This window comes from Drosophila virilis, chromosome 3, assembly GCF_030788295.1.
Source record: "Drosophila virilis strain 15010-1051.87 chromosome 3, Dvir_AGI_RSII-ME, whole genome shotgun sequence".
NCBI classification, from domain to species: domain Eukaryota; kingdom Metazoa; phylum Arthropoda; class Insecta; order Diptera; family Drosophilidae; genus Drosophila; species Drosophila virilis.
In genome coordinates, this window is record NC_091545.1 from 21379533 (window position 1) to 21432990 (window position 53458).

Sequence of the window (53458 nt, forward strand, 5' to 3'; positions counted from 1 at the left end):
CAAATTAGAGCCGCGTACCAATAGTGCGGCGCTATCAACGCGGATGGATATCCGCCCATGACCAATCACACACACACGCACACACACAGAGGCACACACACACCCACACACGCACAGATCTACTCAAATTGAAGTGCGGGGCACAACCGCGGAGATACGCAAAACATACCCATGCCCGGACCACAAGCACGTCCACGTCCACGTCCCGTTCACCGTGTAACTTGCGCCGGGGGCAGCTTCTGCTGCTGCGGCTGCTGCAGTCGGGGGCATTGCGGGAACCGCTCGTCGAATGAGTTATAGCGCTTGTTGGCGATTTTATTGCCACAGCGCAGCCATAAAATATGGTAAATTATAGCGGTTTGTTGTTTTGGCCATTTTGTAGCCGAATAATGTACCACGTGTGCGTCCGGACCCTGTGGACCTGTTTCGGCTATCCGGATTGCCTATGCCAACGCCCGCTACCTGAGCTGGGGTTGTGTTATATTTCTATAAAAGCCACTATAACTGTTTGCAAACTATGCGAAGTAGTTTTTTAAAGTAGCTTTTTTTTAATTACTTTGGCAATCTAAAATTGCGAATGGTTATAAAACAGCAGAATACAATATATTTTTAACCTTAAGAATCTAAGTTCAGAAAAACAAAAATTCTCAGATCTAAAGCAAATGTCATTTATTTCTAAGCTTCAGACTCTTAATACTCTTAAAAAACTGGACAAGTTTCTAAGCGAACTAATCTCTTGATGAGATCTGTCCTTAATTTAGATTTGGAAAAATTGTCTTTAATTTGTAAAAGAAAATTTTCTAAATAAATATAAAATATATATGAAAAAAAATAATAGAGCTTTATAAATATTATTAAATAGAACACTTGAAGCTAATCAGAAATACAAATACGCAGAGGCGGAGCTCTGTATGCAACATATTTTTGGCAACATTGCGGCACGTATACATAGTACGCCAAAAGGGGCGTCAGGTGCTGCAACCATTCGCAGAGCCCATTATGCCACATGGTTACGCCAGCACCGATGAGGCAATTGTGCGGAAAACCCCTAAACATGTTTTGGGTTAATTTAAAATGTGGCCATGCCCGATTCGCACAAATAAAAGACAAAATTAATGTTGACATTTTCCACTCGTTGGATAAAATTGCAAAAGCCAACGCTCCGACAAACAGACAAAAGCCAATGCAAAAGCGTAGCTTTTGGTCCGCCGCGCTTATATAGTGGTATGTGGGGTTGATCCGGGGCATGGTCAGTGCATATAGTAATGCATATGCACATGCATACGCACATGCATGCATACATGCATGCATACATACATGCATACATATGTACATGCAGTTGCATACGCAGACTGCGTGCACTCGGCAAAAGTGTGCAATTGAATGCAGATGCTACCATAATTCAGACAGCTAATTTGAAAATTTCGAAATTTATCTAACGATTCTCGCACGCACCATGACACGGTTGAACTGCGAATGGCTTTGCTTTACAGCACATGAGTCACCAATAAATTTTATTAATTAAATATTATATTAATTTATTTTATTAACTATTATTAAGGTTGCAAACCGGTTGTGTACGGAGCTGCGTGCAGTCTGGCACTTCAATTTATTTTTGTACACTGATCCGATTGTTAAAGTAAGTCCGTCTATATATCTAAAAAACTTATGTAAGAGCTCTTGCAACAAAGCATACTTTGGCCCCAAAGATTGCATTTATCTCACCATATTCGATAGATGCCATTTTCGGGTAGAAAACAATTTTAACCCGCATTTTGTATATGAAAATATGTATGAATTGCCATATTTTCAATACAACGGACAAGTACAAACTACAAAATGAATTGTTTTACTAGGCTTCAACCAAATCCTGAGTTCAAAGATTTACCAAAAAAGGTTTACGCAATTTGCAATTTTGATTTTCTCCATAGACTATTTGTCCTAACTGACAGACTGACTGAGCTAGAATGCTGAAATTTGTACTGTACTTTCCCAATGTCTTAGAGGTACTTTGCAAACATTTTTGTTCAAATTCATTTAAGAGATGCTTTACACTTTTTGAAAATTGCATTCCTTATTGGTGGAAAAGGGCTCACAGATTGGATGGGTGACATTCATTCCCAGGAATCTTAATGAAAATAAATTTAAGATGTAATTTGCACTTTTCTGAGAATCGAAGACTATGACGATTTTAATTAAGGTACTTCATTTATCAATATCTTGACCTACCTGTGGCATACATAAATCTAAGCTGGTGCCTTTACAATCCCGAAGATCGCCGCGGCTGGCAACATAGTTGAAACATATTTCAAACATTTCAAACATTGCGACAGAAACCCCTTTCTTTTTATATATTTGTTTCTACTTTTCTGTGAGTGCTTCAAATGAATTAAATTTGTTTATGGTTCTTAAGATGGGATCACAATTTCTATCATTGTCGATTCTGGGTTATAGTGTTCAAATTGATTGCTGTACATTTGGGAGTGGCCACGTTAAACACATATCGCATTTCTATTCAGGTACAAAAATAAATAAAAAAGAAATAAAACAACACTCTGTCATGAGCACACTGTGATACATATGTGACGCGTGTCAAAAAAATTGAGAGAACCCATAAATCGTTGATGACAAAATGGAATTAGCGGCGTTCCACCAAAATTCGTAGTTACATACCAATCATAACAATACGTATATAATCCGCTTTGACAGTTTAGCCCCTCAAAAGTATTATAAACAGTTTCGAAAGAGTAGCCGAACTTTTCATTGCAGGTTCTGTCATTAAAAAATGTCGATTGTGATCTATAACAGGTATTGATAACTTTTAAATGCTCCAATTGCCCATTGATATTTCGTTCGAAATTGATATTCTATTCTTAATTATATAAAAGTATATATGAACTTACCTGAAAATTCTCTAAGCAAGCAGGATTATTTTCTTTACCTGCTTTTGCTTTAGCTAGTTCGACTTTCATATTCACACATCACTGAAATTGACAAAGAAACACATTTTGTTAATAAAATGCCTATAATCAAAGCGGGAAAGCAAGTAAAGGCTTATTTATAAAAATTTAGCATTAATTTTGCATACGACATATATTCATACATATAAAAATAGACATACACATTTACACACACATGTAAATGCATACATACATACACACACATACACACATACATACATGCGTACATTCACACATGCGTACATACAAATATACGTGCATGAAAACATACATGCGTGCATGCATACATATATGCAGGCACACATACCCTATACATTTGTGAGTATGTGTCTAAGGTATGTATGTTTGCATATATGTACTCATGTATGTATGTATGCATGCATATATGTTTGTATGTATATATGCAAGCAGGTCTATTTGTATATATGTATGTGTGTCTGTATGCATGCATGCTTTGACACACACTTTCATACAAAGACACATGTATACACGTTCTAGCTTACATTCCGATACACATACCTCATATACATACTTATTATCAAAATTAAAACTATAAACATTGCCAACACTACCTTTACGCATTACTTAGGACCCCTTAAATTCATCGGAACATACTTAGTAAGGCCTTTATAATTCTTTTCGTTTTAGCATGTGCGTTGATAAGCCAGTTTATTTGTCAGAACAAACAGTGAAATATTTAAATCAGACGACTTTTAATAATAAAATGTATTTTTAATATATATATCCTTACCAAATCAAAAATCCTAATAGTTATTTCTTCCATAACAAATTTAAAAAAAAAAACTTTTTTAAACACACAAATGACCAATAAAATTCTTATACCCCATTCTAAAGCATGTCTTACCAAATTTGAGCTCCGTCCGATAAAACCTAGAATTCAAGCACGAATTGTTAAAAAATGATGATCTTTTTATTATGTATCTTTATTTTACTTTATTTTTATTTAAATTTATTTTGTTTTATTTAATTTTATTTTAATTGTGTATAGTGCACGTTTACAAACTTATGTTTATTTTAAAAATTGTATTACATTTTCAGACCTACATAAATATCTATATATATACATACCTAAAATAAAGGTAAATTAAGTAAATTAGCTAGCGATCCGTTAAGAAGAGATATTACACAAATATGAATGTGGCTCTAGCAGTACATAATTATACATATGTACAATTATACGTGCTTACATCATCATGTACATATAGTATGGATGTACATTTTTACATATATTATTTTTAAAGTCTAAGTTTAACTGCAAAATACGAACAAGTTGTATCGATATATTATTATTATTATTCAATAGGTGCATCGAATTGTTCAAGTTGTATATGGATATATCACAGAAAACACTGGCTATCAAATTTTTTTGTTGTTGGTTTTTAATTTATAAAAATAACATTTTACAAATAATTCAACTCCATACAATTATACCAAGCACACTTTTATCCATATTACAACTTATTTCGATTTATAGTGTTTTCGATATACTCATTTCTATATTTAATAATTGGGAAACTACGCATTTTCAAATATGAATGCCAACAGTTAAGAACCTTAAAATACAAATGTCGTGTAATCGCATACAACATGCATGTATAAATGCATATATGTGTGCACACTTGTCGTAAGGTTCGTAATTAAATAACTTTGTACAGAGAGCGAGTGCGAGAGAGATAGAGATAGAGAGAGAGAGAGAGAGAGAGAGAGAGCAGCACTCAAAATTCATATGAATGAGCTGAGAAGTGTTGCAAGTTTTTGTTTAGCATTCTTGAAGCTGTATAGTGTCATGTTCGAGTCATTAAACCCAAATGGGGAATGACTCAAATCCCACCGCATGACAAACTGTTGTGTCGTGTAAGTCTGAGATGTCTGGGTCGCTGTTTAAATTGATGGGTGTGAATATGCTAATTAAAGTTATAAAGTGAAATAATTTACGATATGTTATGGGAAATAAAGTTTTATTGCCATGCTTAAGCTACATTTATTGCGAAATAATTAGTGTGGTATCGTTATCGTTATCGTAATCGCTATCGCTATCGTGGGCATCCCTTAACGATTGCCGGCGATATTTGCACTTGTCCACTTGGGCCTGGTTATTCAAATATTTGGTATCGGCATTTACACTCAACAAAATATGCTTGCCTGCGATTAAGAAAGTCGCCATTAAATGAAACATTTTCTTCATTACAGAAATTATATTCTGAAAATTCTAAAAATATTATCTAAAAAAATTTTAAGAAGATTTGTCTTTAAATAAATTTTTAGAATTTCTTTTCTTGAAAAAAAAAAGACTATATATAGAAAATATTTCCTTTAAACTTATAAGGTCATATTTTTCATTAAAAAACCTCTCGTAAATATAAGGAATTTTGTAATTTTTTTGACGATTTTACTAAATTTTGGATAAGGCAATTTTGTTGAGTGTACTATATAGACTAACCCCAAGGGCCTTACGAGTTGGAGCGACTGCTCGTTAGATAGCTACTGCTACTATTGCTACTGTGGTATATATTGTTGTTACTGTAAAGCATTGAACCCATGGATGTTACCGGCACTGTTCCGGGCCCGGAATGCAGCGTAGAGCTGCTGCTGCTGTTGCTGCTGTTGTTGTTGTTGTTGTTGTTGTTGGTGATGTTGCTGCTGTTGTGGCTGATCAGCTTCATATTTGGCGGTGTCTGTGGCGGTGTATCGGGCTGGATCTCGGTAAACCCCATCCTCTGCTGATGGGACTGGGGCAGGTAGGGTGCTTGGCTCGAACTGGAATGCACCTGGAGCTGGGATAGATCGCGATGCATATTGATAGGCGTCTTGGTATGCATGCCCATGGCCTCGGTGTACGCCGTAGGTATCCGCGAATATGGCGATGCGGCGGCGTAGCTGCTCATCATACTCAGCGGCGAACCGAGCTCGACTTGCGGCCCCATAGTCGGGTGAGTGCCGTGAACTGAGTGCTGCTCCGGATGCAGCAGCGTCGTGGTCGGTGTATCGAGCCCCGCTTGTGCCTGCTGCTGCTGCTGATGTGGATAGAAATTCTGGCCGAGATATGCCGTAGGCGGTGGTGTCTTGCAGGCGACTGTGTCGGCCACACTCCAGATTTTGGGCTTGCTCGCCGGCACCGGTATGCCACAGTCTCTGCTCAGCTGGTTTTTTTGAAGGGCGTATTCACTGCCACCAACATCTTGGCCATGGCCCTGCACGTAGCCGGGATTGTAATAAACGGCTGCCGTCTGCTGCTGCTGCTGTTGCTGCTGCTGTTGTTGTTGATCCTGCTGCTGCTGCTGATGCTGCTGTTGCTGCTGCTGCTGCTGGTGTGCATGGGCGTGGGCATGGGCGTGGGCATGTGCGTAGGGATTGTAGGAGTGCGCCGGATGCGGATTGAAATTTGGTGTACCATACGGTGGCAGGCCACGGATGGCCAGCAAATTCTGCGGCTCACGCTCCAACTTCTCGTCAATGTCCAGTTCCGTTTTGTCCGTCTTGGCCAGCTCGGACTTGATGCGTTGTTGGCCGGGATCTGATGATTAAAGTTTTTCGTTTGCCAGAACGGAGACAAAATTAAATTAAATAAAATTAATTTCAAGTCGAGTGCGGAAGTAGACAAGTTCTAAGAAGACTGCAAACTTGGCACTTGGCATTTGCCACTTGCCACTTGCCGCTAACAGCTGGCAGCTGGCAACTGGCAACTGGGCGTTTGCCAGGCGCAGGCAAAAACCCTTGAAATTGTTGGTGGGCGTTGATGCGTGCAACCCTCGCGCAGTGCCCTCGCAGAAAGCTTTCAGCAACAAAATGCTCCGGCTTCCGCTCCAACTCCCGTTGTCCATGCCAGAGCAAAATTCAGAGCAGGCCGGTCGCCAAGTCGAGCAAGGCCGCCGCTATGCATATGGAGAGCCAAGTGCGGGCGCAAGGCCACTTTGCCAACAATGTGCTGTCAACTTCCGGGGAGGATGTCGCCTAAGCAGTCAGACAAATAAACGGACGGCAGCGGCGGTGGCGGCGACGGCGACAAGGGCAGCCGGAGAAGACAAAGATTGCATAACATTCGTTTCGCCACATAAATTGTACTTAAAAGGCCGCTGCCACAAAATCTGCAGTAGTTGGGGTTTTGGGCGGGGCATGAAGGGTCAGCAAGCGACAGCCATAGAAATCGATGGAACGGGAAAAACAATACAAATACGACCTTAAAATGATATAAGCCCCCGCGCATACTATGGATAAAAACATTTCGATTTAGACACTTGCTCGGGTCAATGACATCGACGGGAGGGGGTGAAGGCGATTCGGTTTGGAGCACAGCAAATTAAGTGACAGCTTACCAAATGTGTCGCTGGCCTGCAGCTTGGAGCCCTCGTTGGCCTCCTTCTCCTTATCCTCATCCGACAGCAGTCCGTCGTCATCGTCTTCCGTCTTGTTTTTTGGTTCCCACGTCATTTTATTCTCCTTTTTCAGACGGCGTCGTGCATTCGCAAACCATGTAGAGACCTGGGTGAGCGTCATCTTTGTGATGATGGCCAGCATAATTTTCTCGCCCTTGGTCGGATATGGATTCTTCTTGTGCTCGCTCAGCCACGCCTTCAGCGTGGCCGTTGACTCGCGCGTGGCATTCTTGCGGCGGGAGGCGAGATCGTAGTTGGGCCCATAGCTGTAATACAGACAACATTGAGAAAGTTTTTCTCATTATAGATTATAGCCAAGCACAACTGCAAGCAGAAAACGCAGCTTAAGCGCGACAACGCCCTGTTATTGTATAAATATCAAGTGCTTGGGTCTTCCGGTCAATCAGACGGGTCCAGACCCTGCGCTTATCAGTGCCCCAGCAATTAACAGTGTTGGCTTGCCACACCTACCAGTCAAACAATTACACTTCAAGTTCCCCTCAAAACACACACTTAAAAACAAAAGCCAAAGGCCGCACAGCGTACAATGGGACAAAGTTCTTAAAAGTGTTTTAAAAATAAGAGAGGGGCGTGTCAGGCTTCAGTTATTGCAGGATTATTAAAAGAAAAACAATTATTACAACAACAAAAAACCAAGTACTAACAGTTTGAGCTGTGTGCGCAACCTTCTTGCTTGATTTTTGAGTCGATTGTTGAAGCTGCTTTGGAAGATAAATATAGATTTACGCCTGTTCTAAATAAGATTCATATATAATTTGTATATAAAGTCGTTCCGTGCGGCAAGACAGATATTGTAATAAGCTAATACACCCAATTTTACAATGTATACAGGGTATAAATAGCGCAGGCTGAGAAAAACCTTTGCATATGACATTCAAGCCAAAGTCTAGACGTGAACTTGACTCTTTATTGTTGAAATCCTAATATGACCACCGAGACAAATTAATATAATTATTTTTATTGCTATTCATTTATTATTTATATAGAATAACAGTTGTTATCATAGCTAACTAAGATGCTCCACTAAAATAATACTCCAGTCGATAAGCTCGTCTGGGACTTAAACCAAGATCCACACTTTTCACTTGTCCAAATTACTCACTTAGCAAACGCATCTACCGAGAACAGCTTTTCAATAGTTATAATTTGTTCGCTAATAAGATTAATATCTATATACACTAGATCATAAACTATTTTAGTAGTTACAACCCATATTTGCCTAGTTTAACTTTTTTCCCATTTACTCGCCCCTTTACTGTCTTAGTCGGTTGGCAGCCCCATAAGATTTTGTATGGCATCAAACTTAAACACAATATTAATTTGTTCGTTACAGTATTTACCCTTAATTTGCATAACTCTAAGAGTTATTTTAATGGCGGGTTAAACGCAACGATGTGGCTAGCAAAATGGTTTATGATTCTGTTTTTCTAGTCTTTGGTTGCTCAATTTTTTTTTTGGTTTTTTTCGGTTCTAGTACGTGTTGCACTTTCGACTCACAAAATTGCGCTTCATGACGCACAATAAAAACGACGACAGGAGAAACGCCCTGGGAATTTTAATCTGTGCATTTGTAACTTCCTTCCGCCCAGCTCACCATACAACCAACAGAGCGTCCCTTCCAGCCATAAACTTATTGAGTTTAGTATATTTTTTAAAAGCATCGCGGCGCGCCGCCGTCTTGCTTAGGGTTAGGGCAAGTTTGGGGGGCGTTAAGCAGTACAAGCACGATATCCCGGCCGATTGTCTACGCTCGCTGCGACAGTTTAAGCCCGGACCGTGGGCCCGAGCATGCTAACTTGCCTGCTTGGGCCACTTGCCACTTGCCACTTGGCAGTTGCCAGTTGCCAGTTGGCACTTGGGCCGCGCTAAACCTTTTGTGGTGATAAAAACTCAGCAGACGCTGCACGGAAACTTTTGGTCGACGGCCCATGAAAACATTTTAAACTCGCTTAACTTTCTTAGTGGCGCAATTGTTGTTGTTTGTTTTTATACCCTGAACCCATTGAAGACGGGTGCAAATGGTCTAATAGTTTTGTGCATATTTAAGTGATAGGCAGCAGGGCACAACTCCGACTCCCTATACAATAAGTTTTCGATAAGAATGAGCAGCTAGAGAGTCCGTCCGTAAGTTAGTCGATCTCGGAAAGTACAATAGGTTCAGCCTTGTACTTAAGTATGTGTATGCACACATATTTGTTTGAATTGAAAATTTCATAAATATTGACAAGAACTACCCAAGTTAAAGCAAGCTTTTTAAGGGTAGCTAGTCCCTGGGTTGAGGGTATCATCTAGTCGGACCCTTCCAACTAGGGTATTCTAGCTCGTTTTGACTTGTCATTGGCATTTGTAGACTCACCCATAAGCAGCCAGTGTGGGATCATATGAGTAATACCCACTAGTTGATTGCAGGCCCGCTGAGGTCCAAGCGTTCATATCCGAACTGGAGCTGGTATCCTTCATGCCATAGGGATTGCTCTGAAAGTGAAACCAATTACACATATTGAAATAGTTATGCATCTGTCGAGGCAGCGCCTCATTGAGTCGGCTAAGCCGATAACATGCTTGTAAGCTTTCAGCAATTGGCCTACTGGAGTAGCCAGGCCAACGACAGGTGGACACTTCGACAGTGCGACAGATCGACCGATCGTGATGGCCTCCAGCAGATCAACAGTTTGAAAACCGGATGGCCAGCCGCGCGTAACCTGTCGGCTTACATTCAGCGTGGACTTATGCCTGCTGCACTAATCCAATTAGCGACATAACATTATCATCAGCATCGGAGACAGCATCACTTACCAGCGGGGAATAGAAGGCCGAGTTGTCTACACCAATGCTGGGGTAGGGATTCTGCTCGTTCGAGGGATACGGGCCGCCGTAGACTCCTACGCCAGCTGTGGGTAACGCCATGCGTGAGTATCCGCCGAGCGTCAAACGCGCCGAATCATACTGGCACGAGCAGACTGTCTGCCCCGAGACGGGATCTGTGATGATGGGTCGTCCGTTTTCGCAGCAGGACATGCTATTCGCAACACGGACATGAGCCTCTAGAGCGCTGCCGACGCCGCTGCCAGCGGCATCTGTTTCTGTAGCGCCGGTCACTTCGCTGCCAACTGCATCTGCATCCGTCGGCGATGTGGCTGCCGCCGCTGTCGGGCCCGCATTGTTAGACGACTGAGAAATTGCACCTGGACTGACGGGGCCAGTGATGCCTGTCGTTGTCGAGCCGCCCGAGGGACTGAGGGAGGCCTCATTTGTGCCCGACAACGGCGAGGGCACCGAGCCCCCACCATGTCCGCTTTGGCTGCCGCCAGTAGTTGCCGCCGCACCACCAAGTAACTAAAATTTAAAATAAAAAAAAAAACAAACAGAGCCAGGCTAAAATTTATTTCACAAAAAAAAGTTATATATATATATGAATGTATATGTATCTAAAGGCGAAAAAAGGTTTTTGCAATGGTACGATTCTTCCTAAAACAGGTGATGCGATCAAGGACGAGAACGCAATGAGCCAGAGAGAGAGGAAGAGAGAGAGAGAGTGCCTAACCCGAACCCGGGCCCGGACCCGAACCTTCTTCTCAGGTCGAAAATCAAGAAAACAGATTAAGACGATAACTCCAAATGTCAAAATATTTTATTGGCTTGGCGCATTTTGCGATCCGTTCCATCTATTTTCACTTCATTAATTTTCAATTTATCACAGTCAGATTTCAGATACTGTTGGGGCTGTCTTTGCAACGGACTCGGGCTCGGGCCTGGGCTCGGACTCGGTTGCCTCCGTCTCCGTCTCGATCTCGGCACGGGCACGTCTTTGAAAAGGGTACAAACCGAAGTATCAGCGGACCGATCGACCGCTCCATTGAGTGTGGGCATTGCGCAGCAAAAAGGGCAAGAAATTGAATGAGGCACTCAGGTATGCGCTTGCACGATAACCGCAACGAATCGCCGATTCCGATTGAAAGACTGTAAGACCTTCCACTCAAAACAAACACCACCAACAACAACAACAACAACAACAGCAGCACCAGCAACAGCAGCAATAGTATTGGCCTCTAAGGCAAGTGCTAGACTGCTCTGTGCCCATATCCAGAGAGCCGGGGCTACCAACAAAACCCATCGAAACAGGCTTTAAAGATCAATGAGCGTAAAAATCACATTTCCAAAGGCGCTATCCATGTGAGATTATGCGATTCATGTGAATTCCCTCGTCACGATTGTCAATCTTCTAATTACCTCAGGCATATGTACAGCTATTTTTTCACAGTTCTTCAATTCTTCACAGTGGATTTATAAATCTGTATTAAAGTGATTTTCCCGATAATCATAATGTGTTTATGCTGTTGCATGCAACCTGTTACCAAAATATAAACATCGGCCAACAGTTATTACTCATTCCGCCTGCTGCGGCTACTGTTGGCCCATTCGCGGGCTTCTCAATCGGAGAGCGAGAGGGCTACTGTACAGTCAAATTTATGCTTTAAATAATAATGGTAATTCACGGTTTGAACAAGCTGATTTTCAACACCTCCTACAGGCTATCTAATCGCAAAGCAATTTCGTGCGGACAACCGGGCCGCAGTCCTGGCACCGGCCCGGGCACGGGATCTGCCGCACAACTCGAAATTATTGCATAATGAAGGCGTTTTCATGAATGAAATCTAATGAATTCTGAATGAATGACCACCACTGGCCCGATGGCCGTTGGCCAGCAGAGCCGCCTGAACCTGGCCTGACCAGACGACCAACTGTAACGACGACTGGCAGCGAATCCAAAAAACCCACAACAAGTGGCTGGCCCCCGCTCACTCTCTCTCGCCCCATCACCCTCTCTCTCCCTCTATCTGACTCTCTCGCTCACTCTCTTAGAGTGTGCAGCTAATGTACAAAACGCTGCGCGCGCTCATTTCTTATTATTCTTTATTTTTATATGCGATTCGAACATCAATTTCAGTTTTTGTGGTCGTCCATAAAAAACACATATCAGCGACGACAACGACACTGAGGACCCGGCCCGAATGGCCAGCAGGCCGGCCGGCCAACCGACCGTCCGTCCGTCCGTCCGTCTGTCTGTCTGTCCGGCTGACTGTGGTCCGGCAAAGCAGCCACCGACCAGCGCTTATTATCGGCACGCAAGTCAGTTTATTTTTAATGATTCTCACTCACCCACTCTGGGATGCATTGTGGACTGAATGGACTGGATGGACTGAAGAAGCGGAACGCAGCGAGCGGGCAGCGGGCAGCGGGCAGCGGGCAGCGGCAAGTTTATCGTGAGGTGGACACACAGACAGGATTGGATGGTCCCGAGAGGGGTTCTCCTTTGCTGGCTTAAAGACGGCTTTAGTTACCACAATGCGGAAATGTTGCAAATGTTGCCAAGTGTTGGCAACTAAGTACTATTAAATATTGCTTTATAGTGCGCTCTTTTATGACTCGAATATTACGATAAACGGTGTGAACTGCATGTCTGCTTTGCAATTTCGCGTCGCATGTCGATGTGAAAGGATATTCACACACCGAAGATATTCCTCTAAGACATAAAGCATTTCAAATAATTTACTAAATGGTGCTATTTAATATAAAAGCTACAAATATGTACTTTACATATTTAAATACATATTTTTTTTTTACTTTTTTATTGCAATCTTTTTGAATATGGTCATGGTCGAGCTAAGAAGCAAGAATTCGCCGGCTCATATCTGGCAGCAATGTCCAATTGTAAATTTAAAATCAAATTTCTTATAAATGATTGTTGTTGAATTTAAGTTTGATTTGTCTCCTTGAGATAAAAAGAGTATTACAAATATCTAAATTAGAAAGAAATAAAAATTAACATGCAATGGTAAATTTGGAAAAAGGAGCATTTTTGATTTATTAACAAAGCTTTTCAAGTAGCACTAGCTTCTTTGTTCAAATTACACACATAACATGCACAACATACATAACATACGCAACATATATGATATACATATCATACACAACATACATAACATGCATTACATATATATTACATATATAACAGATATGACAAATATAACATGTATAAAATTTATATTATTTACAACATAAATAACATTTTTTAATTAACAAATGTATTTTGTAGTTTTACCATTTGACGAAAATGAAACTTAAATGATATTCAGACTATCAAAGCTAGTTAAATGAATGATAAATGTGTATTGTGCTTAGTTAAAAACTTGTTGAAAGTAAATTCTTAATTACCCAATTGCAATTGAAATATAATTTCCTTCGTTTGAACTCAAGTATTTGCGAATGGCTAAATGTATTGCATGAATAATAGCTGAATGGTTGCATGAGCCAAGTTCAAAGAATCGATGAATGCCATGCTGGCAGCGAGGCTTGCAACATCCCATTTGTTCGACACGTTGCGAAGTAAATGCGAAAACTTTTTAAGTAGGCAAATCGACAACAAACGAAAAGTGAAAAGCAATACTCATTGACCGTAATTGCCACAAGTGAACGCATTCTACATATTTAGTGCCTTTGAAGTGTGTGCAGACACACAAACGCACAGACAATCGAATGTGCAACCCCTCCGCATCCCACCGCCTACTTTTCAGCCAGCATGTGGCATCCTCTTCTTGGCCACCCGCTCTGACCAAGATGCTGGCGAAAACAAAAAAAAAAAAACAAAAAAAAACTGGTGCCGTCACTTTATGGTTATTAATTTTATGATTTATGTTAAAGCTCACGAAACGCCTGGCCGTTCGGTACGCTTCAGTCCAGTTCCCAGTCCCCAGTCCCCAGTTCCGAGTTCCCAGTGCCGAGTGCCGACTGCCGAGTCCCACCTTGCCAATTTCAATTCCAATTGCCAATTGCTCAGTGCGTGCAACAAAAGGAGGTTGGGCTGTGAAGTTCTGCTTGTTATGCTCCGGCAACTGTGTGCGTGCGTGTGTGTGTTGGTTGTGTGTGTTGTTGTGGGTTGTTGTGGCTGCTGCCGTTTCGCTCTTGTTGCTGCTACTGCTGAAGATGCGTTTATGGATTTTTGTTTTTGCACTCCAAACAACTGCAACAACAGCAGCAGCAGCAGCAGCAGCAGCAGCAGCATCTAAACAAAGAGTCTGCTGCAAAAAGTGATAGCTGCTCCGCAATAGGTTGCTCCTGACGCCAGTCGACTTGGTATTGCAGCACCAACCGGCAACGGCGCCGACAGCACTAACGGGCAACACAGCAACAACAACAACAGCAACAACAGCAACAGCAATGACAAACAATAAGCGAAATTAAAAGGAGCAGGAGCTGAGCTTGGGACTGCCAACATTTGGTTTTGGTTTTGGCTCTGGGCGGCGGCAGACAGAGACTCGAGGCGGCGGCGGCGGCAGCAGTGCGTCGTGGCATTTGGCATATTCTCACATTCATCCGCAGCAGCAACATACAGCCAGGCGTAGCAATACCCATACCCATACCCATACCCATTCCCTGCCAATACCAATACCAATCCGAATACCCATAGCTCTGATGCGTGTTTTTGCTAATGCGAATAAGTTGCTGCTGCTGCTGCTGCTGCTGTTGCTGTTGCTGTTGCTGCTGTTGTTGTTGTTGTTGTGCGCTCCTTTTATTGAATTAACTTCAGTTTCAGTAGTTGCTGTTGTCGTTGTCGTCCCAGTTCCTGGGCCGCTGCTCCTGCCGTTGGAGGCAAACTCTTTGTTTTGTGGCTTTCAATGTTTGCATTAAAAATTCATAAATCAATTATGGAATGCACACTGCAAAATATTAGTTTTTTCTCGCACGGCTCGGGCCAGAGCCAGGGCCAGTGCCACTGCCAGGCAGGACACTGCCAGCCGCTCTGCAGCCTGGGAATTTCAGTTATTCTGGTATGAAATGCGTGAACTGCTGCTCCACGCATGGCAAGTTGACAATTCTGTTCATGATTAAATTCATACGCACATATAGTATGCCATACAGACGTACATACATATATGTATGTAAGTATTATATTGAATTCGTCAGCGATTTTGGTGTGTGTCATATTTGGGATGCCGAATTGGCGTTGAAATTAAAATTAAATTAAATTAATGAATACGACTTTTAAGCACATAAATACACATGCATGCTTGTGTGTATATATGCGTGTATATTATTATTTATGGCCCGAGTTTTCTTGGTGAACCCAAATTCCAGGCTAGATATGCATGCTGTAATGCCTGAGCCGAAGGTCAGATCAGCCTTATGAGGTGCTCTATGCACCCATTGAAAATTGACCAAAAAGGGTATATTGCTTGCGAGCAAATGTATGAAACAGGCAGGTGTGTCTATTCGTCTCTCTCAAAAACTAAATTTTGCCTATAACACATACGGAATTTATATTTACAGCCTTAACATTAAATAAAATAAATCTTTTTATAAAAGATTGTATGTTTAGAAAAACATTATAAGCCAAATAAATAAATATTGAAACAAGATATAAGCTTAACATCAAGCAGATCGTAAAATATTTTGATAGATACTTTTGACGATATCCCAAAAATAACAAAACAAAACCTGACATAATTAAATACAAATGCCTCAGACATTAAAGATTATCAAAAAGTGAACCAAAAACATAATGAAAACTCATTTATTTGGACTAGAATAAACGAAAACTAAATAAACTATAAATACTTGCATGTCTTGCAATCAAACCAATTTGTGTACTAAGCTTTTCGCTATTTATTTGAATGTAAGATCATAAAAAATAACTTAAACAAGTTCTCTAAGCAACTCAGCCACAACAAATGGCATAGCTTGAATAGAATCTGGAGATGCAGCTACAACAAAATAATGTTGGACAACATTTGTAGGCCGCACTTTGCACATCCGCAGACATAATTACAGACGATAATCTGATTCATTATTTTAATTATTGCCATTTACCGAGCTTTGCATATTATAATAAATGGCGCTCCATTCGATGCGTTTAAACAGGAATTTATATATATATATATATATATGGAGAGCAGACGCTGTCTAAATTATAAGAGGGTAACATATTTACGACAGTCAGTGTATGGGCGTTGGTGTCCTATGGTATTGGCTGCATTCGGTCCCGGCTCACACAGCAAAAACCTCAGCTAACTAATTTGAATTACTGAACTTCACATTACGCCGCCTGTCCAGCGCCAGCCCCTCGTTCCGCAGCTGTGCCCATTCCAGTTGGCCAAGTAATTATGGTCCGAAGTCGAACGATGCAACGCAGCGCCGCTGGCCAGGATGGCGGTCGGAGCAGGCAGGACGCTGGCAACGGCTGCACAATGTCCTAAATTGTGCAACATTTGCTTGGGGCGTCTATTACCTCAACACAGAGTCCAGAAGCTGGTCATATAGCTTGCATATTCATGCCACATTGCCTGTGCTTAGCATTTGCGGACGGCATAAAATTTAAATTTATGTTTATTTCAAATACATCTCCGTCGTCTTTAGCCATTTACATATATATTGGACTAAATATAACTAAACACTGCACGGCACACACGAACGCACACGCACTTATCCCACAGGCGAACTACATGAATTGCTTTGAGTAAGACTTTAAGAAACTCTTTAGCATGGATAATAAGACAGTCGGACTCAATGTTAATAAATATATTATTTACCTCTTTAATCCTCTTTAGTATGCTATTTTACAAATACTAAATAAATAGTTCCACAATTATATATATTTATATATACTCTAGCGAATATTAATCAGACTTTGCCCGGGCCAAGGCTTTAGCTTCAATTTCTAGACAACTCAATTGCGCCCTTGAGAAAATAGAAAATTATTTTATACTACCGTTTAACAGAAGATTTTCCACACATTTTTAACACACTTACTTAAAAACAAGTTTGAGCTGCAAATAATTTTATGTTCAATCGAAGGAGAAACAAAGAATATATGGAAGAATATATAAAATCAAGAACCAGTTCAATTCGAATAGGAATGTAATCAACGCAACCATTTAGCATAACGAAAAGATAATAAACAACTCTATATTGTTTCCGAAATCGATACTTCAAACAAACGTACGGAAGGGACAAGGATTATTTGAGAAAGCCAACGGCCGTTTATCAATTACAGATCGAAACATTTTTCACCAATTTTCCACAATTGCGGATGCAAATTTGCTAACAATTCCACTCAGTCTGTCAATCAGCCAAAATATCATTATATATAACATATATATTCATTAAAGTTATATGTATACAGATATGGGGCCTAGACAACTCGCAGCATTGGCATACTTTGAGATGTAGCTTCAACTACGTTAAACTACATAGAACAGCTAGCTGGACAGAATTCTGTGTTATCTAGTGTCAAATATATTGTTATTGATATGAATATAGATATAGATATATATTAAATAGACCCAAATCGGAAACACATTCCTATAGATATTCCATTTGGCGAGTGCTTTTGCTTACCTGATTTGCCGACGGGTAACCATATCCAAACTGCGCATATGCAGCCATTGTCGCGTTCGTCTTTGTCGCTGAACTGTTGACGGGAACTGGCGACGGCTACGGCAAAGGCAGGTCGCGAGTATGAGTGCTCACTGTGGGGCGCCCGCGCCCTGCAAGGATACTGTTGGGCGAGGGCGTCAGCGGGGTCGGAGGCGAAGGCCGATGCCAATGCTGGCGGGATGCTGTTGAGCACTTGACAAGGGGTTTTGGGTGCTGGGCGTTGGGTGGCTGCAGCTTGTTGGTCAGGAGTGGGTGGAGCTGAAGATGAATGCGGATGTGGATGTGGATATGGAGATGGTGTTGTTGTTGATGTTGTTGTTGTTGCTGTTGTTGTTGTTGTTGTTGGCGTGCGTGCTTGGCGCGAGCGCGGCTAAGCACTCTGGGCGCTTTTGTTGTTTGTTGGTTTGTTGGCTGCTCCGCTATTGTTGTTGTTGTTGTTGCTGTTGTTGGCCTTGTTGAAAATTGATAAAACAAATTGTCGATGTCGAGCAGTTCTGTTAATGTCGCCGGAGCCGGAAAATGTTTTGTTTGTTTTGCTGTGACTTTGCGTTTTATTCTTGTACTTTGTTTTTTTTTTCTCTGTTGTTTGTTTTTTATTGACTTTGGCTGTTTGCCGACAAATCGTCCTCTGATGCTGGACACTATTTATTTATTTTTATTTGTAGCGAGTCCGAGTTCCGGTTGCGGGTCACTGCGACACGTTTGTCGCTCAGCACCTGAGCTAAAAGGGTCGTGTTAGTTGCTCGCAAATACATATGTGTTTATGTTTTAATTTAGTTAACTATTTTGCTATTATATTTTATGGTATATTTAATATATTTAGTTAATACTTGTTTTATATGTTTTCAATAGGCATATTTATGGTAGATTTAACGTTTACGTCTATTGCACATACACACACACAAACACACACGCGCGCGCACTTTGGTTTCTTATTTGCACCGATCGACACGTTGAAACGAGTTCCACAACCTGTCAGTGGCCTCTCGCTGGGGCTTGAAATCGTCGACAGGCACAGCCAACAGCTGGGAGATGTGCGCCTATGCCTATTCGCGTTTAAACACAAACTGGTCTGCCGTTTGCCAGCGACTGACAACCTGGCCAGGGGCACAAGGCCGTCGTTGCGCCGTCGACAGTGCGAGCGCGAGCGCGAGAGCGAGAGCGCTAGTTGGCCCATAGCAGGGGGGAGCGAGCAAATGAGATGTTCTGGTTAGCTGCCAGCAGTTCCAACCAGAGAGAGCGCAACGCATTTGCCATCTCAAGCGACACGGGCCGACTGTGCGTGTGCGCAAGCGAGACAGAGCACGCATGTTGCTGTCGTCGTCGTCGTCGACAAGGCCCACCTCCGACTGGAACGCAAAGCAGCTGCTGCTGCTGCTGCTGCTGCCAGCGCAGCCCAACTTATTCCAGTTCCAGTATTCCCCTGCTTTGTAATGTTGGAAACATTTTTATGGCGGACTACGATCGAAAGGCTTTGCACACTTTTGAGTTTCTTCCGCAGCTCCTGGTTGTTGTGTTTGTTGTTGCTGTTGCTGCTCACACACACACACACACACACACACACGTGCATACTGTTTGCATGTATGTGTGTAGACACTTATGGCTCAGTCTATTGCATTTATTAATTAAGAATCAAAACATTGGGCATGTTGTGTGTTATATAAATACATACATATGTTATTATCTATGGGCTTGCAGTTGAGAAAATAATTGCATTTAATTTCAAAATAAAATAAATAAAATCACGCATATTGCTGCAAAGCAAACCAAATAATTTGATGATCTGTTACTTCTGATATTTGCCAAGTCAAGTTTTATAATATTAAGAACAAATAAAAACGAGAAAGGTTGGGTATCTTTGTTACGCCGAAGATGTAATACCCTTGCAGATAGATTTGTGAGAAAAGTGGAGTTCAATAATATTCCAAAATTGCAAAATTCGTATTCCTGCAATATAATAAATACCTTTATTTATTCCGCCGGTTTTGTTTCCGGTTCACATACGACGAACGTTGCGAAAAAATATACATTTAAGTACGTTTTCATTAAATAACCAGTTTGTATAAAATTTATAATAAGCTGCGGCTTAAGTTCTGCCTGAAAAAACTCTTCTTTTTTTTTCAATAATTATAAAACGGTCGCCAGATATTTATGATTAATATTTAACCAACTGTCATCAGATTCTGAATGTATTAAATATACAAATTGAGCTTGAATATCTTTTAATTTAACTAGTCTTAAATATCTTGAAATTTAACCGAATTAATTGATATATATTTTAAATTATTTTCATTTAAATGGAAATTAAAAATTCGGAATGCATCATATATAAAAATTAGGCCTGAATATCTTTTAATTTAACTGCATAAAATGTTATAAGTATATTTCGGACTATAACTCAGTCGAATTCAGCGAATTTGTTTTGCATATTTGCAATTGAGTTGCAAAGTTCCGGTCGATTTCAAAACTCGTTTGTTTTTGAATGGGCTTCGAGTTGAGATGTTTGCCACTGCAACATCTAAATAAAGTGCAGCTCCAAAAAAGGTTTGCTCTTTGGAAACGATCCTTGCCTCAAATTAGACAAGCCCTTCGTAGAACTGTGCCAGATCCAAGTTAATTGGCCTTTTTTCCGATCGTTATACGAAACCCGATGTGTGCTTGGAGTTTTACAAAACACAACAAACAATTCAATTTGAACTGAAATTGAATGCCAAGACACTTGAAATTCCACAAGCACTCGATCGCATTCTAATTTATGAAAAATCGGCGCTCGACAGCACCAAAAAAACAAAAAAAAAAAGAATTTGTGTTTTATTGGAATTCTTGTAAGACGACGCCTCACTGTTTTTTTTTTTTTTTTTGAGGGGGGTGTTAACGCGCTGTCATTTATAATGTATGTCCAGTAAGTGCATATGGGCACAGGCAAAGGCACATGTTTTGGCGAAGCATACTGCTTGGGACATACGAGTCAGAGCTCTTGAGTCTGAGTGTGCAGATCGCTGTTAATAATAGTTCTGAATGGACATTGGCTGCACTTGGTGGCGCCACACAATTGTGATGGATATTTAAGTCAGAGTTCGAATCTTGCACGAGTCAGCTGCGACTTTAACTTTGCCCAGAAGTTGCTAATGTTTTAGCTTCGGATTTGTTGATGGGAACTTTTGCAGATGTTGCATTTCATTTGAGAAACACACAGGAGCATGCCAGCATACACACACACACACACACACACGCACACACACACACACACACACACACACACACAAGATACATCAGCTTGGGAGTCCAAGTCTGTTTTCATTTTGTGTCAAGCAATAACTCGTCCATTTTTGTGCCACTGGACATAACATGCAGATTATATTGAAAACAATTTAAATGTAGATTGTAGCGTTACCAGATAATAGTGCTCAGGTAGGACCACACACACACGTCCGTATATATATATATGAGTGTGTATGTGGGTAGCTGAATTCGGTGGGTAGCGAACGCTTGACATTGGCACCAGCTGCACAAATGGGAGTTTGAAGCATGCTCATCCTCCCATTTTGCTGCTGCCGCCTCCCATTCCGCTGGCTGTGCCATGCTTCCTCTTACTTAAGTGTTGTTTCATGTCACCTGGAAAGCAATTGGACATGAAATTGTCGCTTTTCAGTGTGTGGCACACACACACACACACACACACACACACACACACAGACAGACAGACAGACATTGGCTTTGTGTGTGCGTAAATTTGATGTGCTTCACAAAATCTTCTTAAATTGAAGTCTCCGCATTTTGTGCATCAATGCATACATGAAAGTAATAAAATAAAATCCTATCCCAAACCAACAACGAACACCGGAACACGCACAAAAAGGACAACTCTATGCAAATTGCAAATTGCATACAATAAATTTGTTTACGCTTGAGCCATGGACTCCAGCCAAAGATTTTGTGTGGCAAATTGCAGCAGTCCTTTGGAACTTCGGGCAGCTCGTAGCACTTATGGCCATTTTAATTGTTTGGTGTGCGAGCCCCGACCAACACCTCCTCCGTATTGGCATGCAAGGCAGACACCTTGGAGTCGTCGCAGCTTGAGGCTAGCAGAGACCGCCGCCAATCAACGGTCTGCCTGGCCTGTTATCAGGCCGCGCTCTGATATCGTATCAGCAACAGCAACTGGCATCTTATCGGGCACTTGAAAATGGGATTGCTGCTCAAACAAAACGAAGCGCACACACAACATTTTCCAAACATTCATAAATGGAAACATATTTACTCACTTTTCAAAACAAATCAACAAATCGGTGCTCTTTGTGGTTCAAGTGCCGTTGACGCGCCGTCCGAAGCCCGAAGCCCAAACCCGGAGCTGACGCTGACGCTGACTCTGGCAACAGCACAGTCCCGTTTGGGTCTAGGAACCATCCATAGCCGGTGTCAAAGTCAGAATTGTGGCCCATACCCTTACCAATAGTTACTTATAGTTACTTATACCCCGCGCGTGCGTTTCACCTTTGTCGGCATTTCGACAACAACTGTCACGATTGATTGCCGCACCGATTGACGCTGATTTCTAATTTCCAATTGGTTTTTTTTTTTTTTTTTTGTATTTGAAACACACAAACATTCATATTATCGCGCAGCGCGTGATAAGTGGCCCACGTTTCGACCGGGAGTAAGGCAATTATATGACTAAGTAGCTGTAGATGCTTAATATGGACAGCTGCCCCTGGCATGCCCCACGACAAACGCAACTGCATGCATTCACATCAACGAAAATCAGTTCAATTTCGCACGAAAATCGACAAATTTTCGAACATTCCCTTCTATTTGCAGTTTGACCACGTATGCCCGACTATCCAGAAATTAGAGGAAAACAAAAAACGTGGCCGTTTACTTTCAAACATTTTAGCTACCCATCTTCATTTGTATGTTCTCTAATTGCATTCATTGAATTTATTATTACAAGCCATTATAATTTGATCACATAATGTGTAACAAATGGATAGTGGCATTTTTGAGCCATAAAGACAACATATTCCTGATCACAAGCAGAATGGACATGCCTTTATTTATGTTTCTACTCACTTGAAACTTTGCCTGGGTCAGATATTTTACTGCAGGCAGTATATATGTCGTCATCGATCGAATCGGAGCACTATATCATGTCGCATCGGTCGAACATTAAGATATTGTATGAACGACTTTATTGTTTTCCGCAATATCTAAGCACGTGCCTCTTACTATGCTCTTCATATATGACAAAAGTCTCATCAGCAACAGAATCCTGTATCGTATATCCAAACATCTTCTGATTCCCAGCTATCTTGACCAAACTCAGCATTTACAAGCTTGAGTGTTCCTCCTTACATAACAGCAAAAACGTTAGCCTTATAGAAATATGATATACACGGTATTTAATCATCGGCCCGCTGAAGACAGCTGCTAATTTTCGTCCTGTTCCTAGCTATCTACAAATCTATATACACTCAGATTTACCTATTTGCACACACATTCACAAATATAACATTTCCCAATTAAACAACATCAAAGTTAAGGCTCTCTAGAGAGTAGACGTTCTCCTTTATTGGGCTTAATTGGGAGTAACTACGCACGAGACACACATATTTTGTATGCCATTTGCCTTTCCAAGACCTTAACCTGACCATTCCGCTTGCTCTAAACAAACGCCAACAAAGTTTAAGGCATATTCCTTAGTGTACACATTTTACATTTAGCATAAATTGAGTTCTGCTTACTTTAACTGAAATTGCTTGAAAAATATGCATTTTACAAATCAAACTTTAATTAATATTTGGCAAATCAAGTACTCCGAATTGTTGAGGCCAGCAGCAGCTACTCTTCGAAATGAAACAAGTTTTTCATATTTAGAACAATGAAACCACATAAAAGGAACTTGACTCATGTCGATGGCAAGAAAAATAAAAGTTTTTATACAAAACTCAATCTTCAGCTTTATGACCTAATGCTCTAAGTCAGCGGATGCTCTCGTCATTTACGTTTCTAAGAACTTTCTAGAAATTTCAGCAAACTGCAAAAATTAATTAATTTTTGAATAAATAATCAATTAGCTATCGAATTGTTTAAACTGTGCTTCGAATTGTCCGTGGATGAATGATGGCTGCGGTTATCAGACGCGAGAACTTTCCTTTGACAGATTCTTAGTTATAAACTTTAATCCCGCATAAAACTTTTCTTAGAAATTTACCCATTATCAATCTGTGCAGGGTATATAAATAAGATCTCTAAATGGGAACTATGTTGAACTAATTACAAGTACAGCTTCTTTGGCCCTCAAGAAATTGAAATAAAATTGTAGACGTTGTCACATTGCGAGCTCGTACTACGTAGGGAAGGCGAGATTCATGTTTGCCACCCAGCTAGTTTAGCAATTGCGAATTTCAAAATTAAATTCCATGTCATTCCGTGTAAATCATTTGCAAAATTAAGCGAAACCCCAGCGCGGAGACCGTGGCAATTTATCAAAAATAAATCATTTCAAAAAGTACCCTCCGGCCGATCTGGCAGCCAAATGCAAGTGCAAGTGCGAATCCGTATCCGCAAGTCCGTAGCCCCCGCCATGTCGAGCAGCGTCATTCAAGTACATACCTGTCGCCAGGGCCGCGGCTGGCAGGCCCGTGATAAATGGCAGATTAGTTTGCAAATTTTAGAGCGCGAAGTGCGACACCAAAATGTCCATGTCAAGCACCCCAGAGCAGTGCGGAAAGTGGGCATATATTTATTTATGCGTAACACAGTAATTAGTGATTAAGTTGATGTAATGCGCGCGTGAGTTGTACAACTTAAAATGTACAAAAAAAAGAATAGATGTACACGCATACACAAATATAGAAATATGCCCCGCATTTCAATCTCTGTCTTTATTTAACTCTCGCTCCCCGAATGTCTTCCAGGTAATCAGTCTCCACTCTTCCACGAAGCTGTCTCAATATATTATACTCTAAGAATATATTACAATTTATTTATATCCCACCAACCGAATACTTATAACCTAACTGTTTGATGGTTTAAAAAACGCTGTAATCTTAACAATAATCCTTAATATCATTTATTCTCATATTTTGTTGACCCATAATCATATATACACTCGTACAATCATATCTTTGTACATAATATATTTTATTTTATGAGAATCGCATAGGAAGGCGATATACAACATAAATTCTTTTCGATTTGCAGCACAGCCGGAAGATACTACTTTAATTTACCTCTTGAAAATCGCATAGTAGGGCGATATACAACACAAGAAAGAGAATCATTCAAAAAAGAAAGCAAACTAGGTAAGTACTTACGAATCTTACGAAAGTTAAAATCTACCCTATAAAACCTTGGTCCCAACAGATTGCATAGCAGAACTCAAAAGTTCTTACAACACATTTTCCACAATTTATTGTCCACATTGTCGTAAAGCCCTGTGTATTGATCAACAATCAATCAGTCAGTCAGTCAATCAGACTGGACAAACATCGTTATATATAAAGATCTAATCCTATCGTTAAGCAAAGTAATTTCCATTTTAGCGCAAATAAGATATAAGCAAAAGATGTTAAAATTAATTCAAATCGATTAAAACAAATTGATGCCATTCAGAGAGGAGCTGACATCGTTAACTAATTACGAGCAAGTGCAAATGTTTATAAAGTAAAAAATCATTTTTCTCCGCTGACAACAGACGTCTGTTGCCTCAATTTAAAAGCAATCATTAATTATGTAGACCTGCATTTTAGGCAACCGACTCTGCGCAACGGTCTCGTCGTCAATGACGACATTGACACAAGGCACTCATGTCATTTGCTCAATACACACACGCACACACACACACACACACATTTAAAAATGTACACACATACTACAACTACGAACAAATGTTAAATTCACAGTATTTGTTTTCTTATGTCCTACGAGCTCATCATGCTTACAAATCTATGAAAACAACACTTACGAGGCTTCTATTTTTAAATAAACACCTGAATATGGGATTGCTAGCGAATATTACCCAGTATTGCCCGGTCCAAGTTTTTCTTTTGCTTATAATATAGCATATTTAATCTCGACTAGTTCTCCGTCTGTGCAAAATGTATTACAATTTGCAAATGACTTTTAAGTCGATTGTTTGGTAAACAAAAACATTTTATACCAATTTTTTCCACAAATTTTCCGCACTTCAACGTGGATTTCCCAAAAAAAATTAGATTCCATCCTAGCGTGCATTTTGATGCAGTCAGTCGGGTCAAAAAGTTTTAGAAAAAGAGAGATTTTGACCATATTTGAAATCCGTTCATAATTGGAATTAAGAGTTAAACATTAAACAATTGGTATTTATTTATGTAGATTCAACTTTAAGCAATACTTTGTTGCACGCCTATCTTTAGTATATATCAGATGTTTGTTCAGGCTCTCATTTGGCAAATTTCAAATGCCAGATAAACGGCAATTACAAGCAACATCATTTCAGCTCGGACCCATAATTCAACGCGCGGCTATCGCACGGCGAACACGGATCCATTACGGTATCTGGTGTTGGACAACGCTTAAGTCCGCGTTATAAAATGAAGCGAACGTTTCATAAATTCAATAAATAATTATTGCAACGCTTGGGCCTGGGCCTGGACCCGGGCCTGAACCAGGACTTGGCGCATGACAGTGCACGGCGATGGTATCTGTAAGTGGGTGCATGTACCGTTACCGCATCTGGGTCTGGCCAGCCGCAAAGTGCGGGTGTGTGTATGCGTGTGTGTAGGTGTGTGGGTGTGTCCGCACGTATACACCACGCATTCGCTGGCCTGCAGTTAATGTTCCTATTTATACCCTGAACCTACTGAAAACGAGTAAATTGGGTATAATGCATATGTATAACTGGCAGATGGAAACATTTCCGATACGATTAAGTATATATATTCGTTATAAGGATAACAAGCTGAGACTATCTAATAATGCCCATCTGTCCGTGGAAACTAGAGACTGGATAGTAGAAATATATTCATCTATGCAATACTTAGAACGAGTCTATAATACTTTTCGATATTCCCCAGAGTTTTAATAACTCGAAGATTATAGAAGCTAAATAGTCCAAAATGGGTATTTAGGTTCTCAAAATAAACACATGTTTAATTATTGAGTATCGGATAGTAAGGAAAGAGGAGACACAGTATAAAGAGCGTTATTTCCGACGTGCGACTGTGTATGTAAAGAATGAAGCCAGATGGCTTGTAATAGAACTAGGGTATCTTCTAGTCGGCCACACCTGACTAGAGCAGCCTTGTTTCAGTATTGCCGCATTGCATGCCAACAAAGTGAATGGCCCACCGGGCGTATGCGCATTTATTAAATGAAAATCGGTTGATGCCATTGCCTTTCTTGGCCTGGTCCGTCGGTTCGTCCGTCCGTCCGTCCGTCCGTCCGGCCGGTACAGTTCCAATTTGCAGCTGAATGCAAATTGTATTGTAGTCGAGTTATTGTATAATTGGTGCAATGTCGACTGGGCCGGGCACCGCAGCATCGCAGGCCGTGCAAGGGCGACTGTGTGTGTTTGTGTCAATAAATTAAAATGAGAATTGATTCGCTTACGCCCGATTTAAGCAACAACAGGCCATTTTATGGGCAGATATGCACTGGGGCCGCCATGTAAACAGTCGCAACCAGACACAGATAGGGGATACGGTCGATATTGCCCGGCAAAATAGTCCAGCATGTGCAGACGCGTGTCGAGCCTCGCTCGCATTTCGAAACTATTAACAAACAAATTATATGTTGAATCCGCACTTTAAAATCCAATTTCAGCACGCATTACAAGAAAATTCCATTAAACAATGGAGTCCACCGTTTCGTCTACCCATACACACCTATATTTGTATATATTATATATAAGTATACAATACAATTCCAGCGACCTGGTCAGCCGCAGACACAGTGTCTCCACAACAAACTATAGTATGCACAAGCAGGCGCATTAAGATAAGAGAAATCGTCTAACAAAACGCATAATCTACAGCTGAATTACGAAAAAAAAAATAAATAAATAAATAAATCGGTAACACAATTTAAATTTATATCAAAGACAGTGCCCACAAACATATGTGTACGAACACTAAAACAAACGATGGGATAGCCTAACGGACTCGGAACAAGATAAGCGACTTGCGATGCAGCAACTGCGGGTCCAAGCCGTCTGGTTATTGGCCCCGTCCTGTTCCAAGTGGAGAGACCTGTGGATGCTAAATGTCAGCGGAATAATAAAATTAGCTGTTTTAACGACAATGAAATTGTCCTAGCGCTGTCTCTTGGCATCTCATGGGTTGTTGCTGTTGCTGTTGCATCTTGTTGGACCGCCTGAAATATGTATCGATTGGAAGACCAATCAAACGGCATCGTAAATATTATCTTTGGCCATCTGCAACTTTGCAGCCTTGCACTAAGCCAAACCAAAGCCAACAAACCAAATGTGCCGTACCATAAATTCAACAAAGTGACATTTCTTTGTCATGTTAATTAGACCGCCAAGTGGATAACGAAATTTGATAGGGCATCTAAGATACCTGCTCTCAGAATCGAAGAAACACTCACTCACTCACGCTCATAAAATGCTGGCCACAAAGGGTCATTCCAATGAAAACTATCTTTCCACGCAGTTGCATAGTACGTACGGCTCAGTCAATACCATCATCTTCGTAGACTTTGTGGCGACGACAACATGAGCATGGATATTTCACTCATTAATATTTATTAGCCCTGCGTTTATTTACATAATACAAAAGACATAAAAAATCATGAACCAAAAAACATCAACACTGCTTAAAAATGTTTCTATCTAACGTTCTTTTAATTGAAAAACCCCAATAACAGTCAAGAAAATCTATACAGAATCCAAATCAGGCTTGCTCTATATCAACTCTGAAAAGTGATAATAATTTCTAAGCTTCCTTTATTAGCAAAAGCAAAATACTTGATTCTGATTAAACTTAGGGCATTTCCTCAGTCTGAGCAGGAGAAGGGGCTTGAGAAGGAACTACACTGAGAGAGAGAACTGAGAGAAACTGTATAATTAAATAAAGGCTAAAAGACTTAAGTTCGTGAGAATCGCATAGTAGGGCGATGTTTGCAGCACAAAGTTGGAAGTTTTCAAGGAAGAAGAGTAAGCTAGGTCCACATGGATAAAGGACTATTGAAACGTTAATCCGAGTATCCGAATAGTATATATTCTTACTGATATAATAATAATTTGTTTAGTTATTTTAAAGCTTTTCATTTAGAAGACTTTCTTCCTTAAATCTGACTGACTACACATACAAAACTTTTTATTCTACAAAATGTAGCAAAATTAAATTGCCTTAAGCTTAGTTATATGCAAATCTTAGCACTCCCATGAGTAAATAAAGCAAACCAATAATGTGGTATTTACTTATTAGTTGTCTACGGATAAACATATAAACTGGCTATTGTGAGGCTGGGGAAATCAATCGATGTTAATGACGCTTCACTGGAATAGCTGGCACAACGATCTTGGAGGGCAGACGTCAAGACAACCTCCATTGCCTGGTCGCCTAATGGCCATAATTATTTTTACTCATCTTATCGGCCCGAGTTGTCTGAATTGTGTGCATGTATCTGTGTGTGTTTGTGTGTGTGTCCGTGTCGATGTCAAAAAGCGCACCACCCGGTTCCGCAAAGGTGGCCATCGGTCCCACATTTTGTAGGCGTCTGACATCGTTGTAAATGAGTATTTTTAGTCGCTCGCTTGGCGTTTAATTCCGTATTTCTTCAATTTCTCTAAGGTAGACACCGCACAGTGCACGTGTGGTCATGATTTATGGCCAACAATGTACGTCCATTAGAGAAGGCTTTAAGCCGAGGCGTCCGCAAGCAAATACGGTCAAGAAGAAATATCCATGTTCAGTTTTAATTAATGAATCGCTTCAAACAACGAGCTACAACTCAGGCACATGACGCCAAGTACTGTTATATGATTATTTAATGTGACAGTAATTTCTATTATTATTATTGTTATATAAATAAATCAGTTTATGAACTCAAAAAAATGTTATTCACATAAATAAATTTAAAATAATATAAAAATGGCCTAGAATCTCTGTACAAAATATCATTGAATACGTGTGGAAATTCTTAAAATGATGTAACACATAATTTTTTAACATAGATATGCATTTGTGTATATAAGGAAACTAGGAAAGGAAATTACCCGAGGTCGTCCGGGTCAAATGAATGTTAAAAATGTAAATAGTATTTTCCACTTGGCATTAACATGAAAACATACGATATATAAAAAGAAGTACATAAGAATTGCTGAATCAATGCATTTGCTCAACATACATACAAACATACATACATACGCGTATATGTATGTAGAAATTTTCATATTCTTATTTATAAGTATGTACATATATACATGTAAGTGTGTACTTACCAAAAAAATTGACATACATACATACGCATGATTATTTGCCTTTCATCAATTCGAGTGAGAGAGATAGCACTTTACACATAACTAAAAAAAAGTAGAGAGCTCGTTTTAGTTGGATCAGAAGAAATACAGGACAAAATTAATATGTACATACAAACCCACATGAAACATACATAGATACAAATCTACTTACATGCACAAATGTATACATGCGTACATGTATACATGCACACATGTATACCTATGCATACATACAGACATACATACGCATGCAACTAAATTTGCTGACGCGTCTTTCTTCAAACTGTTCTCAGCTTCTTTCAATGCACAAAAACAACAATATGCATTTATACGCACGGACACGGGCAAAAGAGAATGACGAATTTGCAAGAGAGAATGACGAATTTGCATAAAAAGCAATGCAATATTTTTTTTATTGCGCGCCATTAGAAACAAACGAAAATGAGGACACGAAAATGAAATACACTCTAGAACTTTCTAAGCAACCAATGTATGCATGTATGTATACGTGTATCTTTATGCACGTAAATATATATCTGTATATAATTTAAATGTATTGTATAAATTCATATATTATTAGAGTAATAATAACTTACCTTATGCAACATAATGTAAATTTTATTACACACATATACATGTATGCATGTAACACATGTAACACAAATGGAGCACAAGACAACGCAGCCTTTTCAAGCTATAACATAAAAAACACAAAAAAATACACAAATACACCATATTAGGCACAACAAAAAAAAAAAAAAAACAAATATTAAAAAAAAATCACTTTTAGCACACTTAACAATTAATTTTTTCACTTTTTAGCATCGCGTGGTCAACGTCAAGACGCGTCACCTTCAACTAAAGAGAAAACAAACAACGAAAGTGAAGGACTAAAACGCGACACAAAGAGAGCTTGATCGCTTTGTAGTTGTTCGTATGACTTTTATACTCCTCCCCGCCACCAACAAGCGACTCCACTCTCTTCACTTTGGCGCAGGCAAAATTGAATTTTGATGTGCGCCGTGGACTCAATTCTCTCCAACTTTGATTTGTCATTGTCCCTTGACACACTTGAACGCACCGTGGATCGAAACATCTAATTTCAGCACCATATTAATAAAAGAGAAATGTAAATTTCACATTATTGCTAAACAACTCTGTTTAATACAGCTGCATTACAGCAGCTGAGATATTTGTTGAAACCGAATGTTGTTGCGTGCATATTTGTACCACTGTGCTAAACTAAGAAATTGGCGCACGCATAACTGTAATCTGCGAGTGTCCTTTTGCCATTCCTTCTATGTCGTCGTGAGCGCAGGCAAAAATGCCGCGATTTTCTCTATTTAGTTCTAATTGAGGCGTCTTGACGTAGCCCACGCGTTGGATACGTATAAATTAATAGTTTGTGAAACAAAAAGTGATTAATGTGTTCTGTTTTTTTTTTCTTTGGTTTATTGGCTTGCAAGGATATTGTTGGCTTAGTGTTTTTTGTTGTTTTTGTTCATAGTGCAGTGCAGTGCAGTGTTAAACAACTTAAGTGAAGTTTGTGAGAGGTAAGTTTTTTGAATATTCTAATAAATGTTATGTATGTATATGCAGATCAATACATGCACATGTACACATATATGTACATAAATACATATGTATGTGTGTATGTCGCTTATTACGACTGATGCTAAGCGGTGTCAGTTTTGAAACGGACAAGCAAGCACAAAGAAAGTTCTAGTGTGTTTTTCATTTTCGCTTATTCATTTTTTTTTTGGTTTGTTCCTAACGGCGCGCAGCCTAAAAACGTTCCTTTGCTCCTTATGCGTTCGTCATTCTCTTTTGCGTGCTTTCGTGCGTACATGTTGTTGTTCTTCTGCACAGAAAGACGCTGCAAAAATGAGAGCCAACATATACACACGTACTTGGCGGCGTTAAATTTAGTCTTATATGTATAAGTATACATACATATATATTAATGTGTGTATGTACGTTTGTACATATATCTCATTTAATTCCGCTTTCTTTTGTCTGATCTTACGCAGCTATTTTTTTTGTTCTTTCAGTGATTAAAGAGTTTTTTCCTCCCACTAAGTGAAGGATAATCCAATGATCGTGCGCTTGTATGTGTATTTTTCAGTGAGTGCGTACTTATTTTTATTATGATTATTATTATTATACATTTTATTCTTATTATTATTATCATATTTGTATTTTATTACTTTTTATTATAACCAGTTTTACCTTTTAGCTTAGGACCCAAAGGCCTTTTACATATGCATATACATATACATATTCATATAATATACAAGCGAATATTAATGTATGTACATATATGTCTACCGATTGGTAAATGTGCATATAAAGTAACATCCGATCGCAATGGGCATAAAATTATGATATAAATAAACCTCTATATTGTTTTTAATGAATTGCATGATTCTTAATCAGCTTAAGTTTTTATACCTTATTGTAAATATATTTAAAATGGTAACATTTTTAGTTTTTGCTAATTTCGAGCAGTTTATTTAATTAATTAGCGCTTAGTTCATTATATTTAGGAAGCAATGTGATATACGCGCATTGCTTGTAAGCATAGTTAGCTAATAACTCAAACACAGTCGTGTGTCTATTGCATTGTCGGGGGGGAATGGGGGAATGGGTGAATTAGCATACAGCATCACGCATACGCCCCGATGTGCGCAAACGCAGGCCAAAGACAACACGAGCTGCATGCCCATGCCTTGCGCCAGTTGCCAGTTGGCAGGATATTAATTGTTATAGTTGCGAGATGTGTGTCTGCTTGAATTGTTTCTGGGGCTTTGTGCGTTGCAACCAAATTCTAATCTTGTTGAAAACGTATCGCCGTGCCCGACTCTGTCAAAGCCAGAGCCCGGCATTTCGGCTACACTGACACAAGGATTTCCGTACATGACAAGCAGCAGCAATAATTTATAGAGGCTGCTGCGTAAGCAAGCTGCGTGGCTAAGGATGCTGTTGCTGCTGCTGCTGCAGCTAAAGACATGAGCACACCACACACACACGCACACTCGAACACACTTGAATACTTGCTCTTCGGTTAGGGTTGGGATAGGCCTGACGGCCGGCCTTCTTTGGAACCCAACCCGAGCATCGGGCTGTCTCCAAGTCTGCCCGTGCCTGCCTCGACGGCTGTATATTTGTTCTCGTCTTGTTTCACTTAAATGACACTTTGCATTCTTGTAGCATCTTGAATCCTATAGGCAAGTGGGTTAGCTCGACGTCTCCTTATTTTTGGGTGGGGGAGAGGGGGTCCTGACAGCATCGACGCCCACGCGCTGGGGTTTGAGTGCGTTACGGTGGCAATTCCTGCAAACAGACAGGACGGACTTACGCAAACGCATCTTCTTGGAATTCTCCCTTTAATTATTTTCGAGCAAATTTGTGTTCTTTGGTATGTTATAATTGAGTGTGAATAGTCTCGATGAATATGAAAATTTGTGAAAATTAAATAAAACTTCTTGTGGACTTACCCGAAGCAGCTGTGACTAATTGTTTTAATAGGCACAAGTATTTAAGCAATTTGCTGTCAAAATAGCTGCCCAGCAAGATATTTTTGAGCATGCACAGGATTGTTTGTGTTTTGGCTAAATTTGCATTTGAAAGCTTTTTGATATGAATATAAATATTTATTATTTATATATTAACCAATGCTGGTAGTTTTCAGATCAAATGCAATGTTAACTTCTTGGTAACGATTCAGGCCAAATATGAAGACAGACTTTAGGCTGGATAAAGTTGCGCCTAACTAACCGAAACATCGCATAGGCCTCAGGCAAAATATAGTTAATATGCTGAACTTAGAGTCAAAAATGACTCCCAAGTCTAAAGCTCAAACCTAAAGCGAATAAGTTCTTGTCCATAAATGGAAAAGGATGAAAGAATCGCATAGAAACTTTCGTCAAAATGTGAATTGCTAGCATTTAGTTCAGACAGGTTGTATTAGTTCATGGACAAATAAGTCGGACTATCGGACGAAACTGTCTATATCAGATCTGACAGACAGAAAGTTAGCCAGCTCAATAAAGTAGAATTAAGCTAAGCTAAATCTCATTTCGCACATATATTCTGCTTGCTTAGCTTTACCTTAACTATGATTATATTTTACACACGTTTCAGACTACTCCGAATCAATTAAAAAATCAAATTAAAGGTCAATTAATAAATTTTCTTGAACAATATAAATTCAACTCTATCAATTTGTAGCTAGCTTGACTTTGATTAACTAATATCGCGATATAAGTTACTTGATCTAGGCTTCTGATTTTATTTAATTCATAAGCCAGGCAGATGCACGCTAGGGCAGCAAATATTTGTAACCCTTTTAATAGAGAGCCGAATACCACAAATAGTGCCTAAAACTGTCAATCATAAATTATCCGAGTTTTCACATGATGTTGAAGGATTGCCCACACACGTTTTTGATCGCGAACTGGTTTTTATACATATTTAGAAACGGGTTGCATGCAGCCCAGCTGGGAAGTTAATGCGACAAGTTTCCAAATGGGTAACAATTTTCAAAGTGATTAATTCGCCTTCTGGCTGCCAACGTGATTTTGACCATAGGATTGATTTATTGCCGCGAGACGTTAAGTGGATGCAAGATAAGTTAACTGTCGTATATCCTCACCGCTGGTGACCGATCACAAACAATACTCAAATCCGATTGCCGACTCTCTCGACTGCCAGCAGCAGCATCTCCAGCAGCAACAGCAACAACAACAGCAGCGAGTCACGTTGGGTCTGGAGAGGCAGCTACTATGGTTTATGGCCCATAAATGAGATCGCTTTACAAACGCAGCCAAGGATCTGGACTGGCCGCCACTTGGTCGTTGGCGACGAAGACTCTGGCACTGGCACTGACACTGGCGCTGGCTATGGCGATGGCGATGGCATGTGATGCGATTAATTTACCCGGCTTACTGATTGGCCGCATTTGTAATGGGAAATTTTATGCCCAGTGCAAGTCGTTTAGCATTGTAAAACAACTCATAAAGCGCATAAGGCTGCATTATGGGAACTATGTGAACGGAACTAATATCCCGCTGATAGGCAGCGAGGATTACAGATACAAGTCGTTTCAAGAAATTTGTTACTAAATTATGTATTAGGCATTTAGCCAAGTGGACTGCACGTCGCTTTTGCTACCCAGATGCATCTAAAGTGTGTCAAACTAAAACCAAATTAATCACAGCCACTTACAAGCATCGTCATCGTCGTCGTCGTCGTCGTCGTCGTCATCGGCCAATTCGACCAAATTTATCGTAACTTATTGCCTTTAGCGGCTGTCAATTTCAATTCAAATGACAATTTGTTGCATAATCGAGAAACTGCTGAATGTTAATTTATCAAACGCCGATAGTCGTTACAAATTGTTTTCCCCACGAACACCAAACTCCCCGCACACACGCTCGCACACTCGCACTCTCGCACACATAGAGTTTGTCTCGTTTGCTCGGGCTCCAAGTTGGAGACTTTGACAGAAACGTTTTCTCTGTCGCATAATTTATCGTGGATGTGGGCCAAACCTGGTGTCGTACTACTATTGGGCTTGTAGGTCTTGCCAACTCATTCCGTTTAAAGCCCAAAAAAAAATATGTTTTCACGCTCAGCAGCTGTTATGATATTGATGATGCTGCACAGTTTTTGCAGAGTCAATTTCGTAACTATAGGGTGTGTACACTCAAAGAAAAACCATGTATGCATCCTTATTTTGTATTATTTATTTTATGATTTTATTGATTCATATATTTGCCACTGTATGTCAACTTCATTGCAAACTTTATTAGAACATATTGTTTTCGTCTTTACGGGGTTTCGATCTTTTTATTTCGCGCTCCTCTAGCCACTCTGTTAATCAAGCGGCTATCTAAATGCTATTTTAGAGAATACTTTCTTTCCTCTGAATAACTTTCCTATATATGTGGAGATTGGGACTGAGTTTGCACTCAACAGCTATCGCAATTAAGATTGTTTGGCCATATACCTCATGGGCATATTAGTTAGGGTATCAATGCATGCATCAACTCAATCAGCTCTATCAATTGCAGTATTGTAAACTGAATATGTTAAGATTATGCTAATTTAAACTTTATACCAGCTTTTAATCCAAGAATTATTAAAAAAGAAATCGGGTGTTGCTTCTATGAGAGAAAGTAAATATATAAGAAATTTGTCTGCAAGGTACTTCCTAAACTAGTTGCTAACTATTGACATTATAGTATCTGTTATTATAAAATACCTTACGCTTTAAAAGCTGATACCCTGTTAAAAAGCAATTGTTACATTTGGAAAATAAAACAGCGCAACATTGCATATTAAATTGCATTTAAGAAGATTTTTTGCCAACTTTTTTATTTGCCATCAGTTGACCCCTCTCGTTTGCATTAATTCGATTTTTTATGTACATGTATCTGCTTTTAGTTCAGCTACAAATGACAACTGGGTACATGTGCGGCTGCAATGAATTATAATATGTAATTTATGTTAATTTCACTTTGTACTCAGAAAAAAAAATTGTTATGTTGAAAGGGTAATTAGCGCTGGCTTAAATGAAAAAACTTTCGAAAGACGACTCAGTAAGAACATCTGGCTTTAAATGTACCTATTTAATGCACAAATTGGGATGTATTTGATATGTGTCTATGTGTCTGCAAATCAGCACAGTATTTATGCAGATATGTATCTTGAGTTTTTACTTGTATTCTGTGCGTTTCTATCATCATAAGTAAGCAAAGGTACTTTGCAAGAAACGGTAGCCATGCGCTAGAAAAGTTTCTTGCGTTCCGTGCTTAGCTCTCCGAGTCTCCGAGTGCTTAAAATGAAATGCACTTCCTTTAAAATAGGTGTTGAATATTCCCAACGCAAAACCTCAGTGCAATTTTAGCTTGATTGTAGCTAAAAATTAACAGGTACATGGCAAATTAATTCGTACCTTTCATATTGTAAACGCAATATGACCAAGATGAAAATTTACCCAATATTAAAAAGACAATATTTGTTAGGATTACAAAGATTTATTTGTATTGAACGAATTTAAATTATTAATTATTATAAATTTATAGAGACGATGTGTTGTTGTTTTATTTGAAGTCTGTTAAACAATGTAAAATTTATCACAGTTTATAATCTTAAGTTCTAAGTTGAAATGTGCCTGTTTATAAAAGAAGCTGTCCCTAATAATGCTTACTTCAGATATAGTTTAAGACAATGCACGGCTTTTATTAAGTTGTAGTTGTAGTTTGTATGGTACATCTGTACCAATGTGGTATATATTATTATTAATTAATTGTTAAATATTACACAATCCATTACGTTGTTGTTGCACGAGCCCAGAAAAATCATAATCTGCGTATGTACATAGATTGAATGGAAATCAGTTTTTATAGTTATTGCAAATATATGCGGGAGGGTCTTACCTAAGTTATAATATGTACATATGTTTACACATACATATGTATATTGCAAATACATAAGGTCTTTGTCCAACTTTCTCTAGACAGGCGTCAGGCTAAACGAAATTGGTTAACATGTATTTTTGCTATTCTTGTGCATAGATTATTTTGAGTAAGTGTACCTCTTGAATAGCGGCTTGAACATGTTCTCCGACCGCTGCAAATGTGGCGAGGAGGAGCTGCTGCTGCTGCTGCCGCTGCTGCTGCTGAACTCATCTCTGTTATGGTTCGATGAGTAGTCGTATTCGTTGAGGCGTGTGGAAAAGTTCATGGGGTAATTGCAGCCGGGATTGTAGCTATTACTGCTGCGACAGGTAGCGGTCATAGGGATTTGTGAAGCGGTAGGCAGCAGACTCAAAGCTCCGCTCAAGACCTTCATATTCGGCGGAGTTTGGGGTGGAGTATCGGGTTGGGCTTCGGGAAACCCCATCGCCATCGCCCGCTGACTCGCTGTGGATTGAGACAGCTGCTGCTGTGGATGTGACTGACGAATTACTGGGAATTGCGGCTGGCCCGCCGACTCGGCCAGGCCCAGGCCCAGGCCCAAGCCCAATCTCATTGCCTCGCTCGGATTTGGGTTTACCGTAGTAGGGATGGTAGGCGTATGCGTGCCGTTGGAGCTGCTGCTGTTGCTGTGCAGCAGCGGATTGGACTGGCCACTGTTGTATTGGGCACTGTTCGTGCTCGTAGTATGGAGCTGCTGCGTCGTAGCCCCTAGAAAACCCCCGTAGGCCGTGGTATGCGCCCTTACATATGGCGCTCCGTTGAACAGGTGGCTGCCCATCGCCAGCGGCTGTTGCTCTTGCTGCTGCTGCTGCTGCTGCTGGTGCACCTGGGACGTGCCCATCCCCAAGCCTGACTCCTGTTGGGACTGCGGATGCAGATGACGCTGTGCTTGCAGCTGCTGCTGCTGCTGCTGCTGCGGCATTAATTGCCCTTGGCCCATGCATGCTGGGGGTGGGGTCTTGCAGGCAACTGTGTCGGCCAAGCTCCAGATTTTGGGCTTCGTAGCTGGAATCGGCACACCACAGTCCCGGCCTAGCTGGTTTTTTGAATCGCTGTGTTCACCATGCTTGCTGGCCATGGCCAGGCCGCTGTCGCCCGCATGAAAGGCTGCCGGCAGCACCGTCTGTTGCGGCTGGTAATAGGCGGGATGCTGATGATGATGATGATGGTACGGGTTGTAGGCAGCCGGATGGCCACTGCCGCTGCCGCCGTGGTATCCGCCCGAAGGATAACCAAAGCCGGCGCGCAGTATATTTGCCTGACCCAGGCTCTTCTGATCCTCATCGATCAGCTCCTCCTCGTCTTTGGCAACATCTGCGAAAGAAACAGGAAAGCAAAGCTCAGCTATTAGCACTGCCTTGAATACCTGTGCCCCGGCGAGGGAGTACCTTTTGCCAAGCTGCCGCCATGCGAATCCTTTGTGGACTCCACATCATCCTTGTCCTTTTCATCATCCGACACTAACGCGTCGTCATCGTCATCGGTGCGATTCTTTGGCTCCCAGGTCATCTTGTTCTCTTTCTTAAGGCGGCGACGCGCGTTCGCAAACCAAGTCGAGACCTGGGTGAGCGTCATCTTTGTGATAATCGCCAGCATGATCTTCTCACCTTTGGTGGGATACGGATTCTTCTTGTGCTCATTCAGCCACGCCTTCAACGTGGCCGTGGATTCGCGCGTGGCGTTCTTTCGGCGCGCCGCCAAATCGTAGCTGGCTCCATAACTGTGAATGCGAGACAAACTGGTTTGACTAATGGTCAAGACATGTAATTTTTTTATTTGAAATACACTGAACTACACTGTGCTGTAAGGCGACATGAAAATTCATTAAAAATGCGAACAATTTAAATTGATGCTTTCATATTGCCAACGCGCTGTGCACCACCCACAACGGCCACACCCCCAGTGTAGTACAACGTCAAAATATTGTAAAACATAGTTGTGAAACAGCGCACAACAACAACGGCTACAGCAACAACAAAAACAAAACTCAACAATAACGAGGACGAGAACGACAACGCCATAAGCGTATGGTCAGCTGTGGGTTTGGGCTTGCAACTGAGAGCCAGAGCAGCAGTCGGAGCAGGAGCAAGAGTCGGAGCCGGAGCCGGACTCCGAGCCCAGGCGGCGTTATTGCGTTTGCATTTTTATCCTGCTGTCCGCCGCAAACCCCTTCGCACTAAAGCTCTACTAGCTAAATTAAGCCCTCCCCCGTCCATGCGTATTTCCTGTTGCAACTCATCTCTGTGCAGCAGCTCGTCGCACATTTCACTTTCGTGCTGCTGCTAGACCCATCTTCAACGTTCCCTTTTTGTTACACCCGCCGCTCGACAACAATTTCTTTTTTATTTTTTTTTTTTAAATTTTTCATGGGATTTTTATGGTGCCGCAGAATCAACAGTTTGTGCGGTGAATTTTACAACAAGATAAAGAACGAAACGAAACTGTGCTCTGCGCCCGGCTCGGAAGTTGCGGACTCGTTGGTGTCGTTGCTCCCGCCCCATTTGCTAGTCCTTTTCTGTGCTTTTTTTATGGGTCTTTTGCAATGTTGCTTCGTCTCTAAAAAGCGCCTGATTTTTATGCAGCGTTGAAGTTGATGTTTGAGTTTTTGCTATTATTGTCTGGCACAAGGACGTTGGGCATTCGCAAAATTTGTTCTCTCTTCCATACCATTGTACTTATAAGTAGCCTGCAAGGATAGCACAAGCTGACGACTGAATAAAGTTTAAAAAAAAAAAAAACAATGTTGCGCTTAAAGCTATCGATTTGCTGCACTTGGAGAAGATACAAATGCAATCCAATTAAATTCCCATTCAAAGTTGCCAACTCTCAAACTTTGTAAAAAAAAGAAACGAATATTTTGCGGCGAATGTTTATTGATTTTTCTATAGTTTTTCTTTTCTTCTATATAGGCTTGCTGTTGATAATGTTTCGACTGTAAATATGAAGTTTGTTGACGACTCGAATCAATAATATATGCATACATGCATATACCATATGCTGGCCAAGAGAAAACTTCAAAACGTATAAGAAAATAAGGCATGAATCTGGCAAACTATTTAACATTCGGTTTTTGTTGTTGCTTTATTGCCTTTACAATTTGCCTAAGCATCTTATGAACGTTAAAACAAATGTTACGATTTCAGTAATTTGGTGCACGTAACCTGCGGACATCAGAGCCGGTGATTAAATCCCGCCGTATTATTATCGCGTAGGCTGACCGCTATTGTTGCCAATGCGGCGGATGCAGCCACAACTACATATGTACAGGTGTGTACATGTGTGTACACGCATGCATATGTACATGTGTACATGCATGCATGTGTACATGTGTACATGTGTACATGCATGCATGCGCATGTATGTCTATATGGGTTTATTTAGTGCGCTTTTGTTCTCTAATGTTTTACAATTTGGCGAGCACAACCGTTCATTTGTTGCTAATTGCCACGCATTCTATTTTTACAGTGTACAAGCGTTCTAAACATGTATGTGTATGTGTGTGTGTGTGTGTGTGTGTGAGTGTGTGCCTTTAAGCCTGACTGTGAGTCTGCGAGCTGCGGCTGGCCATATAATCTTGTTAACAAATCGAATTCTTGTTCACACAAAAACAATAACTGCCCGAACTGAGGCGCCCATGTACGAGTGCCGGCCACGTCGGCGACGACTATAAGTTTTTATATACAGATATGTGTGCACATATATGTGCATATATAGTTAGTTCAGCATATGACTGAACATGCAATTTAGTTTTAGTTCGCAATTATAATTACATACTCTTGTTTGTTGTTGTTGTTGTCGTCGTTGTTGTTGTTGTTATTATCTGTTAGTAGCAATTTACAGCAGTGAACACACATTTTAAACAAATAATGCCTGGCACGACAAGTGACATTGGCTCCAGTTGAGCGAGAAGCAGGCATGAACATGCCAACGTCACGTTGACAAACCCAACAATTGTGCCGGCCATCAGCAACCACTTTATGCCAATCCCCTCCATCCAGCCACCCACATGCCGTCTGCCCACTTTCGTGGCTCGAATACCCGGTCTGCTACACTCTCTCACACTCACTGGCCAATCTGTGACAAAGCGCAACCGTCCGTTCTTCTTTTAAATGTCTCTGTCAACGTGTGTACTCTCGCTCAATATGGCGGCCAACATGGCGTTCATTTACTCACACCTTTATACTCTTGCCACACTACCTAGCTGTTGCACTCCCAGTCCCAGTCTCAGTCCCAGTCTCGGTCCCAGTCAAAGTGCCAGTGCCAGTTCCAGTCTCAGTTCCACTGCTCAGTCCCGCAGCTAGCTCGATTTCATGGGCTTTCTGCACGCAATGCACACTCAACTGGGGCTCCCCCCCAGCCCTTAGTCCAAACACGTCCAGCGTCCGTCTGCCAACGTCCGTCGTCCAACGGGGAAGCCGCAGCCGTCGCGACGGCAGTTGCAGTTGCATGTCCGACGACTGTCCGCTTCTCGTATCCGTGTCAATTCTGCTGCTGGTGCGTGTGCATTATGTGTACGTGTATGTACGTGTGTGTGCGTATATCCATTCGATACATACATATATAAGAATAAAGTGCATATATACAAACACCTACACACACACTCATAGACATATGTACGCATGTGTGTGTAGAGCGCACTGTGGCGTGCAATTAACTGCGATTATTTTCGCCGCAATCATAAATAAATAATTTCGCGCGCTCCAGCAAATTTTCACAATTCAAATTTTATTATCGCCTCTGTCTGGATGCTTGTCCCAGTCGCTGTCCCTGTCCTCGTCCCCGAGGGCAGCGCAATTAAATTCAAATCAATTTTAAGTACTCGCAAATATTCTACAATTAATTATGGGCGCACAATTGCTTTTGATTGGCACCCCCAAAATCTTTCAAGTCGTAATTAACTAAAACTGTAATTAAATTTATAATTTATATTTCTTTTTCAATTTTAATAACATAATAACAAGAAAGAATCGCTTAACATTAAATACTTAGAAATTGGAGCCATATTATACACCAGTCCGATTTGATACAGTTCTGTCGATAAGTAAGGACAATTTTGAAGCTTAGCCAAAATGTCTAAGGATGTATAGTTGCCTAATCTGGCCATTTCCGATATATTAACAGATCTATGCATGTCTTAATGGCAAAAGCTTTAATAGCGATATGGCTTTATCGACTTGCCTTTCGATTAATATCAAAATGCATAAATATATATACTGGATGGAGTCGGAGACGTCTCCTTCTAAGCCTTACACATTCATAACGAAGTTCAACAATTGAATCCTTTATAATATATGTAATAACTTACCCATAAGCAGACATTGGATCATAGGAGTAATAGCCAGTTGTGGGCTGAAGTCCAGCCGAGGTCCAGGCGCCCATTTCAGTGCCAGTCGCCGAGTCCTTCAAGCCGTAGGGATTGCTCTTAAATGATTAAAAAACAAAAACAAAATAATTTTAAATCAAAGATTGACTACAACTTAATTATAGATAAGCAGTTAGAACTATAATTTACGCAATTCAATTCAGCTTTTGTTTTTTTTTTCTGGTCGACCTTAATGTGATGCCAGATTCATAAGCGCTAAACAAAATGATTTTCCCACAGTATCCAAAAGTTGACGATTTTGTTAACATGGAATTTATAATTTGGCAACATATTTTGCCATGAAACAAGCGAACGCTGACGTTGACCATATTTTATAGTCAGACAGAATGATGTGTATCCAAAAACATAATTTAGACCAACAACTTAAACAACTGTTCACAAAACAAACAAACAAGCAAATATCAAAAAGAAAAAAAAAAAAAAAGCAGCTACAAAAATCAAAAATTAAATAAGCAGGAACGGCGATTATTGTCGTTATGGATGCGACACTCTTAATTTTAATATCGGATGGCCGCCGCATGACCTTAGCTGGATTTTGGGCGACTGCGATTTATGCCCTCCCAAAAAAAAAAAAAATTAAATAAAAAAAATAAAAAAAGAATAAAAACGACGGATTTATGAGCGACAACTATTGGCCAGAGCAGGTCGCCGGCGGTATGGGCAGTCTAGCGGCCAATCTGGTTGGCCGACTCGAGTCGCGAGTTTGGCTTTTGTACGGCTCTTGATTTATGAAACGGCATTAACATTTTTAATTGCCTAACATCATGTATGCCATTGTTTATTAATTTTTTAACTCGCCTTTGCCGCCGCCGCCGAAGCCGCCGCCCGCGAGTGACAAATATATTTATCAAAATGCCATTTGATCGACGGAAAAGATGGAAAACAGGGAAACAGGTATCGGACATGATATCGCCGAACTCAATCTCAACATGTTTCATATCAAACGAAGGCCGACCCAAACATGAACTCTGATTTACGTGATTGTGCCGGGTGCAGCAATTGAACAACAGTCAAATGTCAGCACAGATCTTCAGCTATTCAACGAGACGACCTCAATATTTAGCACCCCCAGCAGCTGACTCCCTCACTCTCTCTTTCTTTCTCTCTCCTTCTCCCTATCTCCCGCTCACCCACCTGGGCATGGAGCGTACAAAATGATGAGCAGCGACTTCTTATCGCAACGAATGTGCGAACGCGAGCGAACAGCCCATGATATTTTCTTAATTAAAAGCAGACTCGGATAAGAGCGAACCGCGCTCAGGTGCATGCGACAACAACGCCAGCGAGCAGATCGGGAGCATGAGCATGAGGAACGTGAACGATTCACTTTGAATTTCCTGTTCTTGTAAATAACAATTTAACATGACACATTGCTGGCTGCTGTCGCCGTTCCATGCTATTAATTCCCTGCCCCTTTTTTGGCTTTCTCAGTTTCTCTTGTCGCTTGCGATACGCAAACTTTCCGAATCTCAAAGTTTGGTATTATTTACTTATTACTTACTTAAGAAACTATGTCTGTCTTAAGCATGAAGCACTCCTCATTCTCCTTCTCATTCATCAATGGGCTTTCCTTCCTATACATATATTATCCGCCTCTATTGCACAAAAGAATAACTCATGTTTTTAGTTGTCTTAAATCACAAAAAAATTTATATTATATATGTCTATATACCTATGACTTTACGGGTTTCGATCCCTAACCTAAGCGCTCAGCGTCTGACGCCTGCCAAAAAATACATACGACAACATTCTAGTTGACAAAAGAAAAGAAAAAGCGAATCTAAACATGTGCAAATATCGGACTACTTCCCTCAACATATTACTTCCTGTGTTAAATGAAAAGCACTTTTCAATATTCGTTTTTTTTTTTATTTTGTGAATAGATTTCTAATAAAATAGCTGATATTAAAATTTAGTGTTCTAGACAAGAACTATTTGGAGACATGAACTAACTGATTGGCCTATTAATTGGCAGCATGTAGTTCGCTTCAAAGGCCAAATATTTATGTTGTTTGTTTGTGCTACCTTCAACTAAACGTGTATGCCTCGTATTGCCTGTCTAACCATGCCCATGCCCGTCTAGCTCCAGCCCCAGCTCCATACGGGTAGTATATGTCATCTAGTATGTCATTTAAAACTGTGTGCATGTTGGCCGTGTACATTTCTGTGGTCACTTAGAAAATACAAAGGGCACAGCCACACAAATGTGCTCGTGTGTGTGTATGTGTGAATGAGATGCATACAAAAGCATAAGCTCGATTAGCCCACACATACAAATACACGGCAAGCTTCATCTGGGAGTGTAATTGAGGCCATGGGGCAATATGTTTTGTTTCCAATGATTTTGCCTTTCGTTGTGCAAAGTATCGAATATCACAATGGTAGTCAGCACCAGAGAATGAGATGGACAGGGCGTGTGAGAAAGAGACAGTGAGAGAGAGAGAGAAAGAGAGATAGAGAGAGAGGAATAAACTTTGATACAACTACGAGCTGGAGTTGGAGCTGGAGAGCTGCTTTGGCAACGACTAAATGAGGTTTGACTGAGCTTCAGTCAGCCATAATGATAATTCGATTTAGTCGACTACATTGACAAGCCGTTGTTGTCCACGTTCCCCGCTTCTGCCCTCTAGACCCAAAGCCCGTGCCAGAGCCCGTGCTCGTCCAACTTGTTGTCTATGGTCTTTGGCCATGTCTGCGCTGGGACAAAATGCCGCTGACTACACAATTAAAGTCATATGTGGAGATAATCCATTTAGCCGTCTTGGCTTTCACTTACCAGCGGCGAGTAGAAGGCGGAGCTGTCTACGCCGATGCTCTGGTAGGGGTTCTGATCCGTCGATGGATATGGGGAGCCGTAGACACCGACACTGGCCGCCGGCAGGCGCGAGTAGCTGGATAGCGCCAGACGTGCCGAGTCATATTGACAGGAGCAGACCGTCTGGCCAGAGACTGGATCGGTCATAATAGGACGACCGTTCTCGCAGCATGAGCTGCCCGTTGTAGGCGTCGTGCCCACGGCGCTGCTGTCCAGGGAGCCACCGGGCATCGCATCAGGGCCAGAGACAGCGCCAGCCGCCACAGTTGAACCCGTGGCCGCATTGGAGTTCTGTGAAAGCGCGTCTGGACTTAAAGCGCCCGTTGAGGCATCACCGGCAACGCCGGCCCCGGCGCCCGCAACCACCGAAACGCCAACTCCGCCAGGCTGTTGGCTCGCCTGACAGTCGGCACCACCCGTGGGGCTCAGTGCCGGCGCGTTTGTCATCACCAATGAAGACGCGTTCACGTTCGCGGCTGCGTCTTCAGGTGTCTGCGTCACATTCGGTGGTAGGAGCTGCAAAATACCAAAAAGATTGAGAAGCTTGAGATTGAGCAGAGCAGCATATAAAAACTCAGGCACAACATGCGCATACGCAACATTCTATGTGTGTCCCATTCCCATTATCTTTGCACCACTTCATTTCGAAGCGAGCCGCACCACAGAAGCAGTCTCAAAGACTTGATTTAAAGTGGAAAAATTGTCACCCTCTTTGGATACAGATCCAGATTCGGATTCGGATTTCTCAGCTGAATGAATGGCCCGATAATATAATCAACAGATTCAAATGAATATACCTTTTTATCAATTACTTATGTCTTGTATTCGAATAGAAGTCCAGCTATCGCCACTGGTTTACATAATTAATGAATGTTATATCTAAATCGAATCGCATCGAATCGAATTCGAATTTAATTTTCAATTCCCAAACACAAACACAGGAAATGCATCGTGATAAGCAGCCAAGTCTAACAAAAGACACTCGAATGACCGCTTATTCCGTGCACTTCAAATGTGTTCTGAGAGGTTTGATAACTTTTTACCACTTAAACGATATCAATTATCATAATTAAAATTTTGTATTTTCTAATAAAGAAAAATACACTTGTACGCCTATACAAAATGTTTAACAAGCGCGATAAGCGTGAAAAGTTGTTAAATAAATATATACAAATAAAATATAAATATATAAAAATAAAAATAAATGAGTTTTCAACAAGGAAACAATTTCAACTCCAGACAAAGTAAAATTGAACTGGACTAAAAATGTTACAAACATTTTAAATTTTCGATAGACAGAGCACATTGATATATAAGTAGATGTAATCTAAATTTCATTTAAAAAGGTAGTACGTACATTATTATGAGTTTGTTTGTTTTTTCTTTAGAATTATTATTTGCTATACGATAGCAAAACAAGATTCGGTATTCACATGTGTTCTTAGAACGATCGATGAATACGCATGATGTGTGTGTTTTCCAGCGGATTTCTTGTAGTATTTTGCAATTGGCGCTTGGTTTCAGTTCATCGAACGACCATCAAAGAGTTCATAAATATTGATGCACGTGTTTTGGACCGGTCGTAGCTACATATATTCTGTCAGAGAGATAGAGAGAGAGAGAGAGAGAGAGACGTGGTCGTCATAGCTTCTTGAGTGCAATGGAGGAACTGGTCGTCGTAGGCTTAATTTGAAAAATCGACAGACAGGGCCCATTACACGATGGCAACGATAACATGTAAGCGAATATGGTGTTAACACACACAATCAGCGCCAGAGGCAGTTCGAGTACAGAAGCTGTGCGCGGCTTCGTAATCCTGCAACCGATTAATCGCGGTACGCCATATTTGCAACATCACTGCCAAACCATTGACGAACTGCTGTAATGTCGGCTACATCAATTACCCGGCAAATCGATTTAAAGTGCAGCAACAGCAGCAGCAGCAGCATCAGCAGCTAAATTTAAGAGTTGATGTTCTCCATCTTGAAGCGTTTCGCCAATGGCATGCGCCAGTCGCTTGGACGTTTGCCCGCCACGGCAATTAATATGCAAAATGCGCCAAGCCCAGGACCAGACCCAGTTCCAGTCGCAGAGCCAGAGCCAGAGCCAGACCCATGCCCGGACCCATGCTCTGTGCAGACGGCAGCCCAAGATGCCAGAAATCAATGAGGGTGTGGCAGGCAACGCTTACAGGCTAAAGAAGAAGAGCAGCTTCGCCTCTACATGCAATCCGAATGCTTCTGAAAATTGCCGCGGGACAATCTGCGAAACGAGCCCGAAACGTTGGTCTGCTACAATTTTTCCAGAGTGTTTCTCTCTGTCCGGCTGCCTTTTTGCGAAAAATAATTCGATAAACCTATAATTAAGTTGAATACTTTGCTGATGGACAGCTACAAATTGATCGAATGCCGTCCATCGTCGTCGTCGTTGTTGTTGTTATTGTTGTTGTTGCTGCTGTTGTTGACTTCAGCTTGGCTATCAGACTGCAGACTGCAGACTGCAGACACTAGCCCAAAGGTCATATATACGCCTCTTGGTTACAGCTCCCGTTGAAGGCTACCCTCGGTCTGCGACCAGCTCAAACTCATAATTATCTGGGAATCATTAACATAATCTGTCGATTGTTGCTGCACCCCAAAATGTCTGACTGCATGTATCTTAATTTGCACACATATCCAACATTTTAAATACCCATTCAGCATCAGAAACAACTAAAGGATATATACGCTAAACTCTAGTACGATCTTATTGATATTTTTTTGCGACTTTAATATAGCATAGGATTGGGCCGAGGTTTGCTTTAAGTGAAACATTTCTAATCTCTATATACTATACGAAAGCCTGCACAACATGGTTACAGTACCTGAATCGGATCATTTTATTACCTTAGACCCCTTTCAAATGCGAATTTTCTAATTTTAAGTTAATTTTGAGCTAGTATATTTCCGATTAAGAAATTAATCCTTGAGACACAAACTGTACAACATAGAAGAACATACACACTCAAAGCTGATAATAAGCCAAAATCTATATTTTGGCAAACAAAAAAAAAAAAGAAACACATTAGAAATTTCGATGGAAGCTATGAGAAATATGAAAATATGACTCATGCCCCGCCGCGCAGCAATCATAACTGAATTTCGAGGTCGACATCGTCTGGCTGTATATCAAAGAACAGCCATTAATCAAATTTCAACAAATGATTGATTCAACTTTTTTTTGTCGCGCTTTTTAATTAGTGAAAAATAAATATATGTGTACACGAGTACAAAAAGGAAAAAAAAAAAACATTAAAAAAATGTGAAATAAAAAAGGTGGAAACCCATAAAGGACCTCAAACAGCCAGCCAGCCAATCTGCACTCAGCGTTCCCATGAAGCGTCAGAGGGCTCTCTCACACAAACAGAATATGAGAATTATGACAACTGATCTGATAGGCGACACCATATAGGGAGTTCTATGCGAATGGCAGATTCCGCCGCACCGTGCCCGAATGCATTATTCATGATGAGCGCATCCAATGGTCAAGAGTGCTGCGTAAAAAGGAAGCTGAAGCTGAGAAGGAAGCGCCAGCCTGGCCATGTGAACAGGGCGCCCATGCGGACAGCACGCTCATGGACAACATCGACTCGCTCAGGACAGGCAGCCAGGCAGTCAGGCAGTCAGGCATATACAAGGCAGACCCTGGCTCTGATAAGATCGCTGCGGCGGCCTTGCTGGCCATGTGTGCACTACTACCAATTTCTTTGAATCGCAAAAGCGCAGAGAGCTCAATGATCTAATCTCCGACTTGCATCTGCGTCTACGGCGCGGCTCCAGTGCAAAACGGGAATGTCCCAGCTCCTCCATCTTCTTCACCTCCTTCTCCTACTCCTCCTTCACGCCCGCATCTCCTGCTCCACTTCCGCTGCTGCGGCAGATAACCAGGCTGATAGTGGGAACTGCAAGCGCCACATGAGCGTTGCTCGCCGGGACCAGTAGCCAGTGCAGGAATGGGAATGCAGTCCCAATGTAAAGTAGATCACATCGTGGGGCCGCCTTGTCGCCGAGTTCTACATTTTTGCTCAGCCTTTAAGTCATCGCTGCGATCTGTCTGTTGGATCTGTGCACCGATCGTTTGGCTTGAACGTCTGATGTTGGACCTCCGGTAGCCGTTGCCGCCACTGATTCCACTATCGGTGTGGCAGCATCTGGGCCCGGCGAGCTGCTGGGCCTGCACAGGCTTTCATTGACTGCCTGCTCACGTACGTCGTGAGCGCATGCGCAGGCGCATTCCCAGAGCCTGCTCTGAGCTGTCACTTTACGGTTATAAATTTTATGATTTACGATCGTAGCAATTGAATTTTATTGACTTTTCAACAGTTTCACATGCTCAACTGCTTGTCCAGCCGCCGTGTGTGTGCGTGACTGTATGCGTGTGTGTGTGTGTGTATGTGTACGTGTGTGTGCGTGTGCTTGCCACCTCCCACTCTCACCTGGCCCCCTCCTTCACAGTTAATTCTGCAGCATCTTCAGCTTGCCACTTGACTTGTGAGCTTTGCTTAAGCCAATTGTTCGGGTGAGAGTAAAGCATGGGAATGAAAAAGTTTTTCAAAAACTTAACTACCAGCTAATAATTTATCTGCTCATTTTAGGAGAGGGAATTTTAGTGAGAGAGAAAGAAATTGCTCTAATAATAATGTGAGCTTATAAGCTAGAATTAGAATTTTATATAAATGTCTCATTAAATACGCCAAAAACTTATCACTATAATATTTTATTTCTCTTTTTTGAAATATGCAAATTAACGAGTGACAACACAGTCTCAAGTTATAAAAATTTGTACGTATATGTTTTTTGCTTTGGTTTTTGGAAATTTGATAGCCCACCTGTGATGCCGACGGAAAACCGCCATATCCAAATTGTGTATAGGCGGCCATTGCCAATGAAACTTGGGCTTAGTTGAGCTGTGTTTTCCTTTATTTTTAGTTTAAATTAACAATTATTTTAAGTACTATGAATGTGTGTATTTTAGCACCAGAATTGTTGCGCGAATCAAATGCGATTCGATATGGGAGTTCAATTCGATGCGATGGGCGATCTCTTTAAGTTTCTGCCCAATAGCGTTTAGTACGTTGCACGGTGACAATTTTACCGTTGGGGAATCACGCATAAACAAAATTGAAAACACGAGCTCAGTTCACAATCACCGACCGAGCGACAGACCAGAATCAACATTGGGATTATTGAGCGTAGCGGCGACTGACGACAACAATACCGACATAAACATAACCATAACAATTGCAACGCTTATCCGCACACAGACAGGCGCACAAATACAGATACACAGCTACAGCAACAGCTACAGATACAGATACAAATTTTAGATGCACGCAAACGCAAACGCATACGCAAAACGAAACGTAGACCGGAGTCAGCGACGGCGACGACGACGGCGACGGTTGCGCGCTCCAGATGTTCACCAATGTACGTTCGAACACGAACTGGTTGCGGATGGTTACTCACAACCGGCACGAGAGCTGCTAATACGAATGCCGTTGCTCAGCGCACTCGCATTCCGTTGCAATCGGGCCCGTGCAGGGCGTGAGCGAGACAACGCTAGGCGCTCTCTCTCCAACTAGAATGGAAATGGACTTGTTTAGAGGCAGGCTGGAAATGTGCGACGGCGACGTTCGACGGCAACGCCCTCCGAGCCGTGCTACTGGCGGCTGGTGGTGTCGACTATATCGTTCCAATGCACACACACACGCACACCACCAACGCTCACGCACACACACACGTGCGCTCGCCCGCTTTTCCGCCCAAGCCAGGAGAGAAAACAAACACGGCAACGGCTGCCTGGAAGTGCGACACCTTACCACCAATCAGAGCGTTCCATGCGCTATTCGTGTGTTTGTGTGTGTGTGTGTGTGTGTGTGTGTGTGTGTGTGTGTGTGTGACGTCAGGCAGTTCTCTGTGTTGTTCAATCGCTTGCTCCATTGACAGGTGCGACTTTTATTAGCAGCAGCAGCTACTATTTGAGCCAAACAAAAGAAAGCAAAAACGAAATGGAAATACGACCATTAATTACTTCTTATTTGGACGCTTTCCCGTGGCCTGGGGTAGTGTTTCCATATTGGGCACGCCCATTTGTTTTGTTTGGCTAGTCGCTGATGTTTGTTTACCTTTCGGCCGAGCGACTTTACGCCGAATCTCATTCAACATGAACGATCGTGACGTAGCAACAACAAAATAATATTAATGAAAAAAAAAACAAACAAAACAAAAAATAGGTTGGCCTATATTTTTAGATAAGTGCTGTTCAAAGAGATAAGCAGCAGTTGTACAGTGCACTACCTTTTGCTTTATTGCTAAACTAAGTGAAAAGTTAATATATATCAAACAGAAACAAACTTTTATACAAGTTTTTTAATATTATGAGTTATATACACATACATTTTATATGTGAATACGTTAAGTAAGATTAATTTGTTGTTAGCGTGTAATATACCATAAAATTGCAATACAAATTTGAGGCTATGTTAAGATTATTAAAAAAATTTTTAAATATTTAAGAAAAGGTTCACACATATTTCGGATGGCCTGCACTCCCAAATATATATATATTTATAATTTTTTAATCAACATATAATATTTTTTGTTTGTTTGTTTTTATCTGAGCTCACGCACAGTTAACCATGGTTAAATACATTAAATTGGATGATTTATTTGTGTCTTTAATCTAAAAATATTTTTAAAAATTTTGAAAGCCATTGTGCCATATTTTTATTCATATTCGCCATTAATTTTCTTTTGACATATTTTAAACGAAATAATAAATATTCTTTTTAATTGCATTGAGGAAACAGATATACATTTTTTGCCTTGGCTGATAGAGGCTACTTTTCATGAAAATATATATATACAATAGAAAATTAAGTAAAATAAATAGAAAAGTAATTCATTTATAAACTCGATTTTCAATGCAATTATAAAAATCAAGTTCATATTATTATTATTATAAATTTTGTATATCATTGCGATACAGATCAATTGATATGCTTTAGAAAACCCTGTTACTTTGAGCTGCATTCGAAGTACTTAAGGAAGACATAATATCTAATCTATTAACATCGTTTAAAAAGTGTTTATCTTATCTAGCATGTAACATGCATACAATTCTTCCAGACATTATTTTTTAAGACTAGAGCCAATTAGCTAATAGGCACTAGTTTTACCTTGCGAATGTACTTTAAAGTTTTGTGGCAAAGTGACAAAAGTTTTTGATCTCTTGCTGTATTAAATTCTCTAAGGTACTTGGTGAACTTTATATTTGAAATCAGATGCATCTGAGATTTAATAAAATTTTGAAAAAATGTTGCACTTAAACGAACTTACCGCAGAGCAGCATATTCGAAATATATAATTTTACGAGCTGCTTTTTATAGGGCGACAGCCAGAAAGCCAACTAAAACACATACACAGCGGGCGCATCAAGAGCGTATTCACTGTATTTGTGTGCTCTG

At 40.8% G+C, this 53458-nt stretch overlaps 2 protein-coding genes across 2 annotated transcripts; both read right to left on the reverse strand.

The window, feature by feature from the left end:
* Window positions 1-4922: 4922 nt before the first annotated feature.
* Window positions 4923-18885, reverse strand: caup (caupolican). Its single transcript, XM_002048124.4, has 5 exons — window positions 17771-18885; window positions 10172-10711; window positions 9732-9850; window positions 7295-7620; window positions 4923-6495 (listed from the first exon to the last, which is right to left on the reverse strand). Exons 1-5 carry the CDS (start codon window positions 17816-17818, stop codon window positions 5432-5434), a joined length of 2097 nt encoding a protein of 698 aa, XP_002048160.1. The 5' UTR covers window positions 17819-18885; the 3' UTR covers window positions 4923-5431.
* Window positions 18886-37307: 18422 nt separating this feature from the next.
* On the reverse strand, window positions 37308-51440 carry ara (araucan). The gene is made up of 7 exons (XM_032434894.2): window positions 50822-51440; window positions 45916-46470; window positions 43062-43177; window positions 39145-39476; window positions 37873-39070; window positions 37715-37806; window positions 37308-37643 (listed from the first exon to the last, which is right to left on the reverse strand). The coding sequence occupies exons 1-6, from the start codon at window positions 50870-50872 to the stop codon at window positions 37791-37793; spliced, it is 2268 nt and encodes a 755-aa protein (XP_032290785.1). The 5' UTR covers window positions 50873-51440; the 3' UTR covers window positions 37308-37643; window positions 37715-37790.
* Between the last annotated feature and the right edge of the window lie 2018 nt (window positions 51441-53458).

What these genes read in the sequence shown, in the direction of transcription:
- ara (XM_032434894.2), bottom strand. Translation starts at nt 50,872, where the DNA reads ATGGCCGCCTATACACAATTTGGATATGGCGGTTTTCCGTCGGCATCA. An exon ending in GTTTTCCGTCGGCATCACAG is followed by an intron (nt 46,471 to 50,821) that starts GTGGGCTATCAA and finishes GGTATTTTGCAG; the next exon opens with CTCCTACCACCGAATGTGAC. An exon ending in CCGCCTTCTACTCGCCGCTG is followed by an intron (nt 43,178 to 45,915) that starts GTAAGTGAAAGC and finishes TAATCATTTAAG; the next exon opens with AGCAATCCCTACGGCTTGAA.
- caup (XM_002048124.4), bottom strand. Translation starts at nt 17,818, where the DNA reads ATGGCTGCATATGCGCAGTTTGGATATGGTTACCCGTCGGCAAATCAG. An exon ending in GTTACCCGTCGGCAAATCAG is followed by an intron (nt 10,712 to 17,770) that starts GTAAGCAAAAGC and finishes TTTAAATTTTAG; the next exon opens with TTACTTGGTGGTGCGGCGGC. An exon ending in GCAGGCCAGCGACACATTTG is followed by an intron (nt 6,496 to 7,294) that starts GTAAGCTGTCAC and finishes TTTAATCATCAG; the next exon opens with ATCCCGGCCAACAACGCATC.